Raw genomic sequence first — 72,089 nt, forward strand, 5'->3', positions numbered from 1 at the left:
ATATTCTTGTTCTTTGGTCTTTACGGTATTTAGTAGATTGTTGTATCATACACATCATACTATACTTTTGTTCTTTGGTCTTTACGGTATTTAGTAGATTGTTGTATCATACACATCATATTATACTTTTGTTCTTTGGTCTTTACGGTATTTAGTAGATTGTTGTATCATACACATCATACTATACTCTTGTTCTTTGGTCTTTACGGTATTTAGTAGATTGTTGTATCATACACATTATACTATATTCTTGTTCTTTGGTCTTTACGGTATTTAGTAGATTGTTGTATCATACACATCATACTATATTCTTGTTCTTTGGTCTTTACGGTATTTAGTAGATCGTTGTATCATACACATCATACTATACTCTTGTTCTTTGGTCTTTACGGTATTTAGTAGATTGTTGTATCATACACATCATACTATATTCTTGTTCTTTGGTCTTTACGGTATTTAGTAGATTGTTGTATCATACACATCATACTATACTCTTGTTCTTTGGTCTTTACGGTATTTAGTAGATTGTTGTATCATACACATCATACTATATTCTTGTTCTTTGGTCTTTACGGTATTTAGTAGATTGTTGTATCATACACATCATACTATACTCTTGTTCTTTGGTCTTTACGGTATTTGGTAGATTGATGTATCATACACATCATACTCTATTCTTGTTCTTTGGTCTTTACGGTATTTGGTAGATTGTTGTATCATACACATCATACTATATTCTTGTTCTTTGGTCTTTACGGTATTTAGTAGATTGTTGTATCATACACATCATACTATACTCTTGTTCTTTGGTCTTTACGGTATTTGGTAGATTGTTGTATCATACACATCATACTATATTCTTGTTCTTTGGTCTTTACGGTATTTAGCAGATTGTTGTATCATACACATCATACTATACTCTTGTTCTTTGGTCTTTACGGTATTTAGTAGATTGTTGTATCATACACATCATACTATATTCTTGTTCTTTGGTCTTTACGGTATTTAGTAGATTGTTGTATCATACACATCATACTATATTCTTGTTCTTTGGTCTTTACGGTATTTAGTAGATTGTTGTATCATACACATCATACTATACTCTTGTTCTTTGGTCTTTACGGTATTTAGTAGATTGTTGTATCATACACATCATACTATATTCTTGTTCTTTGGTCTTTACGGTATTTAGTAGATTGTTGTATCATACACATCATACTATACTCTTGTTCTTTGGTCTTTACGGTATTTAGTAGATTGTTGTATCATACACATCATACTATACTCTTGTTCTTTGGTCTTTACGATATTTAGTAGATTGTTGTATCATACACATCATACTATATTCTTGTTCTTTGGTCTTTACGGTATTTGGTAGATTGTTGTATCATACACATCATACTATATTCTTGTTCTTTGGTCTTTACGGTATTTGGTAGATTGTTGTATCATACACATCATACTATATTCTTGTTCTTTGGTCTTTACGGTATTTAGTAGATTGTTGTATCATACACAACATACTATATTCTTGTTCTTTGGTCTTTACGGTATTTAGTAGATTGTTGTATCATACACATTATACTATATTCTTGTTCTTTGGTCTTTACGGTATTTAGTAGATTGTTGTATCATACACATCATACTATATTCTTGGTCTTTGGTCTTTACGGTATTTAGTAGATTTTTGTATCACACACATCATACTATATTCTTGTTCTTTGGTCTTTACGGTATTTAGTAGATTGTTGTATCATACACATCATACTATATTCTTGTTCTTTGGTCTTTACGGTATTTAGTAGATTTTTGTATCACACACATCATACTATATTCTTGTTCTTTGGTCTTTACGGTATTTAGTAGATTGTTGTATCATACACATCATACTATATTCTTGTTCTTTGGTCTTTACGGTATTTAGTAGATTGTTGTATCATACACATCATACTATACTCTTGTTCTTTGGTCTTTACGGTATTTGGTAGATTGTTGTATCATACACATCATACTATACTCTTGTTCTTTGGTCTTTACGGTATTTAGTAGATTGTTGTATCATACACATCATACTATATTCTTGTTCTTTGGTCTTTACGGTATTTAGTAGATTGTTGTATCATATACATCATAGCATACTCTTTAGTTTTTTGTAGAACTGCTATACATGAGACATCAGTATCATGAAATACCAATACGTTTACAAAACCAAAGGATTACAGGATAAAATATCCAACCTTCATGAAAATGCCTGCAGGATTTATAAATACACAGCTACGTTGAAAAGGGAGAATTGCATGTTGAATAACATTTTGAGGGTGTGACACTGAAAAATCCAATCTCGTTGTAAAACGCCTGTTTGGTGTGCAGGATATATAAATACATAGCCACGTAGGTCGTGAAGGAAGAAATAATACCACACTCTTTTCATGTAAGATAATATTTTGAGGGGGTAACATTGACAAATATTATACTTCACGTTCAAATGCCATATTTTGATTGATTGGCTAATACGAGGGTGTTAATTTACTCTATTACCCTTCATGGAGACGCTTGATCAAGTGTGCGCTTTATCAAATACGACTCTATCCTATGGAAAATACTCCATTACCCTTCACGGAGACGCTTGATCAAGTGTGCGCTTTATTAAATACGACTCTATCCTATGGCAAATACTCTATTACCCTTCACGGAGACGCTTGATCAAGTGTGCGCTTTATTAAATACGGATGGTTGTTACAAGACGTCATAGTTTATTACTTTGAATTTGAAATTTAATCGACAGTAATAACAGAACATTCAGTATAATAGATTAAATAACACATATCTGAGAGGGTGATAGAGCAGTTGACAATGTTTTCTCGGGGTAACAATCTGCCCTAAACCCCCTTTTAGTAGAACGCCTGTTGAAGTTGCAGGATATATAAATAAGTAGGTCGTGAAGGGAGAAATAATACCAAAGCCTTTTCATGTTAAATAATATTTTGAGGGGGTAACACTGAAAAATCCAATCTTGTTGTAAAACGCCTGTTTGAGGTGCAAGATATATAAGAACACAGCCACGTAGGTCGTGAAGGAAGAAAGAGTACCACACCCTTTTTATGTTAGATAATATTTTGAGGAGGTAACATTGACATATCCAATCTCGCTGCAAAACGCCTGTTGGGTTGTGCAGGATATATAAGTGCACAGCCACGTTGTGAGAGGAGAAATGATACACACCCTTTGCATGTTAGATAACATTCGATGGGTCTTACTTTGGTCGTTGCAATGCAAAGTGGATGTAGGTGATGTATGAATACGCTGCGAAGCCAGAACCATAATGGGATCATATTATGTCAATGACATCCTCGTCCAGGGGGATATGCCATGTATCCAACATATCCTTTTCCCAGTGGCAGTCAAAATATTCTGCCCTTCATCCCAGTTGATTCTATTAAGAGGTGCGGTATGAGGGGGTGTCATCGCGAATCCCCCCCCCGAAAAAAAATCTTTTCCAGATCTCGAAAATTTAATCATTAATTATTGCCGAGTCCCGATAAGGGTAAAACCAGATTTACCGCGAAAATAAAAGCTCAATCTCAACGTCCCGAAAAAAGCTACTTCCGCCCCTCAATTAAATATATTGTTATTCTCTTTAATGCCCTGAATAGGAATGAAATATTTCCGCTGGACGGTAATCAAGAAACAATCATTTAACAAGTTGTTTCGTATTTTTTAGGGAGTTTAAAGTTTACTGAACAATTAAGGACAGCTAAGACATGAAAGTGTTGTTTTGTATGGATTTATATTAACTACATATTGTCTGAATATCCCAAGGATTGAACGGAGTATATAGATATTGCCACCTTGACTTCCTTCCTCTTACAGTAAAACCCCTGCTTAATTTGGGCATTCATTTTGCATTAAGGAAAATATAAATACGCTGCCACGTACAGTCAGAATTGGGATGTTATATCATATGCCTAGTGTAGGTAGAGTGCACGTGAAATAACCCATGCAACAGTGGTTTGAGGTGTACATACAATTTTGGTGACCTGTTGCAAGAAAAACTTTCTGGACAACATACCCCCTTTTTCTAGTGGTTAATTATACTTTCTATCCTTAAACCTGGAAAACCCAGAACATTGAAGAAACTAATGTTCAATAAATGTGATCTCGTGTTGAATAAGGCATAGGCGTCTTGCTACTAAACGTTCAACAATAAACAATGAATCACCAATTCGCCGGTTCATAATCTAATGCATTCTGGGTAATATTTTCAAAAGCGTACACCAAAACGTTGTGATTGGTTTAAAACCGTACTAAACAATGGTAATTCAACCAATGACGTAACGTTATTTTCATTTTGGTGTACTAACAATGACATTATCCATAGTCATTTAGATTCTGAAAAGACGAATGGATAGGACATTACAGGAAGTGCCACTAGTGGAGGACGAATTTCACAACCTTTAGCAACTGAGTTCATACCCTTTTTTATGGGATTTGTGCTAACTTCTTAGTGTATTATGAAGTTTTCTATTGTTTATTTTTTTCATATTTGATCCTTGCACAGTATATTGTCTGTCCTTCGTAGATGTACGTATGTATTGTGTTTTCCCTTTTCTTCTTACTATTCATAATAATTCAGTGCACATGACAACTGTGACCATTGTGTTTGTGGTTCATAGCCTTTTTTCTGGGATTTGTGCTTTTTTTTCGAGTATTGTGAAGTGTTCTTTTTTTAACACCTTTGATCATTGCACAGGACATTGTCTTCCTTTGTAGATGTATGTATGTATTGTGTTTTTCTCCTTTTCACCTACTATTCATAATAGTTCAGGGCTAACTTTTTTCGGTCCAAGCAAATAAGCAACATGTTGTAATTTTTCCCTTTTACAAATGTAATCACATATCTCTTGTGTCCTAAAAAAAGTGAGGAGATATTAATCAATGCTTAATTATGTCATTAATTTCGCTGTTGTGATAATTCGTAGTCACCTCCAGGCGAACGCAACATTTGCTTAACGAATCCCTTTTGTCAATGGCCACCTAATTCACAGTTTTTTTCCGTTCAAGCAAGTGTTGATTTCTTTTAAACACACATCTCATAGGCTTTAAAAGAGGGAGGAGACATAAATCAATGCTTTATTATGACATCTATTTCGCTGTTAAGGATGTAAAAATACGCAACCACGTAGCTACCTAAATTTTCCGTCCTTCATCCTGGTTAACCCTTTTTGCAGGACCCATGTTCCTACGAAGAGTTCACTGAGCATTTTTTAAAACAAATCAAAGATATTATATTGTTTATTTGTTCAACAAAATGTGAATATTATCCACAGTCATAACAACATTTTTCTCCACTACATGTATATGGATGTACTTATACAATTGAACATTAAATAATGATTTAAGTAAGGCCACACAAAATCATGTTTTATGACAGAATATTCACGCTTTGTGTTATAATATAAAATTATTTTTTTGTTATTATGTCTTTAAAAGAGATAAAAGATCATGATTTCAAACGACAGCGTTCAAAATGAATAATTTGCCTTTTTCACAATTATAGCATGTTCATATTTTACATTTGTATTAAATATTAAAATCAAACTTTATATCACTTCCAATATTCTGATTTAAACTTGAAATAAATTGATTGAAAATAAACCTAGTTTTTTAATCTGCAAAAAATCCACTGTCGTTTAGAAATTTTTATCGAAAAAAACTCCCACGAGAAAATAAAACTTTGAGTGTGGCCTTATAAAAATATTATAACAAATAATAATAAATAATTATTAATTCGTGAGTTTACAATACAAATTAACAGCACCAAAAAATATTTGCATATCTTAACTTTACAATATTTTTTTTTCATAAAATTCCTAAAACACTGATATAAAATTGTTAAAAACTTCAACACCAAAAGACTATTTCTAAGAGTATATGACATGTAATTACTATTCATCTAAAAATGAACCAATTATGCAAAAAATACAATATCCTGGTGCTTCATTGGGAAACACAAGACTCCCTTTATGAAAACAATGTTCATTCGGAGGAATAACGCGATCACACAAACTGCGAATCGAAATTGAAACCTCCTAAAAAAAAAAGAAAAGTGGTGGCATTAATAGGAGATTGGCACGTTGCATTCTTTTGTTTTATTTACCAGACATGTGGTATTGGTCATAAAAAGATTTTTACGAAAAAGACATTGGCGGTCAATTTCACGAGCACCGAGCAAGGCACTTAATCTTAACTAATGTTAACAATTCTGGTCCAACTTGCGAGAGTAAACATCCGATTCGTATAGAATATCTCGCCGCGCGCATCAAAACTCGAGTAATATCAATAGAATCAAGCGTAAATTTTATATCCGAGGATGCTTTGCGTAAATTGAACTGGTTTTGTTTATTTATGTTTTGTTGGAAAGGGGGGCGGGGCATCCATGTGATTATCATATTATAATCATTACGATATTGTAAAAATTTCATCGAATTAAAAAAATATTTTGAATTTTGAAAAAAAACGCAGGCGGCGACATCTTTTCACGCGGACATAGCTGATGAGTTTTTATTTATTTTTATATTAAATCAAATATGCATCAACTAAATCAAAAACTATTATACTTTGATATAACTATTTCTTATAATTTTTGGTAATTATTATTATAATTATTCCGTTCATTATTGGTAATTTGCCCCAAAATAATACACTACTCATAGTGATGCATAAGTGGGTTGTTTACAATGGTATAACGCTGGGGTATGGACAAATCCCTGAAAAGTTATTTGAACACGACTTGGTAGGTCAGAGATTTGAAGAGAATATTTGAAAGATTGAAGACGAAGGCAAATCTTTACACAAATACGGGTCTTGTTGATGAACTGTCTTTTGATTGGTAGATTGTTGTTTACTTTTAATTTGAACAAACATAAGTACAATATTCATACATTTTATGCTATGCAACCATTCCCTTTCGGGGTTAGAACCCCTGGATTTTGTGAGGTTTTTGTTGCTCAATCTTAAGTTTTCTGTGCATAGTTTTTTGTGAAATGTCTTTTTGACCATGATGTTGTCTGTTTTTATTAGACAAAAGGATGTTGATTGCTCACTTGCTCTCTTATATCCTCTCTCTCTTTTATTGTAATCCAGAGAAAAATAGATTTTGTAAACCAAGTCATAAATATGTAAATCGTTATATTTGTATGCAAAAATAAAGAAATAGCAAATTGTACAATTATTAGAGTTGAAAAGTTAAACTTCCAAAAATTAACCAGTCAATAACAGTAAAAAAAAAGACACATTTAAAAGATAGTGATTGTAATACTGACTTGGCCTTTGTGTTTGTACTTATAAAAGAGAGGTGCAAGATACCAAAGCGGTAGTAAAACTCAGAAGTCGAAAACGAACTGACGATGCCATGACATAAAAGGAAAAACGAACTGACAATGCCATGACATAAATGGAAAAACGAACCGACGATTCCATAACATAAAAGGAAAAAAGAACAAAAGACAATAACCAGTCTACAAAACACAACATAGAAAACTAAAGACTGAGCAACATGAACCTCATCAAAAATCGGGAACAATTTGAAAGTCATCTTTTGTATTTTGTTCGTTTACATGTTGTGCCTTTTTTCATTGATTATTTACTACCCATGTAGTGCAATGCAATAATAGTTTTCTACTTACAGGTACGAGAAACAACAATAATAATAGCTCTTACACCATCTTATAACAAGTCACACATTTGTTTCATGAACTTGTATGTCATAAATCCTTAAACACTCAATTCAAAAACTCCATGCTCTTGGCACTTATCTGGGAGTTTTGTTACCGTTCAAATTGACTGTTGAAGTTACAATGTATACGTAATTAATCAATATAGTTACAATAAAAATAGAATTGAGAATGGAAACGGGGAATGTGTCAAAAAGACAGCAATCCGACCAAAGAGCAAAAAACAGCGAAAGGCCATAAATGGGTCTTCGACACAGCGAGAAAATCCCGATCCCGGATTACTACAGAACGGACCTCTAGTATGATCCTTTATAAAACGACCAATGAAAATGAAGACAAGGTACCCTTGGTGAACTGAATCATAATTAAAAAAAATCTAATTCAATTTGTTTTTTTATTTCACGATATATCATGCTTTTTGATATAAATAATCACTATTATCAGTTAACCTTTTTGAGAATTGTTAGCCTTTCATCCACAAGAAAAACAATATGTTCAAACACGAATTAAAAACCGGTCAGCTGTAAGGATGAAGCGAGGTTTGTCGTTCGTATATATTATATATATATAAAGGTCAAGATACTATATACCTGAAATAAATTATAAAATATTATTAAATGCGTGGTAAACGCACAAGACGTACTGCGACAACAGCATAACAACACACAAACTACAAAGACTTAAAAGGAAAAGCTATTATATTATTACCTTAAGGTGGTACCAAACACCTTGACTAAAATTAATATGGCTCGTTTAATTTTCATAAAATTTTGACAAAATATTAACTTTGACCCTTTGACTAAAATATAAAAATTTCAAAAAACTTGAACCACACACTTTATCGGAAAAAAATCATTGGATATATAGCAGTTTGACAAACACTAATTTTGATCATTGAGAAGCTTAATATTTCCTTAACAATAGATTTTGATTAAAACGTTCAGCTGATTTTTACAGAGTTATCTCCCTGTAGTTTGATATGTGTTGTTCTCAAAAAACAATCCTGTTAACTTTTAAAACAGAAATGATGAGGTATATTTAGCTCCTGAAGTTTCAAATTAAAAGGAAGAATTCTTCATTCCTCTTATACTTCTATTTTTATTAAATGAAGGAGGGCGCATTTTCGTCATTTGAGTACAGAAAGGTGACTTGTAATGGCGCTGTGACATCAACGATATGTCAAAATGACATTCTTGACCTAAAACGTTTTTTTTACGCAAAGTGCTTGATGAAATAATATATGATAACGATGACGAATGTTGATTATTTATAGATCTCGTCCTGCTTATCTTTTTTTCTATAAATATTTTCTCTCTTTCTTCTATCATTGTTTCGGAAAAGATTAAAACGCACCTTAAAGTAATAACCATCGTTGAAGGGCAATAACTCCTTTAATGAGTCGAGTGACGATTTTGGACCACTTATTTGTTGAGATTCTCCTGTTGATCATTTTTGCAATCATACTTACTCTCTATCGACTATAGTTTCTGTTAGAAAAAATACAATAATGGGTTAAAAAAGGTCATTCAAGAACGTAACTAAAATATATCAGGAGTCGACTGATTATTGTGGTCATGTTGAATTATCAGTAGATCTTTATAGAAATAAGGAGATGTGGTATGATTGCTAATGAGACAAATATCCACTAAAGTTGTCCTATTTACGGTTTCCGTACAAATCCCTTAACAATGTCATTCAAGGACAATAACTCCTATAAGGAGTCAACTGACGATTTAGGGCACGATGACTTATCTGCTGAACTTGTCCTGATGATCAATTTTGCTACGTTAAGCAACCAACAATCAATCAATCAATTTTGCTATTTACAGTTTCTCTCAATCTACCATAATTAATGCAAATAAAATTTTCATTATCTACAACGGTATAAAAGATAACAGACGATTTTGACTTTGACTAAGCGGCCATGTTGGTTAGCAGGTAAGATCATCGGATATATGTTTTTTACTGTCTAGATACCCCAAAAGAGGACTGTGGTAAAGTTTGGTCCCAGTTAGATAAGTAGTTTCGTGGAAAAGATTTTATAAAAGTTAGTTATAGTGGACGACGGACGGCCAAATGATGAGAAAATTTGAGCCAGAGGAACTTAAGGTGGTACATAACACAACAGGGAGATAACTCTGTAAAAATCAGATGAACGTTTCAATCACGTTCTATTGGTAAGGAAATATTAAGCTTCTCAATGATCAAAACTAGTGTTTTTCAAACTGCTATATATCCAATGAAATTTTTCCGATAAAGTGTGTGGTTTTTTGAAATTTTTATATTTTTGTCAAAGGGTAAAAGTAAATATTTTGTCAAAAATTTATGAAAATTAAATGAGCCAAATTAATTTTAGTCCAGGTGTTTGATACCGCCTTAAAAAGGAGTAACCGCATAGTGTCTCCTCTATATTCCAAAAATGTGAGGTCTTCAATTGTTTTTTTATATTTGACAATCTGTCATGCTATGAACGGGATAGCGCACAGAAAATGCAACAAACTCACTGTAAAAAGTTCTATAACTCTGAAGTCGACAAATCGACAAATGTAATCTTCAGACAACACATACTAATAATTGGTAATAATTGGTCAAATAAATAATAGATCTGTTAAAGCTGACTTGAGTTTATTGGTCAGGCGGGCAGACGGAAAATTTAACAAATGTCTTGACGTTTTCACGTTCTCTTATACTTTTCCGAGAGATATCATAATATAAATGAGCATACATATCAAAATACTTGTAGAAATTCAATGTTGATAATGAAAATAGATTGTAAATGTACATAACAAAAATTTAATTCTGATATCAATCACTTTTTTTTAATTCTTTAATTCTGAGGAATCACAGAAGTCGAACAGGACTTCTAAAAATATGTTTACTGAGTACGTTTATAATCATATCACATATATCAATCAAGGCATAGAAATATATCTTAATATCACTTATGTCTGTTAGAGATTCATTCCGTTATAATAGAATTAAAATAACTCTTTTAACAGTTTGTCATTTAATCATTGAGATTAGGCTATTTTATACAAAAACTTTCAAAAATAAATTTGCATCTCACTTTCAGCTGTTAATCAATCACTACTTGTTATTTTAATAGGATTTTTAACACTTAAGATAAAACTTTCAGTAACTGAAAGTTAAACCGACCAAACTGAACAACTGCATGCGGTAACACAGCGTTTAAAATTACCATTGAACTATCATTATTCGAATACAGAATAGCTTCAGTTTAACACAGCATTTAAAATTACCATTGAGCTATCATTATTCGAATACAGAATAGATTCAGTTGTTGTAAATTTTCGCCTCTACTTCAAACATTGGACTTCGACGATGAACATTTGTTAAATATTTTTTGACAAAACAAATTCCTCCGGTCTAAGCTGGACAAAGAGTTGACAAGAAACACTCAATAGTATATCTAAACGTTAAGTAGTGTACACATATCAAACCATTATGTTGATTATGTTGTCCTCATTCCGCAGCTGATTCAAGTGTTCTGTGATTGTCAAGTTGAGATGTTGATCATCCAACACATCATTTGAAAGTGTTTACTTCATATAATTTAATAAGACACGAGATGAAATGTATGGCACATAATGTTGAGGTAGTAAACAATAAGGCTGTCAGATGAAAAATGCAATATCCTATCTCTTCCTGTGTCTTTCTTGAATAAATCTAAATTTTGTATACTCCTTCCGATGCGAAGAAGTTATAGCTCGACGCTTTGATCGTCTGTAAGATAAATGTACATGTAACATTGGATTCGTGGTCCCTGCGCAATATCCTTTTCTCATGTCAAATGCACCGGAATTACATAAAGGCTTCATACAGCGACCACTTTTAACACATCTGAAGAAAAAAAAGTCAGTTATTATAAATCTCTAAATAGGAATAGAGATATGTGTTTTGAATTTTCATTAAAAGTTAGCAAGCAATTGGGATCCCCTTGTTGTGTACAGCTTAGTGATGATGTACAGAAAAGTTCACCTTCCTGTGCCCTTGGAAGGTTTTTGCCATGAAGACAAACCGGTAGTAAGGTTACAGCATCTGAATAAGATGTACCATAATAGACCATTGTGTAAGTCACCTTAACTTTAAAAGCCAAATACTGATGGGAATACAGAAATATGGTCATCTCCAGAGATAAAATTATGGCTAAAGAGTTGCTTTCTTTTTATTATGTAGGATGTACAAAAACTCAGCCATGCTCGGTCAGAATGGGGATGTAAAATAATGTGATTGCCGGTGTATAGACACTGCTACCCTCCTTGCACTTTTAAACATAAAATAAGTCTCTGAGGGTTCGTAGGAAGCCTATTGCAAGATGAAGTTTCTGCCACTAGTATCCAAATCACCCTTTTCATTCAGAGGCAGTGTCCCGCTCTTTATTCCAATTGATACACTTCGCAAAACCTAGCTATTTCATTTAAAAAAATGTTCCCTGAACACATTTGGCTAACTCTAAACATATCAAGATATATCACTTTTTAAAATTTAAAAGTCTTTGGAATGACCCGGATTGGTATCGAAACTGCGATCCATAACTCCGGACAAGCACGCAACTAGCCTGGGATCCCGGCTAAAAGAATTTCGGGCCAGGATCTCAGGCTAGCACGCGACCACCGATAAGTTTTTTTCCAAAGGAACTAGGAAATAACTTTACTTACTCAAAATCTCCACTACTCAATGGATCTATTCCAAACTTGATTTTTAAACATTGTAGTGTATCATCATTACAGTCACAAACACATTCTACGCCGGGTCGTTTCTTGGTGAATGGAAATGGACAATGTTTATCACATCTAAAAAAAATTGATAATGATTATGTCCAAAAAACACCCACGACCAGTTAACAACCTTTACACAGAGTTACACTGATATATTCTGTGGATATAGAGTCAAACAATAGAATCATATTTAAACATTTTTGTTGAACGTTCTAATTTCATCTATATGAGTGACATGGTTTTGTCTTAATTTTCCTCGAAACATTATTATAATCATTTAACGAGATTAATGGTTAAGACAATGTCTAGTTTATGGCCTGTTTGGAGTAACTGTTGTTATACTGTTGGTGTCTATTATATCATTTTTAGTGTCTCTCCTAAGATTATTTCTACTTCTTTCGTACCATTGGTTTTTCGTTTAGTCGTTCTAACAAATTTCCATGAGGACAAAAATATAACACTTACACAAAAAAATGTTTTAACCTCAATTATTTTTCGTTCAGGAGAAACATGCTGGCATGTTTTGGGTGTTTGTTTTGCTCTGTTGCTGTCTCGGCAAGGTAAAATATGTACCTTATATCTTTGAAAGGTTATTTCTGTCATATTTACATTTTAACTTTTTTATTTTTATTTTTATCAAATCAATCTTAGATTGTTTCTTCGCAGTAAACGGTTCTAATATTTTTAGGTATGCTTTTAATATAATGATCCCAAAGGTAGTAAAATATTTCTTTATAACAAAATGGAGGACCTGATGATCCAAAATTCAAATGATTTCCCGCTAAATGGGTTGTAACAAGAAAATGCAAATCATTTAGTTAAAAACATAGACTTACTTCGGTAATGGTTTCAAATCTTTACATCCACACCGAGTAACATTTTTGAAAAATTTTACTTCAACTTTGTTAGAATCTGGTATATAAACTTCATCACCTTTATAAGAATGCTGGATTTCTGCTACCTGGGATGTAAAATAAAACTTAGCATTACAATCTAGAAAACAGTGGTATCCATCATTAAGTTTATTACAAAATGTTCGTAACATTTGGTCTCTGTGCACATTGTATACAGAAAATGTGCATATTTTGTTTATTGTTGTATGTATCTTTTTAAGATTGTGACAACGCACCTATCTACTTTATGTTTGAGAGATCTTTTCAGGATACTCGGGTATACACACCTTCAAAAATTTTGAAGTAGAAATTTCGTTGTTTGATGTAATAGTTATCAGAACAAAAATGTGGAATGGGGTACACAATTATATCTTAATACAAATAAGTCTTAGAGTTCTTATAAGTTTTTATTGGTAATTCGGCATCAAAATCGATTTTTATGTTAAATTAAAACTTACAATAAATGATTTTGTTATTATTTCTATATCTTTTTCTCCACATTCTTGACTTGGATTCCAGCAACATCCGCTTACATTCCGACATACATGAAGAATGGTGTATTCTGGGAAATATAATTTATTTCCTTCCGGTGGTATATGATGTAGTTCCGGTGTTGGATCATTACAACTTCCTAAAGGATGTTCTTTTACTGCCAAGTAATGTAAAAAAGCCTCATCAGCAACTGAAAGTAATCTTCAAAGGTTAAAGGATGTTTAATCAGTAGTATGATAGTCATACTATCTAACAATATATCGATTGTTTAGTCCATTTATCACATAAAATAATTTGCACGTGACCATGATTCAAAACATAATAATACAGATAAGAAGATACATGCACCTCCCCATTTCAATACCCATAAACAAAACAAACCAAAACCAAAAGGGATTTTTTAAAGACTAAAAGAAAACATGTTTTTAAAACACTCTACATTAAACTGTTGGACTTTTTATATGATCGAATATTCATAAGTCACTTATAATATTGGGTCAAAATGAGTAAACCCTTAGATTTTCTCCAATCCATTCCTTATCCTGCATAGAAAAATTAAAAGATGTCGCCAAATATTTATATTTATCTTCCGCATTACCTGAGCGAGACTTGCATCTCGCCACTGAGCTGTAAAACTTGTGTGTGTGTGTGGGTTTTTTTTTATCAAAAGACGTAAACGGACCGGTCACATATTTCTCCCATTTTAAATGTAGTGTACAGTAATTTAACCTACCTCTTTGAACATCAGCATCTATTGGATTGGCCGGATCATCATAATCATAGTCGTAATTAATCTCTTTCTTCCGAATTGCTCCTTTCAATGTCCTTGCTGTTAATATTTTATCAATTTGATCATCCGTTACGTTTTTCTTTTGAATGAACATTCTATAAATATCACGAAAACTTTTTGCATTCCTTGATAAAGTTCTAAATTGTTCTAAAGACACTCCTCGTGATAGACTTTCCTGAAATTAGATGAAGATCAAGATTCATTAGAATTACAACAAAAGTCGGTGGAAAAATGACCAGGATATAAAACGGTGAACAAAACCTCGCTCCTATAAAAATCAGGATTGGTAAAAGGTAGAAGTTATCCTAGCTCGTATAGAGATCAGGATTAAAAAAAAGGTTGAGAATACTCTTATAAAGGTGAGGAATTAATGGTAGGTTTTATACGAGGAATTAATGGTAGGTAAGTCGAAGCAAACTTCGACCGTGTAGAGATCAGGATTCATTACAAGCAAGTCAAAAACTAGCTCGAATAATAAAGATTAATTAAAAATGAAAGAAAGTCTCGCTCGCATGAGGATCAACATGAATGGATTAGATTCCGAAGCAAAATTTCGTCGATCGCATTAGATCGGATTCTTCGATACTAGTAATTTAAAGGTATATAGAGTAAAGAAACATTTCTTTCAAGACAACAAGCTAATGTATTTGCAAAAGTCAAACTGTTTACACAATGGAACATCTTGATAATGCAGTATGACAGTGTTGGTTGTAAATATTATGCCCCTTTAATATATTGGTTACAAGTACATCATTTTGTCTTTTGATATTGGTTAGGATTTTATCGTCCTTGATGAATGTTTACCAAGAAACCTCTGGCCAGCAAATTCAAATTGTTTAATTAATTAGTTGCTTTCATGCATTTATAGTAAAAACCCAACTGCATTTTTCTTGCACATTTGTAACATTTGCATTATTTATTGATGTGGCGTAAACACAAAAATGTTAAGCAATTTTAAATTCTTGTCTAAATGTTGATACAGTGTTTTTCGAAATATTGCAAAAACATCAGAAAATTCAAGGTAAATCAACATACCATCAAATCCCCTATGAGTACAGCATGTTTAATTAAGTGTTGCATGCAGATTTAATCTAAATTTTAGATTAACAATATGTTGATAGCTTTGTCTGTTTGTTTATAGCAACTTCAGATTCCGTAAATATAATAAAAATAACTAAAACATACGTGTAAATTAATTCTCATGCAGCACGTGCAGCTTGCAGATAGTTGAGAAATTTTTGAATTTGGCTGCGAAAGGGGGTATGGTCTACGTGAATTTGTGCATATGACAAATTGGGGGAAAATACGCACAATTATTGTATGATATACTAACAGATTTATCTTCATACTTGTCAAATTGCGTAGAAAAACTATTATCTCAATTGTTTTGTAAAACAATTGAAAGATCTTGCCCGTAAAAGTCTGATGTTTTCGTAATGCACTCTTTAAGACCTTCCATTTTCGGGGGACATAATTCTTCATTTTTGAATAGAACTCATTAAGATGTTCAATGTCATATGTTACATGACCCCATTTGACAAAGTCCGAAAAATGATGCAATATCAATTTTATAAATAGAACTTATGAAACTTACAAAGTCAATGTAAAATATGAAAAATTCAAATTGCTTATTTTTCTTTGTTTTTTATCATGTTTTTGGTATTTAGTCAAATATATAACCATGTTGAACTCTTCATCTTTGGGCCAGGTGTGCTTAAAAGGTGGAAGTCAATAAAAAACTGACAAAATCAAACGTGAGACTAACTTCATCAACCAGAGGAACGAATGTAAATTCACTGATTATTAATAAATCCCCCGCTCTCTTTTCAGGGAAAGGAAAAAAATACCAAACAATGTGAACACAGACTAGAGAAAGTAGATAATGACACCGTTAAGCTCACCAATAACTTAATAAGTGAGAGGTGCAGCTAGCTATAAAATCAGGTTTAATCCACCATTTTCTACATAAGGAAATGCCTTTTCCAAGTCAGGAATTTGACATTTGTTTTCTATTCGTTTGATGTGTTTGAGCTTTTGATTTTGAATTTTCCTTGGAGTTCGGTATTTTTGTTATTTTACTTTTTACTTTCTATCATATATCTAGAAACTGTCATCTGTAGTAGTTCTTGAGAAACAATGCAACAACAATTTCTATTAGGCACAATTTGAGCAAAGTACATGTATCCGGAAGTAGATTAGTGATGGATTAGAAAATGTGTCACAAGGTATCATAGCTTACATACTAGTTGAAGAAGAATGGTACAAAAGTATGAAGACGTTCTGACTTGTAATGGCGAAGAAATGCCACGAAAATCTCTCATTTCTGTATCAATATAAAGAGCTTTCCCCACACTTCACATTGAAGCCATAGTGATTTGATCGACCTAAAAGGTATAGAGTGTACCGATAAGAAGAACATACATGTTTGAGACAAACAGGACGTTCGATGAAGGATTCGAAAATGTGTCATGTGATAAAGCAAAATAATGAAAAGCATGGTACCAGATTTAAATTTACAGTTGCTAAGAATAATGTGCAGGAAATTTCTTATTTACGTGCATTGATGTGAGAAGACATGTGGTTTATGCGGTAAGCAGGAAGTAGACAAGCGTCTAACGGTATAGATGAACCAATAGATGATCAGGTTCGGTTCCAAAGATCGAGAAGCTCTAAATACTGAATCTAAACGAAATGTGATACGGACGGACGGACGGAGGTAAACAAGTATACTCTACTCCGTTAGAGCAGTGGTTTAAACCCTTTCCTATTAAAGTGTCATAAAGACTGTAAAAAAAATCCGAACAATCTACGAAATGATAATTAAAACGTGCTTTTCCTAATAAAACCGATTCTTAACGATTTTCAAAGAGTCTAAAATGACCTGTCTTATCTGAGATTAGTTTGAATAGAAAATACGGGAAATCCCAGTGTTAAATGATATGATAAACGTTTAGATAACCTTGATGTTCACAGTTTAACAAGGGGGGTAATTACTATAATACTGTTATCAGAATGACCTTGAGGTGTAATTTACGCACAGCATGAGAAAACGATATAGATACAAACGGTCTTGCTTTTTGAAAGTTACATACCTTTTTGGACAATAACAAGTATATTAAAGAAAATAAATAATGGTCAGGATACAAAATATTTTGATTTTCAAACGTTACATAAGGGTCTGGGTTGGGGGGTTGGGTTGGAGGGGGGGGGGGGTGTCTTCATTTCTGTATTGTTTAATTTTTATATACCATTTTTCTCTATTTCTTTATTCTTTTGGTCCATTTTTCTCTATTCTTTATTCTTTTGGTGCATTTTTTTCCTATTCTTTATATTTTTGCCCATTATTTTCTAATCCCCATCCACACCCTCGTACATAGATGTTTTACGGAACTTGTATAAGTTAAACAAAGGCATACAGTAACGAAACAAACGAAACGTTCAATCTTAAAAAATATGACAAAGATTAGACTAAGACGGTGAACACGGAACACAAAACAGTGTATTTCAAAAGTACGCCTAGAAAAAGAAATTCCTATGAAAATAATGTTACGATCATAATCTAGGTTTAAAAAGACCTTATTTTCTTCAAGGCAGATATTTTAAAACCAGGTAAATGTTAATTGAACGAAAGTTAAAACAACTGATGTCCTTTGTCTACCAAAACACTCTATTGCATTATGGACATATAAATATCTATACAATCGGAAATTTCATATTTACTTACAACCGTTGCCCTGCATTAATTTTGGCGAGCCGATGTTAACTTCCAAATAAGGTATATAAGATGTTTGTAATTAAATTGTATAGTCCGATTCAATAATTCTGAATCTAATGTATATCGTTATTAACGACAACCACTGGAGTACAGGCTTCTGGTTTGATCTAATTTGGAACAGGCACATAATGTGGCGGGCTTAAATGTTTGTGTAAGTGTTTGGCCTTCCCCAATAATGAAACAGTCCAAATTGAGAACACATTTTAAAAATTAGTTGGAAAGCGCTTCACATATCTTCTTCAAAGTAAAGGTATATGGGAACGGCAATGTAATGTTCTACGTGTAAGCATCATCTTGTCAAATAAGTACGGATAATAGAAACTCATTCAGTATTACCCGTAAAACATTGCGAAACGTGGAAACACGTGCTGGTCTTTATTTCAAAAATAACCTTTCAATGGAATTTTTAAACGCGTTGTATAATAACTAACACAAACAACTTTTGTTTTCAGACTATTTTTGCAATACTGATATATACTGGCATCAAATATTTACTTAATTGGATCTTTACAATTACTTTTAATGAGCTAAATAAATTTATAATTAGGCCAAATTAAAAAAAAAATATTTGTTTGATGATGCTTACCCATGCTTTGTAGGGTTGGGTAGGAAGTTATGGATTTTATTATTTTTTTTGGGGGGGCCAACAACAAAAGTTACATGTTTTAGAAGAGAAAACAATGTTAGAGCAGAAAATAATCTTTAAAAAAAATTTGAATCGATTTGTGTCAATTTTTTTTTCGGGTAGGCTGCTTTTCAGGTTGGTAGGTAGGCAACATTAAACAATCTAAATTTTTATTTTTGGCATTATAATGATTTTAAGAACGTTGACGTTTAAAAAACTAAGTCTTATATGTGTGTTTATAGCAGCAAGCTTGGGTAAGAGTCAAACTTGTTGAAATAACAAGCTTTTCACAAGGCGAAACGTGTCGAAATAGTCATTGCGCTCGCTTGACAACTGTTATTGTAATATAATGATTTTACAATGTATGTCTGAAATGTTGATTTTGACATCAAACGTTTACCGGATGAGTGAGAGTATGTCTAGAACTCTGATTATATGACAAAATCTTATAAGATAAACGTTCTTTAATGCATTCTTCTCTTCGAATGAATGGAGCAGTAATTTATAAAACGTAAATCTTCTGCTGTATAATCGCTAACAGATACCTCTTACATAACTCTCATTGTTCCACGTCGACTATGATTATAATTGTTGCCTTAGTGGAAATTTTAACCTTTTCTCAAAATGATGCAATTAGTAACTGTGCATCTGAATCCAGTGCGACGATAAACCACACAGTAATAAGATAATAATGCATTTTAATGTTGTCAAATTGAGTTATAATTGTGAAAGTTAAACCATAAACCGATACGACGAGGGGGTCTTCATCTAAATTTAAAACTTCAATACATAGAGGAGCAACTTTAAAATATGATTGGAGAGAGGGTGTGTGATTTTGATCCCCTTACTTTAGAAATGGCCAAAGTATATACTTTGTTTTTTGGTGCGGTTTGGTAGGAGTGAATAAGATCCAACGGCAAGACTTTGAAAAATGAACAGAGTGTCATTTGAACTTGCGGGGGGGGGGGGGGGACAAAAACATAAATAAATACTCTCAATAGATAAAAGTTTTACTAATGGTAACATAGAATTAACGTATTAAAAAGAACATATTAATCTTTTCTGTCAACTCTTATAAAAGACCAATTACTTCAAGACAGTAAGGGATAATAAACAAGATAGTACATATCAAAGGAACAAACTAAAAGCATAAGTCGATGAAAAACAGACAACATCATGGCCAAAAGGCAAAACGACGAAAAGACAAACAACCGTCTACAAAAAACTACACTGGAAGTAAAGACTTAGCAACAGAAACCCCACCAAAAAATCGGAGGATAATACCAGGAGCGCCGGAAGGGTAGATGGGCAGATCCTGCTCAAATAGTGTCACCCGTTAAAGTTGCTGATGACAGGTTTGTATTCTGTAAGAAGTCACAATATGTGATGTCCAATCCAGCAAAGGAGGATGGGATTATTACTACGACAACCGGAACATATCCGTGGTAATTTGTGACACTAAAATTCCAAAGCTGTCAACTAAATCATGATGGTGTTTTATGCACCGCTTTGTTATTTTTTAATCCATTATTGTAGATATAGTACTACCGAAATATAGCATCAAAGAAACAGAGCTGCTTACTTTTTCAAAGTATCGGGGTACTTCCCTATTTTAGTGGGTTTTTTGGTACACAATTTAAATTTGCTTTTGAATTCTTTTGTGGATCATTGTTTGTTTGTTTGTTTTTTTTTCTTAAATGTCCTGTACCAAGTCAGGAATATGGCAGTTGTTATCAAATAGGTCGTTTCTATGTGTGTTGGCGTTTGTTTTGTTGCACTTCGGTGTTTCTGTTGTTCCTTTGTTTTCCTCTTATAGTTGATGTGTTTCCCTCGGTTTTGGTTTGTAACCCGGATTTGTTTTCTCTCAATCGATTTATGACTTTTGAACTTCGGTATACTACTGTTACCTTTATTTGTTTAATTTATTTACGTTTCTCTTTTTCCTGTTTTTATTTGTTTATTTTTTGTTTTTTCAATGTTTTTTTACTTTTATCTTGTCATGTATTTGTTGTTTTTTATTCCTTTGAAATCTTCCAATTGTAGTACGTTTTTTTATATCTCTTAGATATATTATCTACGGAAGCCGATAAGGGCCATTCAAAAAAAAAAATTATGTCGTAATTACGACATAGCATGTCGTAATTTCGACATAACATGTCGTTATAACGACATCGCTATATCGTAATTTCGACATAACATGTCGTTATAACGACATCGCTATGTCGTAATTTCGACATAACATGTCGTTATTACGACATCACTATGTCGTATTAACGACATAGCTATGTCGTAATAACGACATCGCTATATATATATAAAAGAATATGTATTATGATTGCCAAGAGACTTAATGACACAGAAATTAACAACTATAGGTCATCATAATGGCCTCAATAATTAGAAAAGCCCCCGCATAGTCAGCTATAAAAGAGGGACGAAAGATACCAGAGGGAGAGTCCCCGACATGACAGCTGTTTAATAATTTAATTCAAACGAATGAAAATAACGGTTTTAATAATGTACAAACAAAGACCGAAAAACGAATATGTAACACAGCAAACAAATGACAACCACTTAATTACAGACTCCTGACCGCTATGTGATAATAACGGCAACCTTATAGTTTAACTTTTCACTTTTTGATGCGATAGGCATTTCAAAATGGTTGTTAGTAAAGGCAAAGTTTGTAGCGGAAACAAATTCATCTTTTTTTTTTTTAGAATAATGAACACTATATGCAATCAAGCTTAATTAAAGTTATTCACTTGCACCTCAGACTTGCACATACTAGAACTTTATTTATAATCAAGTCAAATGAGACCCAGTTGAATAGGGGAGCAATTCAAGCTCCTTGGAGCCTCTAATTATGTTTGGCATGTACAGATTTGTGTAAATTATGAAGTCCTGCATTTCCATTGCAGGTTTTGAATAAGATGAATTTTAAGCTTTTCCCAATAAAGACTATGTTAAACTTTGGACTCATAGTGATCAAACCCACGGATCTCTGTACCTTCATTTGTACACACTTGAATCTTAATGTACAGTAACTACTGAGGCTTGATGCAAATTATTACTGCATTGCTATTGTTGGTTCTTAATGAGATTCTTCAAGCGTCCTCCCCATTGAAGCCCTATTTAAACTTTGTACCCCAAGTTCTTTTAACCACTGTTCCTCAGGGCAACTATTCCTACAAACTTAAGGGGAGAGTTAGGATTCCGCTAACATGTTTAACCCCGCCACATTCTTTATGTATGTGTATGTCCTAAGTCTTTAATTTACATATTTGTTTTTCGTTTATTTTTGTACATAAAATAGGCCGCTAGTTTTTCTCGTTTGAATTGTATTACATTTGTCATTTCGGGGCCTTTTATGGCTGACTATGCGGTATGGGCTGTGATCATTGTTGAAGGCCGTACGGTGACTTTAATTGTAAATTTCTGTGTCATTTGGTTTCTTGTTGAGAGTTGCGTTTTTGAACAAACCAGCGTATCCCAAGGCCTTGATAACCTCTGTAGGCCCCAAATAAGACGAAAAAAAACATCAAAATTGGAGAGAAAACTGAAAAAAATTGTTTCTAACCTCAGGGATATTAACCCTTGGCTATCTTAGATTTAATGCAATCAGTATGCATCAGCATCAGGGTACAGCTCATTTGCATATCATTTGCATATTTTTACAAATACTCGAAATTTAGACAATTTCTGATAACAGTTCAGCATGCCAAGGGTTAATATCCCTGAGGTTAGAAACCATTTATTTTCTGTTTTCTCTCCAATTTTGATGTTTTTTCGTCTTATTTGGGGCCTACAGAGGTTATCAAGGCTTTGGGATACGCTGGTTTGTTCGAAAAAACGCAACTCTCAACAAGAAACCAAATGACACAGAAATTAACAATTATAGGTCACCGTACGGCCTTCAACAATGATCACAGCCCATACCGCATAGTCAGCTATAAAAGGCCCCGAAATGACAAATGTAATACAATTCAAACGAGAAAAACTAGCGGCCTATTCTATGTACAAAAATAAACGAAAAACAAATATGTAAATTAAAGACTTGGGACAGACACATACATTAAGAATGTGGCGGGGTTAAACATGTTAGCGGGATCCCAAACCTCCCTCTTAGTTTGTAGGAATAGTTGTCCTGGGGAACAGTGGTTAAAAGAACTTGGGGTACAAAGTTTTAATAGGGCTTCAATGGGGAGGACGCTTAAAGAATCTCATTAAGAACCAACAATAGCAATACAGTTATAATTTGCTTCAAGCCTCAGTAGTTCATTAAGATTCAAGTGTGTACAAATGAAGGTACAGAGATCCGTGGGTCTGAGCACTATGAGTCCAAAGTTTAACATAGTCTTTATTGGGAAAAGCTTAAAATTCATCTTATTCAGAACCTGCAATGCCAAACATAATAAGAGGATCCAGGGAGCTTGAATTGCTCCCCTATTCAACTGGGTCTCATTTGACTTGATTATAAATAAAGTTCTAGTATGTGCAAGTCTGAGGTGCTAGTGAATAACTTTAATTAAGCTTGATTGCATAAAGTGTTCAATATTCTAAAAAAAAAAAGATGAATTTGTTTACGATACAAACTTTGCCTTTACTGGCGACCATTTTGAAATTCCTATCGCTTCAAAAAGTGAAAAGTTAAACTATAAGGTTGTCGTTATTATCAGATAGCGGTCAGGAGTCTGTAATTCAGTGGTTGTCATTTGTTGCTGTGTTACATATTCGTGTTTCGGTCTTTGTTTGTACATTATTAAAACCGTTATTTTCACTCGTTTGAATTAAATTGTTAAACAGCTGTCATTCTAGGGACTCTCCCTCTGGTATCTTTCGTCCCTCTTTCATAGCTGACTATGCGGGGGCTTTTCTCATTATTGAGGGCATTATGATGACCTATAGTTGCTTATTTCTGTGTCATTTAGTCTCTTGGCAATCATAATACATATTCTTTTATATATATAGCGATGTCGTTTTTACGACATAGCTATGTCGTAATTACGACATAGCTATAGTGATGTCGTAATTACGACTTGTTATGTCGAAATTACGACATAGCGATGTCGTTATAACGACATGTTATGTCGAAATTACGACATAGCGATGTCGTTATAACGACATGCTATGTCGAAATTACGACATAGCTATAGTGATGTCGTAATTACGACTTGTTATGTCGAAATTACGACATATCGATGTCGTTATAACGACATGTTATGTCGAAATTACGACATAGTGATGTCGTTATAACGACATGTTATGTCGAAATTACGACATAGCGATGTCGTTTAAACGACATGTTATGTCGAAATTACGACATAGTGATGTCGTTATTACGACATGTTATGTCGTAATTACGACATGTTATGTCGTAATTACGACATACAATTTTTTTTTTGAATGGCCCTTATCGGCTTCCGTAATTATCCTTAACGTTATCAAAATATTATTATTTCTTTAAAAAATTACCTTTTACAAGAACAGAATATTATTATAGTAAATGTAGTAGTCACCTTTGGTGTCGATGAACTTAAATGTTTGCACAAAATGTTTTAACCTGTTATACTTAAACTGCATTTAAATAGAACATTATATACAATTTGACAATAATTGAGTGGCGTTTTTAACAAATTACATACTTCAAGTTGCAGACGGATGTGTGCAGAATAGAATAAATTAAAAATTAGTTTCAGTTTGTTAGACATAATTGAATAAGATATGTGATAATATCTGGAGAAAGATGTGCAGCTTTGATGCAGTCAGAGATGACTATATGAAATTTCAAATCACTTTTATACAGAAACCACATATCCTGATTTTGTAACATGACGTTTAAAGAAATTGCTAAAAATTAATTATTACTTTTGGCCGAATGTTCCGACCGTTCAATTAGATTTTTCATCGTCAGTAATTAAGTGACATGTCCTTTACACAATCATTTTATGGACCTATAGTTGCTAACTTTTATATCATTTGGTATCTGGTGGAGAGTTGACTAATTGGCAATCATACCACATCTTCTATTTTTTTATATTATAGAGAAATGTTGACATTATTAGTTATATGAGTTTCGGAAAGAACAGCCGTTACACGTGCTTATCCCTAGCCATATAGTATGATGATGATGGATGGCTGCTTAACGTACACCGGCAAATTAATATGCATATTCAGGACGAGAACATGTTAATGTAATATGAGTATAAACACTGCTTTATACTAGACTGACACATTGAGCCGGATTTTCAACGTGCTAGTTCACAAGGTTACAGTCCGCAGGAAGACATGTCACCTTACCCGGACACAGTCTTTGTTTGTCCTTACTCCTTAATACCGCGTGCTTAGCGAAAAAGCGGCAAATACCAATTTTTAAGTCTTTGGTTTGACCCAGCCGGGGTTCGAACCCACGACCTCCCGCACTCGAGGCGAACACGCTACCACGAGACCACTGTGGCGGTTTCATAAAGTTTGTACAACCATATAACTAGAAGTTTGATAAAAAGGTATAGGTCCCAGCCTCAGTTGAAGAGGAAGTAAAGAATCAGATCTACCAGACTAATATTCACATTTGTGCACGTTGTTAAACTGCAATTACAACAATTTATCTGTATAGTTACTTGAAAGATTATATTCATATTTGCATCATTTTATCATAGAATAATAACTTAATTATTTAGATTTCATGTTTGTATTTCGGCAGGTTCATTTCATTTATATGAAAGTGTGTTGACTAAAAAACAACCCTTCTTCGCAAAACCTGGTACGTAATCTAGAGGTTCAGATGCGGTCTTCAACATGAGACAATGTGTCTCTAAATCGTCCAGAGGCTGAAAAATGTGAAAAAAATCTACAACATATCTCCCTTGTAAAAAAGTAAGATGTGGAATATTCGCCAATGAGACAACAATCCATCAGAACAAAGGACAAGAATGTTAACAATACACAGATCAAAGTACTAACTTTACCGTACCGTGGAGTAGGCTAAAAAGAGCCCCAAATTGTGAAACATTTCAAAACAAAAAACATATTGCCACGAATACCAATATAACGGTAACAAGATGTGGTATGCTTGCCAATGAGACAACTCTCCACCAGAGACTAAATGACATAGAAGTTAACAACTATAGGCCAATACGGTCTTCAAGAATGAACAAAACCCATACCGCATAAACAGCTATAAAAGATCCCAAAATGACTAATGTAAACAAATTCAAACAAGAAAACTAACGGTCTGATGTATGTACAATACAATAAACGAAAAACCAATATGATTGATATACAGCAACAACCGACAACCACTGAGTTTTCTGACTTAGGACATACTGAATGATCCTTACAAGTTCCCTAAATGACAAAACCACATTAAGATATAAGTAAAAGGAACAAGGTTTATGTGGGGGTCTCATTAGTGGGGTCTGATCCCGGATCCCGCTTATTATTTTGTCAGAATCCCTTATCCCGCTTATCATTGCAATTATAGCGATTGTAATTTCACGTGTCCCTCCCGACTTCGTTTCCCGTTTTCACGCAAATAATTTGACTTTCACGTGTCACGCTTAGAAAAAATCGGCCAATCCGGCGTCACGATTAGACCCCAATGGGACCCACTTATTAGGCACAATGTTTATTTCTACCTATTCTGAGTGCTATTTACTAATGTCAGAGTACAGATGCATATTGAAAATATTAAGAGTTACGGATTAAAAATGCATGAAGTTTCTCAATTATTAAATGATTTAAAATGAGATATTTTTAGAATATTCATTAAAAATCACTTAGCAAAGATACTGTTGTTTTGTTACTTGTTCGATATGCGTCGGAGTAATATATCTGCACTTATATCAAAAGCAGGTTTTTATAGCAGGTAAATGATAAGAGAAAGATTTTTCAATGATTTTAGTAAAGTGAAGATTTTGATGATCGGATAACAGAAAGATTTATTTATTTTTACTATGAGATTGTTACGATAAGATAAAAAGTAACTTGGTTCAACGAGAGTTATTTTGCATCATATGCTGCACGATAACCAATTCTGTTCTAATTATTTCGATTCAAGATTTATCGTAGCTTTGTCTGCACTTCTCTCTTCTTATCGTCTGCTTCTGTGTTCATTTCCGCTGCATTAACGATGATGTCCCAGTGATGATGCAACCTCATTATTTATTCATCACTCTTACCTCAGGTGGTGATCCAGGATTCTGAAAAGGGGGGCTGCAAGCCAACGTCTGGAGTGATACTTGTAAAAAGTATTTGCATTTATCATATTTGAAGTTTCATAACAGAAGACAGGACCACTACTCTCCTCTAAAAGTCGTGATTAGAAAATTACGGAGCGTCTGTGTAGGGTGATATTGGCGAAGGGAAGGACGATAATGTTGGGCCTTTGTATCTGCAGATATTGCATAATACTGGAAATTTTTAGACAGTAAAACAACAGAACCAACCACTAGCAAGCGATTTCTTAAACTTACAAACAAAGACAAACAACAACGACCAACACATGTCCCATATAGCATGACTTGATACAAACAAACACTGTGGTGGGTTTAAACCCGGTTTACATGCACACAAACCTCCCCGTTTACTCATCTAGACCGTATATTGTTATAACCAAACCCCCCACCAACCCCGTTTACTCATCTAGACCGTATATTGTTATAACCAAACCCCCCACCAACCCCGTTTACTCATCTAGACCGTATATTGTAATATAACCAAACCCCCCCACCAACCCCGTTTACTCATCTAGACCGTATATTGTAAAATAACCAAACCCCCACCAACCCCGTTTACTCATCTAGACCGTATATTGTAATATAACCAAACCCACCACCTACCCCGTTTACTCATCTAGACCGTATATTGTAATATAACCAAACCCCCACCAACCCCGTTTACTCATCTAGACCGTATATTGTAATATAACCAAACCCCTACCAACCCCGTTTACTCATCTAGACCGTATATTGTAATATAACCAAACCCCCACCAAAAAGAAAGCATGCACAGTCAAGCTTTCTGGCATATACATTGTTTTTGTAGTACATGAAGATGATGAACAGTTTATGAAACTTATTTAAAAAACTGCTTTGTTAATACCGGTTTGTGAGTTTGATATAAATGGTTTATAACAGCAAACTGGCGGTTAGGTCTACGAAATAAAAACAAAAAGGAATTTGGTGTATATAGTTCATGACAAAAATTCCTCTTAACGCAGAGCAAAGGCACATTGCACTTATGGCTTTTCTTCGTCTCAATATCACAAGGAGTCCTGTAATACGGTATAAAAATTCACATATTTTGTTTAGTTCAAGATGCCCCCTAAGTGTATTGTTGCCTTAACAAAGTGACTTCTTATTTCAGCGCGTGGAAGTTTTGTGTCATCCGAACATTGAATTGTAGTTCATTAAACTTGTTTGTGTCGAAAGAACAGGAGTTTTTGTGGCATGAAATTTGGTGATAGAACCTGTTCTCTGTAGACAATATATAGGCATAATGCATCTTATCTTCGGGTGATTTTTTTTTTGGGGAGAGGGGGCTGTCAGGCAGAAAATTTGTTTTACTGTTTGACGCCAATAGACATGGTTTCAATTTGTATGTCTTGTTTTTATTTTCTTAGTACATAAAATTTGTTTTTACTTTAATAAAAAAAAAAACAGGAGCACAACATTTGTTTTTGATTCTGAATGTTGATTTTTTGGAAACGAACTATCTTATTTTACTTCCCTACTGAAACAAATTATTTTTTCAAGAAATTTAGAATAAAAAAGATGAATGGTCGGTGCCCTATATAAACAGTATTGTCAATAATTGTTTTGGCATTGTCATAATCATTGTTTATGTCCGTGGCAAAATAATTATTTATCAAGCGAAGTAGAAGTAAGGACGTCATATCATAATCTATGCTACCATTAGAACAAGAAGAAACACAGACGTTTGTTTAGGTCTGCATCAACATGCCTTTTTAATTACGGTACCAATTTACACACACTCGGATTTTATTAGTCATAACTTTGTTTCATCTGAGAATGGAATGATGCAAAATAGCCAAAATCGTCATTAGTTTATCATAAAGTGTACACAATGTCAATAAGTCAAAGGAACTGTCGAATAAAATGGAAACTATTTTTAAACTTCACAGGTAAAAATGCATTATATAATTAACGAAATATGCTTCATAAATTTTATGAATGACTTAGAATTTTATCTTTCTTTTAGTATGCATGTTACGAAAAGAGAGCATAGAGAACGACGATTCGTGTCTTGCTAAACGTCCAGCGAGAGCTATCACAACTACGCTTCCAACACAAAAAAGTATGTAATTTCAAATCATCGAACTTGTGTCAAAATTTCAATTTCGAGTTATCTTCCCGAATATGTATGAAATATTTGACAATTGAAGATCTGCAAACGCCTCCGGGTGCGGGATTTTCTCGCTGTGTTGAAGACCCATCGGTGGCCTTCGGTTGTTTTCTGCTCTTTGGTCGGGTTGTTGTCTCTTTGACATTTTCCCCATAAATTTCAATTCTCAATTTTACACATAACACAAACATTTTATATTGTGAAAATTAATTTCTACAAATATAAAAAGTAAAGAAACTACCTATATATCATCGTTTATATATGAATATGTATAATTGACCATTAATTTAAAGAATGGGGAATCGGAATTCGAGAGAAAACTAAAATAAAACAGACCGCGAAAAGAGAATAGTTAAGAATAAAAAAAAAAAAAAAGTAAAAAGAATGTACAAAATATTTCCTCATATATACTGTTTTTGTTCATGTCTATGTACATATAACTGCAGGCAACCAATCTGGTGATATTTGTAAACTGAACTAGAGTTGTCCCCAATTTGCTAAATATTGTAATATTTTGTGAAAGGTCGGAATTTGGAAAACAAGACTATTTTGTCTGTTCATTTTACATTTGGTCTTCATTGCAGGGAAACAGATCTTCTAATTGGAAGGAGGAAGCACTAGTTAAAATTTAGATTTTTAGATTCAGGCAACTTGGACTGACTTTCCCGCCTGAAATGTTGGTTAGACCGCACACTATGCAAGTATTTAGTATACCGGTATCAGCTATTAGTTATTTAAAATGCATCATTTTTAGTGAAAGTCAATAGAGAATAAATTTTATTTTTTATATCACACTAACTTCAAAAGACATTTAAAAAGAGTCTTACATACCGTTAACCCTTTTTAAGTATGGAATTTATTTTCGTAAAGAGATGACATTTATGGCCTTTGTGGTTACGCAATTTTGAGATAAGTAATTAAGTCACCTTGTCAAATACAAAGTGAATAAAAAGGTGAAGGTCGAAGTATGCCTTTAGTCTAGCCATGAATAGTACTGCATATATATTTATATAGGAAATGTAGTTGAAATTATGCAAGACATTTGCAGAAATTTGGTTCAACCTTAGAATCAGTTCATTGAGTGTTAGTTATTACGGCAATGTCAAACGAGAGAATGATAAGAAATTCAAAAGTTTATAGATTATAAAAGGTTGATGGGTCAATTCGAATAATGTGTAGCCCGCACTATTAAAAAGAAATCACACAACTCAGGAGGGAATTTAGTTCACAAATTTTTGAGTTTGTAAAATTTTGTTGTTTCAAAATATTGTGTTTTTTATCGACATAAATTTAAAAAGTTCCGCAGTAAAAATAATAAACATCACAAACGTTTTGTCATATTATATATAATGAGTTTTGTAATTGTTTTCACCAAAACACATAATTATATAATAAATTGATTTCAAATGCGCAGTTGTACGCTAAAGTTTCTTGGGATATAATAATTGTACAAACTGTAATAGAAGACAAAAAAAAATCGAAATATGCAATAAATTAGCAAAACTATGTTAAAACTTTGCAGTTAATAAGTGCACACTTTGCGCAGTGCTATGAACTTTTATATAAACACAGAATCAAGGCATTAGTAACGATTCATCACTTCATCTCCTTTATCATGTTTATGTAAAAATATATATTTCAGGGCAATAATCAGTTTATAAATACTATTTTCAAATTTAAGACATCAAAGCTTTACTTTTGAGACTGGTCAAACAAAGGGGCTTCACCTTCTTTTCATTTTAACCCCAAGGGTGACTGGGAATAAGAAATATGATCACCTTTGATCTTCTTCCGACCTGCAGTTAAACCTTTGCCAAAGTGAGATGTCAATATAAAAATAGTTTGGTTGTGCGGGATGTATAAATACACAACCACGTCCGGTCAGAATATGGGGACGTACATCCGATTTCTCCTCTAGAGAGAGAGAGAGAGCCAGGATATGTGCACGTCAAAAATTCTTTTAAAAACTCTCTGAGAGGTCAGTAGGTGACCTGGTTAAGGACGAAACTTCTGTTCCTATCTTATATAATTATCCTCATTTTCTAGCGGCAGTCTAAATTTGCTGCCCTTCATCCCGGTCGACCCCTATAACAGGACATACCTATTGTATTAATTGTTAATTTGTTCAAGTTATAATAGAAAAGCAAAGGATATGGGGTACCATCCATGACACAAAATCAGTACATACATAGCAAAATAAACATAAAAAGCAAAGGAACAGTGTTTTTCATCACAGAGTCAAAGGGAGGCCTTCGAAACGGAGCGAAAAAAAAACTCCCATCTCACTGCAAGTTTAAGACGGCCTTAGCACCGGCTTAAGCGGAATTCTTTTCAAAAACATACATGAAGTATTTGCCACTGGACATAAAGCAAACAACAATCATCTAATCAATCTTTTTCATTCTAAATCAACTCATCATAGATACCAGGATTGAAAATTTGTACGCCAAACGCGCGTTTTGTGTACAAAAGACTCATTAATGACGCTCGTACGAAGTTGAAGAGCATTGAGGCACCAAAATTCCTAAAAGTATTGCCAAATACAGCTAAGGTAATCTATTCCTGGTGTTGAAAAACCTTAGTATTTCGACAATGTACAATGTAGAAACATATATATTTACCGCGCCACACTATTTAAACGATATTTATCCACTATGTTTTCAAACTTGATATGCGAGGTTTACCGAGCTTGTTCAAATAAATAAATGGGCATGTAGGGACACGTAAGGAGACAATAAATCCAAGGATAGTAATGACCAAACGAAACACACAGTGTTAAAAAATAGACAGGACTGGTATATTGACAAGCTCTTAATCGAACGAGTCTAAAACTTTGTGAATCTACAGACATTGTCATAGATCTGCCATCAACTTCAAATTAGCCAATTAATTAAAACTGTGTTATCTAAATACAAATGTATGAAATTAGTCCATTGCTAATACAGACAAGAATTATGTCCAGAGGACAACATGCCCCGCTCCTATTAGTTATCAAATTTTTAAATCCAGTAAACCGAGAAATCTGGATCAAAGGTCTTATTTGGTATAGATATTAGATATCTTTTAAAGTTCATCTCACGTAGATCCTCGACGTCATAGTAAACTCTTGGTAGATAGCTGTCTCATCTGCAATCATACCAAATTTTCTTATCGTTTACACTTAAAGCTAAATAATTTACCAGATTGACGAACAGACGGACGCACAGACCAGAGCATATGATGTTCCTGAACTATCGAAAGCTAGGCTTCATAAAACGTATCAAATATTACCATATGCTTTTTTAATCTACCAATACATATGGATAATCAATACTGAAGGTGTAATCTACCAATACCTATGGATAATCAATACTGAAGGTGTAATCTACCAATACCTATGGATAGTCAATACTGAAGGTGTAATCTACCAATACCTATGGATAATCAATACTGAAGGTGTAATCTACCAATACCTATGAATAATCAATACTGAAGGTGTAATCTGCCAATACCTATGGATAGTCAATACTGAAGGTGTAATCTACCAATACCTATTGATAATCAATACTGAAGGTGTAATCTGCCAATACCTATGGATAATCAATACTGAAGGTGTAATCTACCAATACCTTTGAATAATCAAATATTGAAGGTGAGGATGCCAAATGAAATGACTTTCGTCCGATCACTTAATTTGTTAAAAAAAAACTCCATGTAATTCAAGGAAAGCTTTGTGTTCAATGCTGCGATTTTCAAAACTCGTTATCATATTCAAATCTAAGCTCCTTCAATCTCATACGGAATTACCAAAAGACAATATATTTATATCGCTGAAGAAATATATCAAATAAGTAAATTGTGTTCATATTAACGACATAAAACCAATTCACTCAATATACTATTTTCATATAATCGACTTTTGATTCCGGATTATATATTTTTTGACATGTTATCTACATTGTTTCAGGACATTCTGGTACTCGGTCAAATATGAGCAGCATAAAAAAGTAAAGTCAACCTAACAACCAGTCCAATTTTGGGTAAAACTTAACCGGTTTCTAAATTGCACCGATTGTAAGCGAAAAGAGAGAAAAAAGCAAACCAAAGCCCACATTACACTACAGTAACACTGCAGTATAACAGAAATGAAGATTTTTCAATGTCCACAAAAAAGGGGGTGAACTTATAAACATCGGCCGAGTAAGCAGCTCCTGCTCCATCATGTTTGCACCTGTCGTGTTTCTCATGAAAAGTATGAAAATAGTTAATATATACTTACGACTTGGAATTTAGATGGACCTCCAAGTTCTATGTCATTTTCACCTTCACCGATGAGAGTTTTGTTTTGACGAGTTGAATTTCCATATAATATTCCAAAACAAGTGAAAACAAACAATACAAACAAAACACAGTGTCCTAAAGTCCGGAACATTTTAGGCTTGGCCGAATATCGTCTTAGTGTATTACAATCCCAACACGTGTTTTGTGCAGGTATGAATTTCTGATGATATATTTTATCTATATGAATGAAACCTTTCTCACAATCGCGATTACAACATTTAGTACATGTGTTATTTAATGAACTATATATTCCATATGATATAGCTGAATCGTCCTGGGAATGTTGCGGCGCTGTTCCGTCTCTGATCCTAAAATTAGAAAATAATTTTAAAGTTGCGAAGTCATGTTTTTCAATTTTCGATACAAAAAGTCCTTACAGAGTTACTTAAATACACATTTGTAGTAATTTTCTCGTTTTCACAGCGAGATCATTTTTCAACTAATTTGAAAATTATACGTAATATGAATTTACCTTTGATAAAAACAAATTAGGTTTTCTCCGTATCACATATTGTAAACACAATGATCTTAATTGTAAAAATACATGAAATGATTCTTCATATCACTGCCTGGCTATCCATGTAATAAAAAAAGTCCGTTATCAGAGAATAAAAAATGTACACCCACTCTAACAGGGGTTTATCTAACCGGAATATAAACATTGGCAGTATCTACGGGTCAGACAATGGCATTTTGCCTGATAGTGTTGCATTTTGTACTGATGGCGAGAGAAATATCGTTAGTAATGATAACAGTATCAAAATGGGTAATTCCGAATGTATTGTAACAATAATCAAATATTTAGCTACATGTACTCTATCTTTATATAAACTTATATTCTCTATGCAGATCAAATGAATATACGTTTTTTCTAAATGTGGTAAAATTTTATTTGAAAACACAGAAGGTGGAATAAGAATGGTTAGACGGTTTTATACTAGAATTTTCCAGATAAAAAAATCAAATAAAGATGTTGTTTTTTTTTTTTTTTGGCAATGTTTGACAATCAAACAATTATGTATAAATTAGGCGTTTAAAGACTTTTAAGAGTAAGATTACAAATCATGCTTTCGAAGCTTTAAGAATTCATAGCTTTACAATAATTTTCCAAAGACGAGAAATGCATTTTTGTCATGTGATCAACTCAACAAGAAATGTTTGACCAAGTGATAAACGCCAGTAACGAGTCCCAAGTTAGGAACTACAAGATTTATACGGAATATTTCACCGACTACAAATTCTGCTACTACTGATGATAATGACGTTTCTCGTTTCAGTAAGCATTGAAAAGGGGCGACAGATACCAAAGGGCATTCAAAATGAACAGTGGCGGAAATGCATAGGATAGAAACCAGTACAATGTCGCAGGAAAATGTTTACAAGTAATTAAAATTTGAAAGGAAGGTTTGAAATAAAAACATATTTTCTGTATGACTAATTCATCATACCAGATCTATAATAATTAATGCTTTACGGTATTTATAATGTTTTAATTGGATTTATAATCAGCAGAGATAATATTTATATCATGCCATTTCGTGCAGTTAACATGTTGATCGAAAAACATGTTGCTTCTGGGATGTTATTGATGTACAAAATATCTAGACTCATTTATTGATAACAAAGTTACATTGCGGTTAAAAATACCACCGAAAATTGATTTACAGATCAGATTGTTTTGTTGTAATTTTACCTTTGATTCCTGTAATTAGTAATATTAGAGCACCAACCGGTATAGAACTTTAATAATCTTGTGAAATAATCTACTTAAAAGTTAAACCGATGCTAAAGTAATTGCGTCCGTTATAAATGAGTACAATAAATCCAGTTTCCTCGTGTAGGGAGTGTACGACGCTTTTTGCACGATAATGAACTATTGCAACACCTCTCTAAGGGGTCAACAGTAGGCATGTTGCATGGTAAAATTTCTGCTCCTATCGAACATAGTACTCTCATTTTTCACAAGCAGTCGACATACTTTCAGAATCTACCTACTGGACCATTTTCATTACGCAAAAAATCAACTTGTTAGAGCAAAGGACCTGCCATTCTTTTTTTTATGATATCAATCTTGAAATCACAGCTAAACCTTCAACATGGTGCAAAATTTGTCTCTTCACTTCAAGTATAGATGGCCATCTGCACCGGTTTTAGGTGAAGTTTTTGTTGGACGTCGATCACGCTACAACTGTGTATTAGAAACCCACAAAATCGGGATCATATATACAAATTATAAAATATATCTGACAATGAAATCCAACAAATATGTCAAAAATAAAGTTCAACACATGCGGTTATAACAAATACAATATATTTTTATCAGTCTTTAATCCAATAGTTCACTTTCAATGGTACATTTAATCGCGATGTAATGTTGTTTGTTTACCCCAATACAAAGGTAGAGCTTTGTTTCTCAAAATACAGAATTAAGCTTTGAATTGTAAGAGGTTTATATATAATATGTTTGATTGTTATCAACTTGTATTGGGCTTGAAAGACGGTAACTTTATTGTTTTATCCTCACTGTATTTGAGAAGAGCACAACTTTTATATCCCGCTTAAATACCATGTACTGCCTACAATCCCGTATTTATAGTGTGACATTAAGAAAACATATGCATGTCGTGGTTTATAATCTAAGATTGAACTATTCTGACGATTAATTCGTATTATGATGTAATTTTGAATTCTTGTGTGTAAATACCAGCTCGTAGACTGAAGGGATAGACAATAAACAATTGTACATGTATAAAGCAAGAAATTAACCTTTACTTTTGTGTTGAAATGTATCTTTAAAAGTTTCTATTGTCAAGACTATTCATAGTAGTTCATTTTATATGAATCAAATCTGGTTAAAACATCAATGAAATCCAACCAAATGGATAACATAGCCAAATGATATCTAGAAGGCAATACACAGTCTTCAACAGTAGACAGATGTCTATACAATATATAATATAAAAATAAGAAGATGTGGTATGATTGTCAATGAGATAACTCTCCACCAGAGACCAAATGACATATAAGGTTAGCAACTATATCATGTATGGGTCGCCGTATGTCCTTTAACAATAAGCAAAACCCATTCCACATAGCAAGCTATAAAAGGCACCAAAATGACAAATCTAAAGCAGTCACAACACTTACACATAATTATACAAATCAATCGATAACATTTCTGTCCGACTTCAATCATTTTAACATTTTTTTACATGTATGAATTAAAATTTAATTCGTCCAGAGGATCAAATAGGGATCTTAATAAACCCGAGAAGACAACTGTTTATGAGACAGGGAACTTTCCGTTCCTAACCGCAAATAACCAACCAAAAAAAAAAAAAATTAAAAAAAACTATATACAACCTCGACTAACAAAAAATTAAAAAAATAAAATAGATAAAAGAATGACGTAAAAAAAAACCATCCCAATTAGAAAATCCGAATTTTGAAAGAATTTCAAATATGATAATTTAGAATACATGTATATTGTACGTTATGAATGAGACACCTAAACACAGCATTATTACATAATATACCGTTTTTTTTTATATATATATGATATATCAATATGCACATCGTCAATCAATCATATATGTTTTAATTGCTTATTTAATGCAGAAATACGCCGCTACGGGACTCGATAATTGGCGTAACTGAAATTCTAGTTTCCAGAAATGCACCGGAATACTTCTACAAGTCAAATATGACTTTCACTTTTTTTGACATGTCTGCGATAAAATGTCAATGAACGTATGAATATTCGCATCTGCAGCAGTTGTTAAAAAGAAGCTTGTGTTACTCAAAAGTACATAGCACATACAAACAAAACAGTTACGTAACGCAGTAATGCCTTTAATCTTGCTATTAAGAAATTACCTACAATTTAGGTGTGTTGTTGTTTTGAACATACACTTTATAATTAAAGCATATATATTGATATTACAGTGGTACATAACACTACAGGGAGATAACTGTAAAAATCAACTGAACGTTTTAATCACGTTCTATTGTTAAGGAAATATTAAGCTTTTCAATGATTAAAATTAGAGTTGTCAAACTGCTATGTATCCAATGAATTTTTTCCGATAAAGTGTGTGGTTCAAGTTTTTTGATTTTTTTATATATTATGTCAAAGGGTCAAACTAAAAAATATTTTGTCAAAAATTTATTAAAATTAAACGAGCCCCAAATTAATTTTAGTCAAGATGGTTGGTACCACCTTAACGTTACTTAAATATATTTTTCTGAACATTATTTTAGGGAATATTTCACAACCACTTGTCTCTTATTTTATTTTTTTTTACCTTAATGCATACCTTTATATAATGGTGTACAGGTAACAAAACAAAAATCAGAGTCTTGTGGAATATTGTCATGAAAGATAACATAATCGATAATTCTGAAACTAAAGAAAACCAAACGCGTCACATAACCTTAAAAAAATGAAGAAGATACCAATGGGGCAAACAAAAAGCCACAAGTCGGACAATATAGGCTGAGTTTCCCAAAGACTAACGAAATCCGGAGATAATCTGAGTTTCTCCGGAACGGTAAGCAGATTATGCCCCACTATTGTCCCTCGCCTTTTTAAAAAAATCGTCTTACGTCAACTTAAATGTCGCTCCCGATTTTTTAGTTTGCATGGCCGAAAGCTTTGGTATCAAGTGCCTATTTATATAGATTGTTGTTGTCCTTATTTTGTCCTCTGGGGAGCGATGTTTTGTCCTCTAGAGTTCGATGTTTTGTCTTCTAGGGTTTGATGTTTCGTCCTCTAGAGTTCGATTTTTTGTCCTCTGGGATTCGATATTTTGTCCTCTAGGGTTCGGTGTTTTGTCCTGTAGAGTTCGATGTTTTGGCCTCTAGGGTTTGATGTTCTGTCCTCTAGGGTTCGATGTTTTGTCCTCTAGAGTTCAATGTTTTGTCCTCTAGAGTTCGATGTTTCGTCCTCAAGGGTTCGATGTTTTAATCTCGTTTCAAAACAGCTTATTTGGTATCGTGTACACTTGTAATTTATTGTTTTAATAAAACTTTTAATTCTCCTTTTTACAAGTATGCATAATATACTACGACATACAAACACAAGTGCATGTACACATATGTTATGAAATGTCAATATCACCAGCTGTGAAGTTGACATTGTATTGATAACTGTGGGAATTTTAGACATAATCTCGGCTATTTTCGTCTGTGGTATCTTGTTCATCACTTCTGACTGTCGTAAATAGATTTTTAACCTTCATTCATACAATCAAAAAATCCGTTGCACTCCATATGGGGCCATCCTGATCAAAACCTGAGAATTTTTTGTTAACCTTGAAGAGGGTATCCAACACCTTGACTTAGAAATTTTATTCACTCAATTTACAGGAATAATTTCACTGGATACATAGACGTTGACAAGAACTAATTTTGATCATTGAGTAGCTTGATTTCTCTTCACTTATAGTAAGTGAATAAAACGCTCAGCTGATTTTTAAAGAGTTAACTCCCTTAGGTGTTCTGTACCTCCTAAACTGCTGCAATCACTCGCTTAATAAGAAACGACCAAAGACGTTTCATAACTTGTCCCAAGAGATGATTCGTTTACTTTTCCTTCCATATTAAATTGTAGCGAATAAGTAATTATTTTCCAAGTGGAAATCAAGACGACAGTGTATTACCACGCCGGAATAGTCCATTTGCCATTTACCGATTTGACTCTGTTGTTACACATCTTAAACATAAATCATTTCCCTTTGTCAATTCTAGTCTGGTTCTATTCCAGACAAAATAGGTTTCTGCCCACGCAAAGCATGATAAGTTGAATGTGATATATCGGAGTTTAAACCAGTTTTTAGTGAAACACAACTATTGGTATAACAAGTTTTTAGCTTAACAAAAAAATAAATCTAGTTAAATGATTTGAAAGCTTAAAGGTTACACACATTACGCACAGATAAATTTGCTCTTTCTGCAAGCTCTTAATTGTCAATGAAAATTAAATGCCGATTTCTTACTACAGGGTCAATTACTGGAATTTGAAAATAAACAATTAGAAAAAGCACTTCCGTTGTGGCGTCAGCCTTCCAAGTTTTTTTTATATTCCCTTTGATCCCCCTCTTTCTCCTCCGGCGGGGAGGGGGGGTCCCCAACCCCAAACACCATAAAGCGTTATCAGTTTACATACAAATATTATATCTGAAGTATGAATTTTGATTTCTCAAATGTATCGGAGTTAAATGACATTTTCCATAAAAAGTAAAGAATCTTTAAAATGGAATTCATTTTCTTTTATTTTCACGAAGTTAGCCGTGATGTGCCTACAAGCCATTCAAACAAAGTTATAACAGAACTATCACATTTTGATAAACGTATATCAATTTGTTTAACTAAACTAGTAGCATTTAGAAAATAAACAAATGAGCATGTTTTTCTATTTGAACAAATGCATAATATGTGACCAGAAAGATCCATGTAAATTTAACTAATACATACTTGAATAACATAAATTGATTAAATAGTTTTCTCAAATCCAAATTTAAATACATACATATTGTAGATATCATTTCTTTTACAAAAATCACATGTCTTACCTACGAGGTTATAAATAATCCCGATGATGCAACGTAATAACACATATTTACAGTGTGACATATGTACCATTGTTATATAATATCATAAATTATGACGCAATCGTAAAAAGGAGAGAATAACAGTTTTAGAGGTCATTTAAAAACCCAATGTCAAAAGTTTAATGGTTTGTATGCGGAAATGTAAAATGAAAAACATAAAAGCTTTTAGTATGTCAACAGACTGATATTATAATTACATTGCATGTTGACAAGTGTCTACAGTTTTTCTTATATATTAGACGTCTACACATTTAGTGTTTTTCTTTACAAATATGACAACTTTTTTCACATTGTAGACTCTCTTTTCCTTTTAGGTCTGTTTGTTTGATTTGTTTCGCGTTACTTTTCGTATACTCAAACAATGTCTTGGCGGTCACTCTTTTCCATACCGATGAATCAAGTACACCTTTGTTTTCTCGTAAAGAATAGAGTTTAGTGGGCTGCAGTGTTCTGCATTAAACATTAATCTTAAGCTTAAGTTAGAGTTCATTCAAATCTAACACCACAGTTCTCAGGTATTGTTCAAACAGTTGCCTGAACGATGCACAGCAAATTAATGTGTATTACCTAAATGTTTGCACATTTATAAAAAAAAAATGGTTATTACTGTTTTAAACTTTTATAGATATTAAAAGATATCTTGAATAGCACAAACAGGACTGATTGTACACAGGCTTCTGACTTGGTAAATATAATGGAAGATTTTGATATCATGGTTAACGAAATGTACAAAATGTGTGTATATAAGAATTTCAATGCTTCTTTTTTATTTTATTGTGCTGTAAAAGCCTTGACAGAAGCATGTTTTGTTCGAAGCGCGGAAATGTGTGCACAGTTTAATTTTACAACACTATAGAATTACAAAAGAAGTATTCAATTTTTATAATTACATTTTTATGCTACAACCATGAAATTACATGAGTAACATCGTGCCTTTCGTTTGTTTTACATTGCATTGCTTTGATTTTGTCACGAAGAGCACGTGCAGTCATAATATTGCATTTTATACGGAAATAAAATATAACTTTTGGAATGACTTGACCAATCAAAATAACGGAATCGTATAAAACTGCTTTGAAATGTAATTATAACTGAGTGAAATACTTAAAAAAATTAGTTGCTACTTACCAAGTTGTATGGTTATTCAATATCAGAAAATAATATCAAATTTAAATATTTATGTATTTCTAATACTTTCTATTTTTCAAATTACCCCCCTTTATTTACGTGGCGTTAATTTATTCCTCGCCTGTTGCACCACGCGATGTCTATATCCAATGGTCAACGGTTCTTCAAATTTTAATCTTGATCAACTGCACAATATGTATTATACTAGTCAAAGATATAAAAATTAAATATACAGCGGCAAAAATATTTTACCTTTTAAGATTATGTTGTGAAAAGGCGCCTGTATAAATATTTGTTGAAATCAATACCATGCAAGCATATAGTACATAAATATGTGTATGTTATTCATTCATTCATTTTATGATTTGTTTTGGTATTTTCATTCATAAAATTGATTCCGTAAGACGTAGGAGTGTGCACAATAACAGATGTTCATAGATCAAAGTCAATTCACTTCGATGATGCAATATTTTATTATGAATTTTTATGCAAATAAATTGTCAGGCGTAACTTGTAAATAGAACGTTGAGAACGATTATTTAATACATGTAAATAGTACATGAATAGATTTTCTCAATATCAAAATCAATTAAATAGAAAATAATAAAGAAAGTAATAAACTTTCAATGAATTCTTGCATAAAGACGATGTATTGAAAAGTATAATTATTTCGCAATAGACTTCATACTCGCAATTTTGATGTTGGTAAAATTGCACAGGATTTGTATCGGCATTGCGATATCTTTAAATCGAATTTGTGTAAACAACACATTTGAAGTCTTCTATCTTAAATATTTCATTTTGAATTGTTTATTTGCTATAAGTTAAGAAAAACACTCTCCACAAAAACATCTATGTATACATATCAATATTATTGTTGTAGTTGTAATTTTAATTTTTATGTTTTATACATGTGTATGCGTGTGTGAATGGCTTAACGTAGTTTCAGTATTCAGCCTTTCAGTGAAGACGCACAGCAAAACGTTTTATCGTACTTTTTTGTACCTATATCACTGTATCAACTGATCTCCAAGTTTCTATGGTTAATTCTCGTATCACGGCAGTGTGAAGTTTGATTAGAACTTATAAGCGAAGTCACGCTATGACGAGATTTCTATGATTTAACGAGACCAAAAATCTTAACTGGGACATTTTCTGTTTGATCAAATAGTTATTTTGCATTCCCTTTCACTTAAATTCAGTTTACGAAACTAACAGATCTTACTTGACTGACAAAATGACAGAAATTATTAATGTTTTAACGCCTAGTGACAAATATTTCATGTATATTCAGAACGAAATCAAATTATCAATCAATATGAAATTAAGATCTGGTAGGTACGTCGACCTGGGTCAAGGACGGGGAATTTGTGCCATAACAGACAATCAAAATAGAAATAAGACATGGAATAAAAAGCAACAAGATAGTCGTACAGATAAACAAAAAGACATGCGCGCAACTCCAAGCGACAACTTATGTAGTCTGAACCCGAAATAGTGCCCGGTGCTCCGGTAGGGTAGGAACATCGAACTTCGCATTATGGTGTGAATCGAAGTAATATTAAAATTACAAAATAAAAATTTCTAAAAAAGCATTTCTTAGAATTGGTACATATGAATTCCAATAATTATAGTAGAGTCTAAAATCGAATCACAAATACGCTTGTATGTGATTGTATATAAATGTTTTTAAAAAGGTAATCAAATCTAGTTACTTCTATTGTTACGATTAGCCATGTTTTGTTTCACAGATTTAAAAGTTTTGCCTCCATTCAAAGCGGATTTTTTTTTTAATTTAAAGTTATTTTTTTTTGTTTTTTTTTATTCATTTAAAAAAAAGGCTTATAATTTTAAAAGTGTTTTAGTTCATGTAATTTGAAAGACGCGACAAAACTATGACAAAGTATAAATGAATCTTACCTTGATTTATTCATGCTTGTATATTCTCACTAGTTAGATTTATATACTTACAACCATTGACATATCTATATGATATATATGATATACTATACGCCTGTTTAAACATTTGATGCAAGCATGCATATGAAAAACATATCAATTAAATCTATCTCTTTTTTTTTACATTATCACATTCAAACCTCATTTTAAGAAGATAATTTTACCTACTTTTTTTTGTACCAATCATAACGTTCTCCAAAAACTGTAATTTAAGCCCAAAAGGTGTAAAAGGTGATGTTCGTAAATTTCTTTCTTACATGCAAATTTGTATTAAGAGTTTAAACAATATCAATTAACATAGATCATGTACTTTATAAATCTAATATAGAACGAAGTACTTGTACTGAACAAAGTGGTAGTTTGTGTTTTGGGAATGTTAAAAAGGACGTGTTGAAAATAATAGTTTAATTTATGGGTATAGTGACCAACACTTATTTTTATGAGATTCATTTAAAAAGGTGTTAAAAAGAAATGTTGGAAAAATGTAATACTAAACTTTGTGGAACAAAACAGGATTGTGTTGTGAGTTTACTGTATAAATTTCCAAGAGATATAATAGGACAATTGCACCCGGTTCGCCATCTTGTTTACTCAAAGCTTTGTGACAAAAATTTGGATTTCAATTAAAGATTCCGTAACCATGAGATTCAGAAAAAAAGTCCACTAAACAAATAAATATTTGAAATATGTACTTAATACCGGGCTTGTACTAACATGAGCAACAAGACGGGTGCCCTTCCGGAGCACCTGAGATCATACCCCAGTTTTTGTTGGGGTTCGTCGGTTGCTCAGTCTTTAGTTTTCTATGTTGTGTTTTGTGTACTGTTGTTTGTCTTATTCTTTTTTAGCCATGGTGTTGTCAGTTTATTTGCGACTTATGAGTTTGAACGTCCTTTTCGCCTCTTTTTTAAAAGCGCAGAGATGACAACTGCGCATCAGTGTTTGTACATGTAACTACAGTTTGTTTTCATTACAACTATAGATACACAAAAATATATATTTAAAACAATCTATTATAGTTCAAATCTAACCCAATACATCAGCCGATGTTTACATTTCTTTATATATTCTATATCGAAAAAAGCAGAACATAGATTTTAAATTTAAAGATATAAAAGATAATTTTTAAAGTAATTGCAGTCACGAGGACGATTTCTATCAAATGATTCCTTCTGTTTTTATTTCCAGCAAAAGAAATTTCATTTTTTGAAATATAAAGTTGAAAACAGATTTATATAAACAGATAAATGAGTATATGAGCAATTTCTTTTCAAAGCAAAATATAGGACTCATCATTCATATCCCGCCAGACATTTTAGTTTAAAACAAGTTTTATTTAATAAATGATAGTTTTGAATATTAGATACAAAGGTACTATACCCATGTTATATAAAATAAGAAGATGCAGTAGGATTGCCAATGAGAAAACTTTCCACCAGAGACTAAATGACATAGGTGTAAGTAAGAAGTAATTTATAGGTCACCGTACAGCCTTCAACTATTACATGCAGCAAAACCCATACCGCATAGAAAGCTATAAAAGGCCCCGATATGACAAATATAAACAAACTAACGATCTGAAAGCAAAAAAGAAACACGTACATGGTAACCTGCAAACAAAATTATCTCAACGTCACATACATCAGATGCCGATAGTATATCGGAGGGTCTGGATTGGGGGGTCCTCTATTTCTATATTCTTTAATATTTTAGGCCATTTTTCACTATTCTTTATATTTTTTGCCCATTATTCTGTATTCTGTAAACCCCCATCCACACCCTCATATCAAGATTACTCTACAAAATGAGGGAGTAAGAATAGATTGTCAACTATAAACGTCTTTGATTTTTATCACATTTCTTCAAAATAAGGACCACATTGATACTGTGGTTTTTATTTCAGTGTTTTAAATAAGATTATTAGATATATTTCTCATTAAAGGATCGCTTATCCATGTTATCATACATAGTTAGTTATCACTCAACATTTCTGCCACCTGCAATGTCGGTATAATTGTATATTATATTACATTTCTATCAATCGGTTGTTTGCTGGTTAAAATCATTTTACATTGGCACCGAATTACATTTGATAATTATCAAGATGCGTTTCTTTATCACTTCCAACTAGATAAGTAAAAAAACCAACTCATATAAACCTTCAAAAGCTGTCACCCTATTAGCGTACGACTGACTGATACCACATTTCTATTCGTTGATACGGCGGCAGCTATATCCGAGTGAAACATTTATACCCTTCCTGGTGTAATAGTAAGGTTTTTGTTGGATTTCGTATTACTCAGTATTTAGTGTAGCTTTCTGTGTAATGTTGTAAATGCTTTTGGCTTCTTTCTTTCTTTCTTTCTTTTTTGTCATTGTTTTTGTCCGTCTTCGAATGGTGACCTTTTATTTACCCTCTCGCCCTTTCCTCCCCTAGTTATCCCATAGGTCTCAGAAATCAAAATCCATAAGGCGGCACGTCATTGGTAAAAAAAGCATTTATAACATGAGTCTAGTACGCAGTTTGTATATAGATATAAAAAGATGTGGTATGACTGCCAAGGAGACAACTCTCCATCCAAGTCACAATTTGTAAAAGTAAACCATTATAGTTCAAAAATGACTAGTGTAAAACCATTCAAACAGGAAAACCAACGGTCTAATCTATATAAAAACGAGAAACACTTATGAACCACATCAACAAACGACAACCACCGAACATCAGGTTCCTGACTTAGGACAGGTGCTAACAAATGCAGCGGGTTTAAACGTTTTGATAGGCGACAACCTTCACCCTACCTGAACAATAGTGTAACAATAGTGTAACAATAGTGTACTCTGTTTTTTTCTAACTTAAATTTTCCAGAAGTTTCTCTATTCGTATAGGTTGAAGGGGCCTCGTTGGCCATGTGGTCTAAGTAGTCCAACTGCTATATCACTAGCTAGTCAACACTGAGGTTGTGAGTTCGAATCTCGCAAGGGGCAGGTGCACTCGACTCCAATCTTAATTGACTAGGATTGTCAGGTTTCCTACCGAAGGTCGGTGGTTCTCTCCGGGCACTCTGGCTTCCTCCACCAATAAAAACTGACCGCCACGAAATAGCACAATAGTGTTGAAAATGGCATTAAACAACAACCAATCAATCAATCAATCAAATGTATATGTTCACAGTTGAATTTCCAATTTGTTGATATGTTTATGTATCGGGAACCATTTGTTTTCAAATTAGCATTGACAAAAATTATCGTTCCCCTCTTGCGTAATGTAGATGATTTTCTCGTTGATAAAGATAAGAGAATATCAATGTTTTATCATTTTAATGAAAATAAACGCAGCTTATCAATAGATGTCATTTTAAGTATATGCATCCACTGACGTACGTACGTAAAAACGACCTTGAATTTTTTAAATTTTAATTTGCTTAAATTTTGTTGCCCTGCTTTTAACTTCTACTACTAAATTACTGCCTTGATAATTTCAAACTGCAAATCAAATGCATCTGACTTATCAGAATAAATTTATTTTATCAGCAACGTCAAAAGGGGCATAACTCTAAAAGATAAGGAAGATAACCGTGATAAAAACTTCTAATTGAATAAGATTATGCAGTGAGTAGTAAGAGTTACGCAAGTCACATAGTTTTGCTATCTAAATCTATTTGCCTTGTGGTCTTTTGCAGCATAAACATCAAAGTTATCACAATATCATTTCGGTGCAACGTTATGTCAACAGATGTTTCCAACGTGTTGTAAATCATTTATGTTGTGACGTAATGCAGACCACCTTCGGCAACCTTAAGCGTTTAGATAACTCTGACGGTATCAACAGCAAGGTAACTTCATTACAATTTCAAGGTCTACACAGTGTTTGAAGAAATCAGTTATCATCCTGTGAAATCTAAGTATCTGATACTATTACAATTTCCTTTCTGAGGTTATTGAATCGTTAGTATGTCAAGGTCTTTGTATGACACATATTTTAACAAGATTAGTTTTAAATAAAACACATTAATTTAAATTTTTCGGTTATCATTCGGCCTTTAACAGAAGAATATTACGGAAAAAGAAAATTTAAAAGGGGTAGACCTAGGATTACGGAGATGGCTCTTCAAATCTTCATGGGGAGGGGGAGAGGGAGGGGCCAAAAAGGGGGGACTTCAATACTTAATTGATAGATATCTCTAGGGTTCTGTTACATCACTCTTTTCATATAATTTAGATTTTAGAAATGTATAATTTTTTATATATTGCGTAGGTAAGAATGTAACCACATTCCGGCATAATCGAGAAAATATCATCTTTGCTCGAAGCTCAGATCTGAGGCTCAAATTCCTTATGTAGTGCTTACTTATGGCGAGACTTTCAGGGCTTTTCATATAATAAGTAATGGTAACTTTATTGACCTTATGAAATATTATATATACATAGTTTTCCCCACCTATTCACATATTTTCAAGCTGGAAAATGGCACCTATCACCTTGTATATAGGAAGTGCAATGTTTCCTAGTAGGTTTATTATTTCTTTTTTTGGAAATTCAGTCGATTTTGTCAACTTTCACCAAAATCTCTATTTTTAGCCTATTTGAGATGTGAATGCGTTATAAAAAAAAGTTTAACAAAATTAGTTCAATTTGAATTTCTTGCATATCTTTTGATCAACTTGAAACTTGGACCGCCTGTATCCCTGCACTATTAAAGTCATCAAGCGTCTTCGTGATCGTCATTATGCAGGATGAACTAGAAATAATGCTTATTCCGTAGGTACTCAATCACAATTCCCCAATGACAGCAGTGCTGATTATAAATTATAAGAATTTAATTTGCCGAATCATTCATGCAATATAGCATCAGATTTTTTTCTACCGCTCGCTCAACATGGGAAGGAAGTGGCGATGCCCCTAAACGCACGAATGATGTTCATAAAAACCATGGTTTTTGACGGAAATTCAACGAAATTGAAAGTGGTCTATTATTTGATTGATTTTTGCTTATACTCAACGTCCAGTGGCAATTATTTCATGATTATTCAGGACGAGACACTTTTGACCTTAAAAATATTTCTGAAGGGATCAAATTGTTATTTTCTCATAACCTTTTATTTTCATTTCGACTTTATGTTTTATAATAATTATTATAATTAAAAGAAAATGATTTAAAAACTACTTACAACTTTCCTGACCGGGTACCTTATGACATTATTCACTTTTTTGTTGACCATATAGATAACCTAATCAACACTGACCAGACCATACTAAGTTAGTATCTCATGGAATTGTTTGAAATCTGAATTCACAACAACTGTATCAGTTTGGCCGTAGATAAATCTATACAAAATGTACTAAAATATGGCAAATTATTGGCTTCATGATGAAAACCATGTCTCCTTTGACCAAATGAAAGTTTAAAAGGTTAACCTTAATGTTTATCCCAATAGTTCGACATTTTAAATCTGTCGTTACCTTGAATGTAATAATGAACATTGCAAATTCAAACCAATATCAAAAGAAGAAGATGCTGTATGATAGACAATGAGACATCTCTTCACCAGACAGAGGCCAAATGACGTAGAAGTTAGCAAATCTAGGTCACCGTAACGCCTCCAACAATAAGCAAAAACCATACCGTATACCGCAAGTCGATATGATTGTTTCGATTTTTTTTTATTTGACATTGATTAATTTGACAACTAGATTGGAAATCGTCGGATGATATAGAATTAATTATGTCATTTAGTTTGAGATGAAAGTTATAAAGAAGTAGTTTAATTTGTATTACAAATTGAAAGAGCCTTTCAAATTGGTAGAAGATTTCGGATTATTGAAATAGATTTATAAATGTGGCTCCCAGATGGCATAACCATAACCTCTGGCCGTTTTGGGGATGGAGGATGTTGGGTGAACTGTGCTGTAATTTTTGTTCATATTTGTTATATAGATTGCCGTTGCTTTCAAATTTACTTGAAATTGAATTTGTGACCTCAGGCAATTTTTAAACGTGACTTTGTGGCCTAAGGATATACTTCGGGAGCCTAGAAAAACAATTACAAAGATAAATTATTCGAAAGATGATAAAGCAGCATACAATTAAGATGTTGATTGATTTTTTGTGGGGTTTAAACACCCCTATCAACACTGTTGGCTATTTCGTAGCGGCCAGTTTTTATTTGCGGAGGAGAGCACCTCCTCAGCTCGGAGAGCAACCACCGACCTTCGGCAGAAAAAAAACTGACAATCCTTACTGATGCAAAGGACAACAAACGTAAAGAAAACACAACTACAAAGATGAATTGTTCGAAATATAGTAGATCGACATAAAATTAAAATGTCGATGTGCTTTATCTATAATATTCATAATTAGGGATTATGCTTGATTTTCATATGATGAAGACATAATCTTTCAATCAGTTTAATTGAGGTCTGCATGTCGCTGGCATGTCAGTAACTGCTAGTAGTCCTTTGTTAATTTATGTATCATTGTCATTTTGCTTTGTTGCTTTTGTTACCTGTTCTGACATCGGAATCGGACTTCTTTTAAACTGAGGTTTACTGTGCGTATTGCTGTGTGTTTGTTTATTCCACATCGGCTAGAGGTATAGGTGGAAGGTTGAGATCTCACAAAACATGTTTAACCCCGCCGCATTTTTGCGCCTGTCCCAAGTCTGGCCTTTGTTAGTCTTGTAAGGTTTTTAATTTTAGTTCATTTATATGTTTTGGTATTTAGTGTGACGTCCATTTTCACTGAACTAGTATATCACTATAGATGAGGGTGTGGATGGGGGTTTACAGAATAGAGAATAATGGGCAAAAATATAAAGAATAGAGAAAAATGGCCTAGAAAATTAAAGAATACAGAAATGAAGGACCCCCATCCAGACCCTCATAGATTAATGCACTGTAAAATCATACCATTATAGGTTAACTTTGTACGTAAGATGATACAACTTCATAATAGTAGAAGTACACATTTTATCACCTCAAATCAAATACCATTTTCATTTGATTAGAAACTGGTATGTCTACACTCAATGAGAGAGGAAAGGTCATTTCACCAATGTCGGTATTTTGTATTGCTTCGTTTAACCAAAGTGCTCAGATACTATAAATGTAACAATGGTTAGAACTACTTCATAGCATAAGAGTACATCGCATATAGCCTATGTTTAAGAAAAATAGGGAAGTGTTTTATAAAAGCTAGTCACCTAGCTAGAAGTTCAAATATTCTTTTGGTCACGAACATTTTTTTTTATTTTGAATGGTTAGCGACAAAATTTTATCTTTTTAAATAAAAATATATCAACGGAATACAATAACAATATTTTGAATTTAAAAATAGATTAAAAAATAAATCAATTTTAAACTACATCCTTAAAACCAGTCAATCATTCAAAACCCTCGTATCTTGTGTTGGTATTTCAAAAACCCAATCTGCATTACCATGAATAAAAAGAGGTGTGTGTGTGTGTGAAACACATTATTAGGACAGCAAACTTTCAAAACAAACACGAAACAACATCTAGAGGTTATTATATAATCTGCAACAATCAAACTGTATCTGTACCAGTTGTTAATCCCTTTAAAGAAAAAAAAACTACTCGAATATATGATTTGTTGCCGATTCTCACCCCTAACAGACAAGTTACCTGACATATAAGACAAGATTAGTTCTTTCTTGAACGATTGATATTTCAATCTAATTTTGTTTCAAATATCAGTCAGTCGAATAACAAAAGATACCAGGAACAAAATAATAAAATACATTCCATAGTCAAGAAAACACCGCACACTACATGTCGTTTTTGTAAAAATGACATTGAGGATGAGATACATTTCATTTTAAAATGTCCCACTTATCAAGTAGATCTTATTTTATTAAACCTTATTATTGGAGAAAACCTTCTATGTATAAATATATACAATTAATGACTTGGAATAATCTTAGAGAACTATTTAATTTGGGTAAATTTATATTTCGTGCACAAAAATTAAGATCTAACATGTTGTAATATGTTTCACACTACCTTCTGCTATCTATGTATACTGTGTGTAGTTTATATGTTGTATGCCTATAGTTGTCATGACTTTGGTAAATAAAGATTAATAATTTTCTACGTGTATAATATCAGTATTAACAACTACAATGTACCAATCTGTTTAAAATGCAAATCCTGCTTTGCTTTGCTCACAAGGATCTTACCATATTCGGTTCTTTCTGTTCTGGAAACAATTACATCAACCAATGAAATGTGAACCTTCAAATATTTGAAAGTGTGTATCATGACGACAAAACCAGTGGACCCCGAATGATCTTTCAAACAGAAAGTAGAATTGAGAGTTATCAGATCCTTGTAAGCCAGAGCTCTACATATAAGCGTAGCGTGAACACAAAATATTTATAGATCGTTCAGACTGAACAGCGGGAAAAACAATTGATTGATTGCTGGTTGCTTAAAGTCCAGTGGCAAATATTTCATGCATGTTTACAAAAACAAAGCTGCCAAATACAAACTAAATAATAGCACACCAACTAAATAAATGTTAACAGAAACTTTTTAGTCACTAAAACCAGACTTGAAGTACTTGATTTGATGATATAGGAATACACTTTTTATCATCATATGGCACATATCTTTTCCGTTTGATTTAAAACTTGCATGTCTTCACTTAATTTGAGTGGTAAGGTCATTGCATAAGAGTCGGAAGTCGTATATTACATCATTTAACAGCTGTTTGAATAATATAACACTTGTTAAAAGTAATTTACAGAAGAAAAGTAAATTATATATAGTCTGCATTGTAATGAAACTTTGGTGAAGTGCTCAATCAAAAAAAACAGTCAGCGAAAAGTTTAAATATTTTAAGATCACAATCGAATTTTTCCAATCTGAAATATTTAAAAGGCATCCAACAACAATTTCATTATATACAGCCGAAAATTAAACCATCGATTTTTATTTTATTTCTAAAAACTCTCTGCAAGTTCAAATTTCTTTTATTTTTGTAAATACATTCATAATGCAGATTGTCAATCTCTCGTATAAACATAAAAATAAGAAGATGTGGTATGATCGCCAATGAGACAACTCTCCACAAGAGACAAAATGAAACAGAAATTAACAAATATAGTTCACCGGACGGCCTTCAACAATGAGCAAAGCCCTTACCACATAGTCAGCTATAAAAGACCCGGAAATGACAAATGTAAAACTATTCAAACTAGAAAACTAATGGTCTGATTTATGTACAAAATAATGAACGAAAAACGAATATGATATACAGCAACACACGACAACCACTGAATTACAGGCTCCTGAGTTGGGACGGAGTTTGTTCTTGCTTTCGTCACTGCTCTTAAGACCTAACTAATATTGAAAGTGAAATAGGTGTATAACTTCATGCTTGCTAAAGGCTAAACGATAATACTCTCAAAGCAGTAATATTTTCTTCAAACCAGAGTGAATCAATACGTATTCGTAAAGAAGCACTAGTACTCTTTATTGCTCTACATGGAAAAATATGAGGTGAAATTCTTTTAGCTGACTAATTCTCATCTGCTAATTCACTATTGAGATAAACAAATACTGTTATTATGTAATCAAACTGTCAAAATAATGAATTTACGGCTTCATTGCGAAATAATGCTACAAATGAAGTTAACTTTAATCGGTTTAGGAGAAATCTAATACATTCCAAAGGGACTTTATAAAACAAATCACGAGTTCGTAGAGCAGCATGACGCAGATAGAAGAAGGCTCGGTGCGACACCATGCAAGACAAACATGACTTAAAACACGTTAATCAACTTGAAGATTCAAGTACTGAAATTCAAAAGTAAACATTGATAACAAGTTCGTTACTTAAGCCGTCAAAATAGTGTACGATTTTGTCTATAAAATTTAGTCACAATCTTCAACAATATGAAATATAAAGCACAAACCAAAACAGTAAATTTCCTACCCCTTCCCCTTTTCAAAATCGTTTCCTGCATTTTACGACAGTTTGCACGATTTACGACCAAAGATTTTCAAAGTTAATCAAGGATTTAATTAAAGTAATAACATTGCATCACAACTACATTTTTGCGATAGATATGTACTCCAGAGGTACTGGGGCCCTGTTCGTGCAGGACATATTATCCTCGTCATTCTATTTGCTTGTACCAGATCTAAATCCACATAGCTCAGTGATTGTCGTTTTTCTCGGAGTTTAATCTGTTCCTTTGAATCGTACGTGCATTGATTTACTTATACTACGCCTTTCCAATGTAGTTTCCTACGTTAGATGATTTCAGATTTTGACACGAGGATATGGGAGGGTCTTGATGAGGTGTTCTTCATTTCTGTATTCTCTAAATTTATAGCCCATTTTTTCTCTATTCTTTATATACTTTTTGCTTATTATTCTCTATATTCTTCCAACATTCTTGTTATTTACTCGATTATATAGCTGGAAATGTTTGTAGATTAAAGAAAGATATTGTTATCTATTTTCCTTTTTCTTCTCACCATTGCTCTCCACTTTAGCGAACCAGTATTAAAACCAATATGCTTAATTCCTAACAATGCAAATAATTAGTATTTAATTGTATTCTTGAAGTTAGATTCGAGCTTTTAAAAGTGAGTTTCTAAAAAGTCCTATAAGACAGTGAAACGTTATTTACGATGACAGAGGTTGAACATCATGCTAAGAAGGAAATAAAAAAAGTTACTTATAATTACAAAAAACTTTCTGCACGTGAAAAATATATAACACTAACGCTTTATCTTTACAAACTATATACATTGTACGAGAATACGACCATAACAAACGTTAAGTAGACCTTGCAAAAGCGAAGTTATTTTCGTCATGATCAATCCAATTGTATTTTCAAACGCATTGTAATTTTTGGAAATCTATAAAGATAATAAAAACGGAGACAATCCAAACAATTTTAATTCGTCTTCAAAAAGGTTATATAATCATTTATATTGGCAAATCTTATAAAACACACGTTTATCATTACAGTCTTGCATAGTACATGTACGATGTAATATACTATACAATCAATGAATTTTAATGAGAAAGATATACTAAATTACCTAAATAATATTATATTTACCGAGGCAACACGCTGAGGTTGATTCAAATTTAGCCAATAATTGGTTTTGATTCCCTGTCGTGTTAACTATAAATGCTTATTATAACTAAGCTTTATGCACGATGTTTATATGTGATTTTACTCACAATTTACTTGTTGAAAAGTTCTGTTTCAGAAATGTACTCTTAAATGTAAATTCTGTGCAGTGGACGTATTGCTCAGTATTGAATATTATTTTCGTATCAAAGCGTAAAAGACAGTCTGAATAATTTAAAAAAAAAAATGGAAACCGTATGTCAAGGTTTTTTTTTTAATCTTTGTAGCACACTTCTAAAATTCTCACCATCTTTGAAAGGATTGAACTTTCATTAGAATGATATAGATTTAAGTATGATGTAACACAACACTGAATTTCTATTTATATACACATTTATATAACGGCTAAAAATCTATAAGAATTAAGTTCAATTTCTACTACTAGTCTTTTAATATTTGGATACAAAATGATTAATATTCATTGCCGAAGTAATACTGGGTGAATCCTGAAAAAAACATATTTTCTTTTTTTACAGTTGTCAATTACAGTCTATTTTTACTTTGCATTTATTTCTATTCAAGGAAACCATGTTATTTAATAAGATTTCAGAAAAAAGTACCAAAGACACAAAAAAAAACAGCGCTAAAATCAAAAGAACATGCCAAAAGACTAAAGACCTACTAAACAAACAACACTTTATAAAAATTTCACAGTAAAATAAAGATTAAGCAAGCGAATAACATCAAAAACCGGACATGAACTCAGGCACAGTAACTCCAGAAGGATACCAGTTTCTGCTTCACTGGTGACACATGATCTATTTGTCTGCCATTGATTTACTCTTTATTGTAAGACGGTGCATTTCATATGCGCGGATTAGCATTACATTTGCGCGGATTAGCATTACATTTGCACGGATTTAAAAATAGTAATTTTCGAGTAAATATGACATTTACAAACTGTAACGCAAAGCTTCATGGTTATGATAAGTAGTCACAGACATACCGGACGGGTGTTAGTTAGTTCGACTAAGTTTCGCTTTTCACGATTTTGCTGTTCACATCTACGAAATGTCTTCCGACTTTTAACGTAGTATCTATTCTGTAAGTAAATCTTTCATACAGCAAGGACTTCTTCCCTTTATTTGTAAGCGATGTTTCTAGTTCTGGTTCAATCATAAACGACCTTATTATCCGAATGACACCAACAAATTCAAAGGATATTGGCTTAGTAAAACACATTATACTACTTAAGGATGTTTTTAATTTTTGCCAGATATTCGGAATCCTCTGGTTTTATCCATGTAGTGCCATTAAAAATTTTGCCCGCTACCCCTACTTTTCTTTTCATAATTTTAAACCATATAGTTTAAAAAGTCATATTTGAAAATATTATGAAATCCTTGTTTTTTCATAGTTTTTGAAAGATAAAAAGGTGCCAATGTTAAATGTATGAAAAGTCTAGAGAGATTCATTTCCCGCCAAATTTTCAGTAGCGTATATCTCGAAAACAAGCACACGGACACTTCATTTTTTTCCGTCTTTTTCAGTTCCTTTATTTACATACTATCAATTTATAACAGTCTTTTAAAAGGCTTGTTATTTTGAAACAGAGTAGCGAACATCCTTAACAGTGAGTTTGATTCAATGGCATGTTAAATATACAGGTAAATTTATCGGTAAAGTCGCTCAGATGCAATCTTTTTTCGCGCAAATGTAACGTCCGTTAATCCCCAAATCCGCGCAAATGTAAAACGCCCTAAAAAGATTCTACAGTAAGTAGTTGTTAAAGTGATTCGTCAATTGCGATGAGACACAATTCTAATATTGTTAATAAATTAAAAGCAATTTTGATTTACAATTTAGAAAAAAAATTGACACAGTCATGAATTAATAGAATTCGAAAAAAGTTAAAGGAAGTCTCGACTCGTTTTGTATCCCTTCACTGATACATGTATGTAAAACAGCACATTATTATATACAGCCTGATAAAATCAATAGGTAACCAAACCTTTGTTGATAGCTTAGCTTCTATAAGAACAAGCAAAACATTTTTTTAGTTTCATAGGCAAAATATGAAAAACAGAAATGTAACTTACATATTTCCAGTCTCTGGACCTTTCAACAAACTGAAATAATCCGCACAGTTCCTTTTATCTTATACTACCAAATAAATATCTCAAATTTCATACGAAAAAATTAAGAAAACAGAACAAGAACGGACATACAAACACTCAATCGATCATTCAGCTATGTGTGATATTCCAATAATGTCTTTTCATTTTATATCATAAAATGATATCTCAAATTCCATATGAAAATTAAAAAAAAAACTGACTTACATACTATAGCACTCTGTGCACCTCTCGTCAAAGTGTGATATTCCAAAAATTTCTATATATTTTGTAATATTAATCATTTATCTCAAAGTCACTTTGTATTGTGACGTGTATGTGATAACGTTTTTCCAATTAACAAATCAAATCTTGTTAAGTAAAACCTTTATAACATTCAAATATAGAAAAAGCCCCAAAAGGAAAACACGTGCATCACACATATTTTTAGTTGTCGAAGTCTATATACTAAAACCACATGGACTTTTTAATTCTGCGATAAAAATGTGATGAAAGATGTCTTTACTCACGTATACATAGCTCGATGCATTGTATGCACCATGTTGCACGTAATATGTATTATTTCATTGATTTGTAGATATGTCATAGTGCCATGTTGAAATAATACACAGTTATATCAAACTTTTATTACTGTTCTACTGACCGATTACAATTAGTTTAATTCATATCATACTGATAATTTGTAAAGATGCATGAATATGTTGGGTATACAACCAACATCACAATTCAACCCAAAAACAATTTGACCGTTAACGATTTTGGCCGATCTACATGTATTAAGGACCTTTTTCGTTTTCTAATTTTTGGTCACGAGCATCGAAGTACCCAATAAATGCTTTTCCGGGAACATGCCTTGTGCGCGCGCACGTAATTTTTATATCGTGATCAATAACCGTCTATTTAGTACACTTATCGATCGTCGCAGATTTAACTTTCCAACGACGCATTAAAATTAATAAGTTAATGTCTGCAAGATTATGTTTATCCTCATCTAACGAAAAATGCCTGTTAAATGAAGTTGTAGATAAACAGAAACGTCATTAGGACGAAATTGTATACTGATGGAGTAGTTTATCCAAGTAGTATGTATAGAGAAGACATCAGTGGCATTCCAATAATAAATTTGCTGAAGAAAAAAAAAATAAAAAAAAACAAACGTTATTTAACCAGTTGAGAATGAACTTTTTTTCAGACCATACTTAAAGGACCTTTCCCGCAGCAAAAGAAAACACCAATACATAACAATATCCAGCTGCTAAGCATATAAATAAAACTGGATTTGGGGTTACTTTCAATTAGATAGCGAAACAAAAACGCAATTAAACCATGAAAAACAATTTAGAAAGAAAATGACAAAAAAATCTTAACTGTTTACTGATATTGTGCAGTATTAATATGATGTTGTGTGCAATTTTCCGACAAAGAACGGATAAAAAAATGTTTCCTTGCAAACATGCGTGTTTCGATGATAGAAAACAATCATACTCTGAGAGAAAACTTCTATTTTTACATCTAACTGTTATCCTGATTCAACTTTCGGTCTCTTTTAGGTTTCTCCATTGAAAAATAATAATAAAAACTATTGTTTGGTTGTCGTTCCTTGCTGTAGTGCACAATCTGCAGTCGTGTGTTGATAAATAGTTGCTTGTATCAACGTCGTTTGGTCTCTGGTGGGTAGTTACCACATTGGCAAGCTTAACCATGGTAACACCTTTTTTTTAGCACACAGAAAAAAGATGAAAAAAACACAACACAATTTTTTAGTAAGAATTAAAAAAAAAGACCTACCCATTTATTGGTTTGTTTATGAAGCCAATAAGGAGAACGAACGAACTTCTTTAAAATACGACATTATTATAAAGGTACGTGTGAATTATCTACAACGTATATCATGGTTGTGGATAGTTAGGGTCAATATATAAGCTGTCTGTGAAAATCAATTTTAAACTTTGAATAGTTAGAATAAACATTCATATATATATATGAAGTGATTACTTTGTAAAATGAATTTCAATAACTTGTACTTCAAGCAGTTTAGATATACATAGACAATCGATATATACGATGAGGACGAACCTAAACAAACAATGGTGAAAAAAATACAGCCTTCTATTGTTGCAAGCTGTATGTTGTCCTCTTGTCGTCTTTTGTGACGTTTGTTTGGCGTCTCATTGACGTTTTTTCCGTAACTGAGGGTCTGGGTGGGGTTTACAGAATAGGGAATGATGAGAAAAAGTGCAGAATAAAGGGCAAAAATATAAAGAATAGAGAAAAATAGGCCAAAAAATAAAGAATAGAGAATAATAGAGTACTGAAATATAAAGAATGTATAGAGAATAATGGGACAAAATGATAGAGAATAAAGAATAGTTGGCCAACATCATCTCGACAACATTGCATTCGTTGCAAGTACAGCGCCACCTAGCTTCAAAACAGATGAAAGGTGAGATGTTTTTCAATATACATAGATCTATATATATATATATATATGTGATTCGTTTATTTGGCAATCGCCAATGGCAGTCAGCAGGGTTTAAGAACATCAGTTGTTCGACCTGCTAGTCAAATGCGTTTTGTTAAAATATACCTTTTCACTCATTTGGTCTTTTGGAAAATGTTGTTTGTGCTGTATTTAGACCCCTCTACCAAGAAATTTGTTTTGCATGCACACGTATAAAAATTGTGGTTTTTTACCAACGCAATCATAGGGTTGAACGTTGTTTTCAATTTAGACTTGTATATATATATATATATATATATATATATATATATATATATATATATATATATATATATATATATATATATATACTAAATACACTAACACAAGTGCATTAAATGTTTATACATGTATTAAAAAAAATCTCATCTCGCACCTGTGGCTTCAAAGAGTCACTTCAAACATTCTGTCAGTAGAGTGTATAACTCACGTACGATCAGTACTGTATGACAAATGACACTGCTATTTCAAACACTATAAAGTTAAACGTGACCTGCAACATCGCGTCAGTTCGCTCATATTGACTTTATACGTTGAACGCCCGAGAGGAACTTTTAGTTCGTACATAAAATGTGTATTAAATGAAAAATCTCGAATGTTTTATGCAAATATAAACACGATAGAGAAAATGATTATTAATTAACGAAGACTTCCCGTAAGACTTGTTGTGATTACATCCCACTTGTGGTGATGTCATTGGTTATTACAGCTACATGTACATTGAAACGAACTTGCCGTTTCTTACATGTAGGAATGTCAACTATCTTATTTATGGACTCCCCCGCATAACAAAATGATCTTCAAGATGGTATGAAATGGTCAAACTTACGCACTCTTCAATTAGCGTGTGCATCATATGTAGTATATTATACGCCAATAAGACTGTAATCCAACAACACGAGAAAACAAAAACATCCCGTGTAAATGTAAGAAATCAAGACGACAAATAGATAGAGAGAGAATTCAGTGTTGAAATGACAATGTACTTTGTATAAATGATTCATATTTTGTATAACTTTTATTATTTTCCTTATTTGATTTACTAGTTCAGTTGTTTTTTTTCCTTTCAAATTGTTCGTTGTCGCCTGTGTATGCATCGTGAGTTATGTTTAATATATCCTCTTGTCCATAGGGAAGTCCTGTGTATGTATCGTGAGTTATCTTTAAGTCGTCCTCTTGTAAATAGGGAAGTCCCGTGTATGTATCGTGAGTTATCTTTAAGTCGTCCTCTTGTAAATAGAGAAGTCCTGTGTATGTATCGTGAGTTATCTTTAAGTCGTCCTCTTGTAAATAGGGAAGTCCTGTGTATGTATCGTGAGTTATCTTTAAGTCGTCCTCTTGTAAATAGGGAAGTCCTGTGTTTGTATTGTGAGTTATGTTTAATGTATCCTCTTGTGTATAGGGAAGTCCTGTGTATGTATTGTGAGTTATGTTTAATGTATCCTCTTGTCCATAGGGAAGTCCTGTGTATGTATCGTGAATGATCTTTAAGGTGTCCTCTTGTAAAAAGGGAAGTCCTGTGTATGTATCGTGAGTTATGCTTAAGGTGTCCTTTTGTAAATAGTGAAGTGTTCGAGGTTTATAAAGTTCGTCTTGTCTTGACTTTGAAATATATGACAACAAAAGCTAAAAGTCACACTTACCACATCGAATCTTTGATGTACTTGAGTATCCGGATGGTAAAGAATTGAAAAATAAAAACAACAGTGACAAAAAAATGGTTAATCATTTAATATAGAAAATAAAAGAAAAAAAAAACGAGTATAAGTACGTCAAGAGACCACACTACAAAAATAACAAAAAGAAATCTAGATGGCAGCGTACAGTTTATTTAAGGAATGACTTGTCAAAGAGTTGTGAAAAAAAAGTCAATTGAAACAATCAAAGATATGCGATCAAAATCAAATTACCTCCTCCTTGGCCTCACTCGAATGCGGGAGGTCGTGTCAAATAAATAAGAAATCAAAAGAAAATGTATTTGATGCTTTCCCGCTAATTATGCGATATTTAGGGGTAAGAGAAAAGATTGGAAAGCTCGGAGTCAGAATAATGCGGCCGGATAGTGTGTTCCTGCAGACTGTTACGTACTTAGAGATCGAGCACGTTAAGAAGCTTGATAAGCGACGGTCTAGCTCAAATCAGAGTTCATAAATCACATCACATCAACATGGTCTCGTTTTGACTTTTATGTTATATTTGCCACTGGACATTAAACATCAATCCATGTACCTATCAAGCAAGACAAAAGTCTCCAAATAACAAAGCACACATTAAGATAGGACATAAGAAAACCACTGAAGAGGTTCGTGACTTTGAATAGACACATGTATGAGGTTCAAGATTGGGGTCCCGTTCATTTCTTTATTTTTTATGGTTTTTTAGCCTATTTTCTCCATTTTTTATTTCGCATGTTGCCCTTTATTCGACACTTTGAGCCCATTACTTTCTATTCTGTTAACCCCAACCTTACCCTCATGCATTTGTTTCGGGTTCAATTAGGTTTATTTATATCTTTTCCATTCTTAAATATTGATCAGAGATATAGTAGCATGCCTATAATCTAATGTAAAGTCAGAAAATAATATTATCGTTTTAATCGTTATTACAAACAAAGCATTTAACGCGTTGTAAGTACATGCTTGGCACGTTTACTGCGAACATGAAATACTCTTCGTTTATTTCATAAAATATGCACTTCAATGAATGCTACACGAACGTTCCCACATCTGTGACGTATATTTTCGTATTAAACTCACAATAGATTCACGTTCACATGCATATTACAAGAATTACTATATTAAAAAGTCATCATTAAATAGTTCTTGCGTAAGTACACTAAATATTTCATTAACGTAACATGCATATTCGCACGCAGTTCAATATTATGATTATAGTCCTTACAACCCATCCCTTAAATGATCACTTACTAGGAAGTATACAAGAGGGTCTGTATGGGGTCTACAGAATAGAATGTACAGAAAAATGGACCCCCAGAAATAAAGAATTGAAAGAAATAGGGCAAAAAATACATCAATGAAAATAATGGGATGCTTAGAAATGAACAATACAGAATAATGGCCCAAACATATAAAGAATAGGGAAAAAATACCTTAAGCATTAAAATATACAAAAATCAGAAGGACTCCCATCCAGACCCTCATACAAATGATCAAACGCTTCGATTACTTTATTTGGTATTATCTGCTGCTATCTATGTAATCCAGTTGATCCGAAAAAGTTGTACGAACCTTAGAGTTTACATAATGATAGGTAAGCTTAGGTAGTAAAAACTAGTTAGACGGGAATTTGAAAATTCATTGATAAATTTATAAAAACCTACTTAATTCAGTTTAACAGGCTCGTAAAAATAAAGTAAACATAAATTTCAGAGATTTAAATCAAAATAGAAATACTTTGCAGATTATTTAAAGGTTAAAAAATGTAATTGTCAAATATTTACAAAAAAATTCAATTAATTAATGTCATACTTAAGACTTTTTGCAGGTCGATCGTTAAACTTTCATTTGCCGTTGCCAGAGTAACTGAATAATTCAGTCGTTATATTTCGCTGCTCTATTATTAGCCTGTTATCCCAGTCCAATCTAGCGTCGCAAGGTATATAACAAGTTGCAACAGGATCCCAGGCTACACTACGATGGCTATGCTAAAAGTAAAATAACAAAAATACGGAACTCCAAGAAAAATTCAAAAAAAAAAAAGTTTTTTTTTATCAAATGGTAAAATCAAAAGCTCAAACACAACAAACGAATGGAAAACAACTAGTATATTCCTGACTTGGTACAGGCATTTCCTTATGTAGAAAATACACCTCATGTATCCGCTATTACTGGATATCACAAAGGTTAAGTTATTGTTGTATGACGTCAATAGTTCAAGTGTCGCATATTCTCGGGTCAAGTGTCGTACATCCTAGTAAATAAACATTTAAGAGATGAGATTGTAAGGACTATATTCATAATATGCAAGTAGAAGAAATACTCTGGGATCCTGGCTCACTGCTCGACAATAGACCTAGTATTAGATTGGGTCAGAATGCCAGGCTAGTAGAAGAAATTAATTACGGGGAGGGACTGGATAACCCGGACTATTGCCAGAGCGGCTGAAATTCTCCAAATTGGAGATGCGTTCTTCTGTTTTGAAACAAAACTTGAGTTCAAAATTCACGACTTTAATGGTCACTTTTTTTAATTTTTTTTACCAGAACTTGGATTAAAATGTTTAATCTTCTGAACCTAATTTTCATGTGAAGTTTAAATTAACTTTGGCACATCTACGAAAGAGGGTGACATCTTCACGGTCTTGTATTAGACAACTTTCTAAATGAATGACTGGAAACTCTAACATATTAATTGTTTTAAACTTCTTATTACATTTCAATTAATGAACCAATGAATTTCAATTAATGAAATATTAAAAAAAAAGAATAATCGTGATATAAATAATTAATACCTCTATAAGTCAAACATTAACATGATAGGAAATGGAAGATCATAAAGTCAGAGATCAAAGCGAACTTCAAAACGATATTTTAGGATACAGAAAGATATAAAAAAAATCTATTAATTATTAACGCACCTCTTTCTATAAAGAAAGAAAACCTCTTGTTAAACTGTAATGAAATTAAAAGGTCTTTCACTATAATTATGATCTATGTATTGTGATTGATAGGTTAATTTCGCAAATTATAATATTTATTACTTAATAATATCCATTAAATTTATAACAATTATGTTTTATTGGTGTCAGTTTCATCTTTTCAGTGGTATTATACGGTGAGTACTAGCGTTAAGTTTCTGTAACTTAAAATGATATAAAATCTCAGTGTCAAATTCATCTTATAATCTTTCATAAACTGTTTGCATCGAAAAACTACAAAAATCTAAATATAGAAACAAGGAGATGTGATATGATTGCCAATGAGACAACTATCCACCAAAGTTCAAATGAAGTTGATGTAAGCAATTATAGGCCTTCAACAATGAGAAAAACCCGTACCGTATAGTCGGTTATAAAAGGCCCCGACATGAAAAATATGAAACAATTCAATTGAGAAAACTAACGGCCTACTTTATAACAAAACGATTTAAGAAAACGAATATGACAGACATGAACCAACGGCAACCACTGAACTACAGGCTCCTGACTGGGACAGGCACACAAAGAATGTGGCGGGGTTAAGCATGTTTTTGAGCGCTCAACCATCCCCTAACCTGGGATAGTAGTATGCTTCAAGGGAGATAGTGGGTATACGCCAAGGAGATAGCAATCAAACGATGCAGACAATTAAATGACATCTAAAAAAAATGAAAACAATACGTTATAAATTTCATGCCGAAGCGCTTTTCTGGGTTTACCTTCATCAGGAACGCTCAATGCCAAATATTTGAAAGCCAAAGATGTGTATAAGAACCGAAACAGTTGAAGAGCTATACGACCAAAAAGGACTTAAAAATAGCCAAATCCATATGAGGTCAACTTTGCCTAAGGAAGTTGAAACCTTAGTTTTTAAATAATTTCAAAATTTATAAACTGACAATTTTAGAAAGGTTTGTTATAAATAATGTCAGAACCGAAGTACTAAGGGCATACATAAGGCTTCAAGTTGAACAGAACAAATTTAAAAAAAAAACAAATCTGGAACGCTCGCTCGCTCGAACGTTAAGCAAGTAAATCATATTCATTCGATCAATGAATCTAGATCACCCGAGCCTGAAAATAAAAGTTGTGAATAAATTTTTGAAAGAGGAGGTTGCGACGAAGGAGCTCATTTCCCAACCACTTTTTTGGTAATTTTTCCCACTTTCCACTTTTTTTGCTTCTTTTCCCCAGATCCCACTTTTGTTACCTCTTTTATACCTGATCTCCATCATGAGAGACTATCAATACCAAGTTGCCTAAACGGCAAAAACAGAACACAAAAAGAGGATTTCAAATTGTTTTACAACTGATTTATTCTATACATTGTAATGAGATAGTAAACAGAACGTAAAAAGACATTTTTTTTTAAATTGTCTTTTTAAGATGTATGCTGTACAAGGTCAGGGATGGTCTATAAATATATCAAATATATTTATGTATTCTTTTAGACACACAATATGAAATCAAACACACGAAAGAAATGTACAACAAGTGCAAAAGTTAGGTTAAAACCGAATGATGGATGGAGAATGATTTACAATTGGTAGCAATTATTATATTTATGCATATTAGGACGAAACATGTCAATGTGATAGGAACATGAACATGCTTAGTACAAGACAGATACTCCAAGCTAGATTTAAAAGTGATAGTTCACAAGGTACATTCGTTTATAAACAACTTGGAGAAAACCAAAACATAATTCCGTATCGGTTAATACGTTTGTACCACGTGATATCTCTGGAATTTTTCGATAATTTTCGGAAACGGCATTCGATTGATTGATTGTTGACTGCTTAATGTCCAGTGGCAAATATTTGATGTATTCTGGACTGTAGTACGAGTCTCAAAGTTTAGTTTGATATTGATTTTGTTTATAGATCACTGAAGTTCAATTTTTTAAGAAGATATGTAACGTCAACAGAAATAATCAAAATACATCTGGAGCTTACAAAATGTTCATGATGGTAGACAATTAGACTTGTGAACAATATGTTTTGCCCCCCCCCCCCCCCCCCCCCCTTTCCCCCCTTCCCTAGCACCTTTACAGAATCTAAATTCAGAAACACAACAAGAATTATTTGAAGGCTTAATATTATGTTATAAAACTTAATTTGATTGCTGATTTCGACTTCTTGTCATTTTTATTTGTTGTAAGATTGGTATACCACCCACTAGAAAAAAAGGGAAAAGATTAGAAGGGGGTATCAAGGGGTATCTGCCGCTGTCAATGACTGTGGTCTTGCATGTGATAATATGAAATATCTAAATAACAATCAACAAAAAATAATGTTTTAATGGGATATGCTCAATAATAATACATTTTTTTAGAAATATATTAGTGTCTAGGATGAGACAGATTACAGATTTAAAAGACGATAATCGAAATGTACTCTTATTTTCAATGCCTGTATTGTGGAATTATAAAGCGAATAAAAATGTCAGACAGAAAGTGACAAAATTATGCAAAAAGTTTTTTTAATTTTAGATAACAAATTTATCAAATTGTCAGTAAAAGACATACGTATTACAGTTTTCACACGAGTATAACATTTACATATATTTATCTATATGACAGTAAAAATAAAAACTGAGTAAAGATACGACGCTGTCGCCGTTTTTCAATGTATTTCTGATCTATATGTATGTTTTTTTATAAGGAATGCATATCTAAATATTTTTTATAAGGAATGCATATCTAAATGATTTTTATAAGGAATGCATATTTAAATATAAGATTAAAAAGATGTGGTAAGCTAGATTTTTTTTTACAATTTTGTACATGTGATACTGACACATGTATGTAAAAAATGTATATATAAGCAGAATATAGTTGTCTAATATTCAATATTTTGATATAGACGATATAAACCAAATTGAACAGTCTAAGAATCTATATACTGAATCGGTTACACTTGTTATGTAAGACGTTTTTTATTTTGTTTAATCGCCAAAATTTGAACTTTAACTTTGACCCTAAGAAACTTAAAAGGCACCCTGTCGGTTCAAACATTTGTTTACATTAGAAATCTCAATCTCAAACAATTTTACATACACAAGCATTTAACCTAATATTTTGACAGATCCACAAAATTCAATTTTTAGGAAAGATTACTACGTTTTACGACATTAAATCGTAAAATTATAAATATTGTTTGATTAGACCCGGTGCACCTATCCTGTATGTTTCGGCTTGAATATACTGCATTAATGTCAATCAGTTAAGATGGAAAATGTTATCGAACGATGAGTAAAAACACACAATACATATAATTATATCGTACGGTCTTACCGTTCAGTGGCATATAGTTGATGCATATCCCACACGAGACAAATTAACAATTAATCTCAATTCAAATTCAGCCGGAATGAATGGCAGGAAATTTGGACTGTCACTGGAAAATTGGTTTGATATACAGGTATGGGGGAATTATGCCTTGTATCATAACCTTCAAAGAGTTGTTTACAAAGGTCCTCTAACGGAAAACGTGCATTAATCTTTCCCTTCACACGACATCGTATTCAACGTACCAATTTTGATCGACTGTACATGGCATATTTGTGCATCTGTAGCAGCCGAAAGGACGACTCTTGCGGAGAAGTCGTACCCCTTAGACAGAGAAATTTGAACAAATTACTTTATCCCCGCCTAAGTATATTTCCCGGATTTTGATTGGCTAATGCACTGTCGTATTGAACGACGTATGGATATAAGCGAAAGTTTATATGGAATGACGATACAATGACTTAAACTATAACAAAGGCTTCGTACATGAAGAAGTTAGAATTTCGAAGCTTCATATAGGTTACAAGAGCGCAATTTTTTGTTTACATTTTCCCGGCAAGTTTTTTTTTACTCAGAATAGAATCTTGAGCGGCTGTTGATTGGATAACACAGGATTGGCATTACTGTTTATCGAAAGCTTATCCATTTATGTTTAAAAATCCAGAAAATCAAATTCATATTTTACAAAGTATAGAAAATATATACGTAGGAGCCATTACAAAATGGTCTTTTTCATTATGCAAAACACATAGACTTTGTTTTTCAACTGCATCTTAATTCATTTATGCCGCATGACCACATATAAATATTTAAGCTGCTATACAACGTTGACATTTCTAGTAACAGGAACTGCTACCCATTTTTCTAGTTTGTGCAGTCTTCAAGAAATAAAATATGGAACACCACCTGAACCCTATTGAAAATACATTACAAATAATTGTGCTCTTGTAACTTATATGACCGATCCTTTCTATCATGTGTCGATCAGAGTACATGAATATGTTATATCTATGTCCGAGAACATTTTGTTTTCTCATGAAATAGCAAAAGACGCTAACATTCGTCGAGCCCGTATACTCTAAGGTCATGCACTGACAAAATTTTACAGAATCATATGATTGTTGTTTAATAATTGTATATCTCAATACTGATAAAGACACTACAATCTGTTTGTTAATATAATTATATATTGTATGAGCAATTGAAGTCGAAAATTTTACAAACAGTATAGACATTTGTCAGAGGTCCATCGCGGACTTATTATTACTTTAACATCAATATAAATAAGAAGGTGTGGTATGAGTGCCAATGAGACAACTTTCCATCCAGGTCACAATGTATAAAAAGTTACAAATTATAGGTCAAAGTACGGCCTTCAACACGGAACCTTGGCTCACACCGAACAGCAAGCTATAATGGGCCCCAAAATGACTAGTGTAAAACAATTCAAACAGGAAAACCAACGGTCTAATCTATATAAAAAGACAAAAAACGAGAAATGCCTATGAACCACACCAATAAACGACAACCACTGAACAACATGCTCCTGACTTAGGACAGGTGCATAAAAATGCAGCGGGTTTAAACGTTTTAACAGGCGCCAACCTTCACCCTAACCTGAGACAGTAGTGTAACTTTACAACATAAAAAGACACACTATAAAATATCAACTGAAATGGCTTAACTCGATCAAAAAGACATTTAAACAAAAACAAGTAAACATACACTGAGCAAGTTCTTTTCGAAACTATAATTAGAGTCCGCAATGGCATTGTACATTTTTTAGTCAATAATCGGTACACAACCTTACTATTTACTCTTTGAATCTATTTGCTATTTGCGCATGTTATTTTAATTTTCGACACAAGCAGAACAATTCCTTTATTTTTTTAATTATGTATTCTTTAAATAACATAAGAAACAGTAAAATATTCCGTTTAATAGAAGTACACGTATTCAATTCTTATAACATTATTAATGCTACAACCGTGAAATTAAAAGTTATATAGACAATAACTGTTTATTGTCTTTAAATATCAGCTGTATTTGTACGAGGCTAAGAAACATGTGTAATGCAAGCTTCAGCGAGCTATTACTCCTGTTTCGAGCCGAGTACAAATACAGCTGACATTTAAAGACACTAAACAGTTATTGTCTTTATCCTGAAATTAATTTTGTACATTTTTTTCCATCCAAATCGTTGAATTTGTTTTTGAAAGAAATCGACATGACGTAAACGCGGACCGAAATGAGGACCCCAAATTGAACTGTGACGTAAATAGTAATTTGACATAACCGTTCGCTCGCATAAGAAGCAAGATACCAGGAGACTATATACGTCTAGTATACGTATATCGCTTCGTGTTATCTGTACACCTGTATTAGTATAGTAGAAAGGTCGACTGCAGGATAAATCAAGCTTTCCGTTAGTTTTTCTTTGGATTGTTTTAACATTGTCATGGATAGCAAGTGCAGTCATAGCTGTTGTATTTATACGGAAATAAAATAAATTTAATATTGGAGTGCCTCGCGATTGTTATCAGCCAATCAAAATTAAGGATTCTAATGAAACATACATGTAATGTAATTATGGTAAAATCTAATACGTTTTCCGACTATTATCTGACCCCTATAGTTACCACCAGGAAGATATATTCTGAACATGATAGGTTAATTTTTCAAATTTCTAAAACTATTTAAAAACCACATGTAAACTCTATGACTCCATAAATTAAATCAGTTTTAATTTTATCTATTTTTGGAAAATAGATACCAGCAAGACCAATACTGTCCTATGTAGTTGCTTAAGATTTGTAAAAAAAAAAAGCAGCCGTTCAAATGATATGAATATAACACCGTATGATGTTATTTCAATAAGCCTTATGTATACAAGGTCCGTCAATCTGTGAAATGACTAAGGACTCCTTGTTCTTCTTCAGATATTCCAGCTTCATATGATTAAAAACTACGAACTGTTGCCTGCGCGTAGTATGCGATAAAAAATATTCAAATACACAACAAAATTGTTTTTGAATTTGTAGATTTCTTGATATGGTGATATTGACATGAAAATATACAAGTGATTAAAACTATATACATTGATATTTGTTCAATTAATTAGTGTTGTGGAGAACAGTTGGTCATTTGGTTCCTTTTGTTTTACGAACCTGCACAACTTCTAAAAATTGTGAAAGGAGATTCGAAACAGAAAAAAAACAATTTAGAAAGAATGAATTTCGAGTTACGAAAGTAGACATTTAGTTTTTTAAGTCGAAGATTCCGTAAAATTTAAATTTGCATTAACAGTTGAATATTAAAATGTGAACATTTTATGATACAAAATGTCAAAATGTCGGCTTCGCATAAAATTTAATAATTATCTTCGTTCTTTTAGTCACATCTATGCTACTGATTTAACGAAGTCCATTTTGTTAGCCGGCAAGCCGTAAAACGACGAATCAAAGAATTCCACTTTATATATAACTAATATAGGACAATGGTGTTGTTTAAAAAATACACCATTACAGGCCTTTTTGTTTTCCACACAATTAATGTTAACAAGTTCCGCTTCGAATCCGAAACCGATACCAATAGTATATGGCACATGTAGTTTCCGGTTGTAGTTTCCCGTGACCTTATAATAATAATAATAATAATAATAATAATAATAATAATAATAATAATAATAAAAATAATAATAATAACTTTATTTAGAGAGAGAGCAACTCATTTGGATTACACTTATTTTCAATATTGCTCTCTTAATACAATAGTAATTGCATTAAAAATTAAACAATACAAATTCAAAAATAATGATAAATAAGGATGCAATACAATTCAAATTCCATTGAAAATCGTAAACTCAACATCATTTTGGAAATCGTAAACTCAACAGCATTGTGACTCAACTTAGATGCTCAGCTTCTTTTTTGAATTATGATCTTAACAGAGTCAATATCATTTCAGAACCATCTTGTCGCTGTGGTGCTTAGCGCGAGGATTCATATCACTTCTTTTTTCAATGTCCTCATTATGCTAATACAATGTATAAGAATGAAACTATCTAATAATCTGAATTGTTTGCCAGAGAACTCTCCACTAAATCTGAACATCTTAACCGCCGGTGATTCTTCATTAACTAATGATTAAAATGAAAGAATTTTAAAGAATGTATATGAATTTATTAAAGAGTCAAAGAGGTTTCTAATTGTATAAAATAGCACAATAAAGTGCATATAAAATTGAGAATGGAAATGGGGAATATGTCAAAGAGACAACAACTCGACCAAAGAGCAGATAACAGCATATGTAAAGTGTGTACAACTTTTATACTCATCACACATCCTCTTTTTTACATATCCAATATATATAATGTATTGTATTGTATTGTTTGCATGCATGCTTATATGTAAATATTATATTGTTATAAATTGTTCATGATGAAAACTTTATAAGTTTGATTAACTTGTGTCTCATCCCTTTTGCATATTTAAGCAAATAAGATATGTTTAAACTTATCAACTGTTATGTAAATGCAATTATGATTAATGTATTAAAAATAAGAAAATTCAAAGGGGCGTGGCAATAAAGTCGAGCAACAAACAACATCATGAATAAATGAAAAAAAAAATATCATAATAAAAGATAAAATGAAAAAATTTCCACACAGTACTATATAGATAATAAACCCAAAAGAACTGAGTGTAAACTCATGTGTTCAAGGTGAGGGATGTTGTGTTCAAGGTGAGGGATTTTTAAAGCATTTGAAAACAGTGAAAACATGTTTAATTATACTACAAAACTAAATAATTTTAAGAAAGTGAATATGTATGTACACTGTGGGAGAATCTCACGTACTTCGTAAGTATTCATAATCTCTGCGGATTTTGCCAGTTTAGTTGAATTTAGATGGATTATTTTTTAATTTACAATGACACTGTGGTAAACCTGTCATTCTTAACTTGTGACG

At 32.7% G+C, this 72,089-nt stretch overlaps 1 protein-coding gene across 1 annotated transcript; it reads right to left on the reverse strand.

Moving 5' to 3' along the window:
- Positions 1-5,276: 5,276 nt before the first annotated feature.
- Positions 5,277-43,468, reverse strand: LOC127732881 (uncharacterized). The gene is made up of 7 exons (XM_052242064.1): positions 43,392-43,468; positions 33,671-34,040; positions 14,591-14,822; positions 13,824-14,047; positions 13,309-13,433; positions 12,413-12,547; positions 5,277-11,594 (listed from the first exon to the last, which is right to left on the reverse strand). The coding sequence occupies exons 1-7, from the start codon at positions 43,403-43,405 to the stop codon at positions 11,390-11,392; spliced, it is 1,305 nt and encodes a 434-aa protein (XP_052098024.1). The 5' UTR covers positions 43,406-43,468; the 3' UTR covers positions 5,277-11,389.
- Positions 43,469-72,089: the final 28,621 nt, after the last annotated feature.

Source organism: Mytilus californianus, unplaced genomic scaffold, assembly GCF_021869535.1.
Source record: "Mytilus californianus isolate M0D057914Y unplaced genomic scaffold, xbMytCali1.0.p SCAF_29, whole genome shotgun sequence".
NCBI lineage: Eukaryota > Metazoa > Mollusca > Bivalvia > Mytilida > Mytilidae > Mytilus > Mytilus californianus.

Coding starts and splice junctions, on each gene's coding strand:
- LOC127732881 (XM_052242064.1), bottom strand. Junction 14,823..33,670: donor GTCCATCTAAATTCCAAGTC/GTAAGTATATAT, acceptor ATCTAATTTCAG/GAAAGTCTATCACGAGGAGT. Junction 12,548..13,308: donor GATTTGAAACCATTACCGAA/GTAAGTCTATGT, acceptor AATTTTTTTTAG/ATGTGATAAACATTGTCCAT.